The sequence below is a fragment of the Triticum urartu genome, chromosome 7A (genome assembly GCF_056163025.1).
Source record: "Triticum urartu cultivar PI428250 chromosome 7A, HENAU_Tu73, whole genome shotgun sequence".
NCBI lineage: Eukaryota > Viridiplantae > Streptophyta > Magnoliopsida > Poales > Poaceae > Triticum > Triticum urartu.
In genome coordinates, this window is record NC_141879.1 from 683,333,256 (window position 1) to 683,405,344 (window position 72,089).

The 72,089-nt window shown below is 48.9% G+C and overlaps 2 protein-coding genes across 2 annotated transcripts; one reads left to right on the forward strand and one right to left on the reverse strand.

Annotated features, from left to right (window-relative positions):
- Positions 1–27,024: 27,024 nt before the first annotated feature.
- Positions 27,025–28,848, forward strand: LOC125531503 (aspartyl protease family protein At5g10770-like). The gene is made up of 2 exons (XM_087534849.1): positions 27,025–27,199; positions 27,317–28,848. Exons 1-2 carry the CDS (start codon positions 27,052–27,054, stop codon positions 28,549–28,551), a joined length of 1,383 nt encoding a protein of 460 aa, XP_087390975.1. The 5' UTR covers positions 27,025–27,051; the 3' UTR covers positions 28,552–28,848.
- A 2,984-nt stretch (positions 28,849–31,832) lies between these two features.
- On the reverse strand, positions 31,833–33,549 carry LOC125524739 (aspartyl protease family protein At5g10770-like). Its single transcript, XM_087535022.1, has 2 exons — positions 33,387–33,549; positions 31,833–33,185 (listed from the first exon to the last, which is right to left on the reverse strand). Exons 1-2 carry the CDS (start codon positions 33,532–33,534, stop codon positions 31,948–31,950), a joined length of 1,386 nt encoding a protein of 461 aa, XP_087391148.1. The 5' UTR covers positions 33,535–33,549; the 3' UTR covers positions 31,833–31,947.
- Positions 33,550–72,089: the final 38,540 nt, after the last annotated feature.

Below are 72,089 nucleotides of genomic sequence, written 5' to 3' on the forward strand. Positions count from 1 at the left end.
TATCTTCCTCAAAAAAGCCACCATACCTACCTATTATGGCATTTCCATAGCCATTCCGAGATATATTGCCATGCAACTTTCCATCATTCCGTTCATCATGACACATTCATCATTGTCATATTGCTTAGCATGATCATGTAGTTGACATAGTATTTGTGGCAAAGCCACCGTTCATAATTCTTTCATACATGTCACTCTTGGTTCATTGCATATCCCGGTACACCGCCGGAGGCATTCATATAGAGTCATCTTTGTTCTAGTATCGAGTTGTAATCATTGAGTTGTAAATAAATAGAAGTGTGATGATCATCATTCAATAGAGCATTGTCCCCAAAAAAAGAGAAAGGCCAAAAAAAAGAAGGCCCCCCCAAAAAGAAACTAAATAAAAAGGGGCAATGCTACTATCCTTTTTTCCACACTTGTGCTTCAAAGTAGCACCATGTTCTTCATATAGAGAGTCTCTTGAGTTACCACTTTCATATACTAGTGGGAATTTTCATTATAGAACTTGGCTTGTATATTCCAACAATGGGCCTCCTCAAGTGCCCTAGGTCTTCGTGAGCAAGCAAGTTGGATGCACACCCACTTAGTTTCTTTTGTTGAGCTTTCATACATTTATAGCTCTAGTGCATCCGTTGCATGGCAATCCCTACTCCTTGCATTAACATCAATCGATGGGCATCTCCATAGCCCATTGATTAGCCTCGTTGATGTGAGACTTTCTCCTTTTTGTCTTCTCCACATAACCCCTCATTATTCTATTCCACCCATAGTGCTATATCCATGGCTCGCGCTCATGTATTGCGTGAAAGTTTATAGGTTTGAGATTACTAAAGTATGAAACAATTGCTTGGCTTGTCATCGAGGTTGTGCATGATGAGAGCATTCTTGTGTGACGAAAATGAAACATGACTAAACTATACGATTTTGTAGGGATGAACTTTCTTTGGCCATGTTATTTTGAGAAGACATAATTCCTTAGTATGCTTGAACTGTTATCATTTTTATGCCAATATGAACTTTTGTCTTGAATCTTTCGGATCTGAATATTCATACCACAATTAAGAAGAATTGCATTGAAATTATGCCAACTAGCATTCCACATCAAAAATTCTTTCTTTTATCATTTACCTACTCGAGGACGAGCAGGAATTAAGCTTGGGGATGCTGGTACGTCTCCAACGTATCTATAATTTTTGATTGCTCCATGATATATTATCTACTGTTTTGAATGTTTATGGGCTTTATTATACACTTTTATATCATTTTTGGGACTAACCTATTAACCCAGAGCCCAGTGCCAGTTTCTGTTTTTACCCTGTTTTAGGGTTTCGAAGAAAAGGAAAATCAAACAGAGTCCAATTGACCTAAAACTTCATGGAACTCATTTTTGGAAAGAAAGAAGCCCAGAAGACTTGGAGTGCACGTCGGGGGACCTACGAGGAGGCCACGAGGCAGGGGGGCGCGCCCACCCCCCCGGGCGCGCCCTCCACCCTCGTGCCCCCCTGACGTACTTCTTCCGCCTATATATCTCCATATGCCCTAAAAACATCGGAGAGCACAATAGATTGGGAGTTCCGCCGCCAGAAGCCTCCGTAGACACCAAAAACCAATCTAGACCCATTCCGGCACCCTGCCGGAGGGGGCAATCCCTCTCCGATGGCCATCATCATCATCCCGGTGCTCTCCATGACGAGGAGGGAGTAGTTCTCCCTCGAGGCAGAGGGTATGTACCAGTTGCTATGTGTTTGATCTCTCTCTCATGTTCTTGAGGTGATATGATCTTGATGTATTGCAAACTTTGCTATTATAGTTGGATCCTATGATGTTTTCTTCCCCCTCTACTCTCTTGTAATGAATTGAGTTTCCCCTTTGATGTTATCTTATCGGATTGAGTCTTTATAGATTTGAGAACACTTGATGTATGTCTTGTCGTGGATATCTGTGGTGACAATGGGATATCACGTGATTCACTTGATGTATGTTTTGGTGATCAACTTGCGGGTTCCGCACATGAACCTATGCATAAGGGTTGGCACATGTTTTCATCGTGACTCTCCGGTAGGAACTTTGGGGCACTCTTTGAGGTCCTTTGTGTTGGTTGAATAGATGAATCTGAGATTGTGTGATGCATATCGTATAATCATGCCCACGGATACTTGAGGTGACATTGGAGTATCTAGGTGACATTAGGGTTTTGGTTGATTTGTGTCTTAAGGTGTTATTCTAGTACGAACTCTAGGGCTGTTTGTGACACTTATAGGAATAGCCCAACGGTTGGTTGGAAAGAATAACTTTGAGGTGGTTTCGTACCCTACCATAACCTCTTCGTTCGTTCTCCGCTATTAGTGACTTTGGAGTGACTCTTTGTTGCATGTTGAGGGATAGTTATGTGATCCAATTATGTTATTATTGTTGAGAGGACTTGCACTAGTGAAAGTATGAACCCTAGGCCTTGTTTCCTAGCATTGCAATACCGTTTACGCTCACTTTTATCATTAGTTACCTTGCTGTTTTTATAATTTCAGATTACAAATACCTTTATCTACTATCCATATACCACTTGTATCACCATCTCTTCGCCGAACTAGTGCACCTATACAATTTACCATTGTATTGGGTGTGTTGGGGACACAAGAGACTCTTTGTTATTTGGTTGCAGGGTTGCTTGAGAGAGACCATCTTCGTCCTACGCCTCCTACGGATTGATAAACCTTAGGTCATCCACTTGAGGGAAATTTGCTACTGTCCCACAAACCTCTACGCTTGGAGGCCCAACAACGTCTACAAGAAGAAGGTTGTGTAGTAGATATCAACCACCTGGGAATTCCATGATGCGACGTAGCTTTCTACCTCCTTGGTTGTTGTATCGTGTGTCCGGCAATCGTACTGCCGGACGGTGTTTCCAGAGAGTAAAGTCCCGAAAGAGAGAAAAATAATAATGCGGGAAGCCCCTAGTGCGGTTGAGCCGCGTTTTGGAGCATGCCGTAGTCGTGCCCCCCCACCTATGCCCATGGTATTTTCAATGCGTAATTATGTACGCGTGGCACGGATTTCGCCGTTTGGCTGGGACTGGGGTGGGGGCCGCATTGCTATGCGAGCTCGGAACGTTCCAGGCGGTCTTGTTGCAGATTACTCCGGGCGCGCTTGAGGGTTCGGGTGTTTAATCACCAAATTGGTGGATTGCCTGAAGAGGCTGCTTTGTGCTTCTGTTGCGAGGGCCGCAGTGTGCTCCTCCGTGCGGAGAGAGCGCTCTGTGTTTCCATTGACTGTGATGACCCCCCCCCCCCCGAGGTCCTGGCATCTTGAGCTTGAGGTATGCATAATGCGGTACCGCATTGAATCTCGCAAATGCGGTTCGCCCGAGCAGTGCATGATAGCCACTGCGGAACGGGACTATATCGAAGATTAACTCCTCGCTTCGGAAGTTATCTGGGGATCGGAAGACCATTTCCAGTGTGACTGAGCCTGTGCAATGGGCCTCTACACCTAATATGACGCCTTTGAAGGTCATTTTTGTGGGTTTGATCCTTGAGGGGTCTATACCCATTTTGCGCATTGTGTCCTAATTAAGCAGGTTCAGGCTGCTGCCGCCGTCCATAAGGACTCGAGTGAGGTGAAATCCGTCGATGATTCGGTCTAGGACCAGTGCGGCGAATCTACCATGACGGATACTGGTGGGGTGGTCCCTGCGATCGAAGGTGATTGGACAGGAGGATCATGGGTTGAACTTTGGGGCGACTGGCTCCAACGCATATACGTCCCTTAGCGCACGCTTCCGCTCCCTCTTGGGGATGTGGGTTGCGTATATCAAGTTCACCCTCCGCACTTGTGGGGGGAACCGCTTCTGTCCTCCGGTGTTCGGTGGCCGGGGCTCCTCCTTGTCATTGCTATGTAACCCCTTATCTTTGTTTTCGGCATTTAACTTGCCGGCCTGCTTGAACACCCAACATTCCCTGTTGGTGTGGTTGGCTGGCTTGTCGGGGTGCCGTGTATTTGACACGAGCAATCGAGTATACGGTCCAAACTGGATGGGCCCGGAGTGCTTCTTTTGAATGGCTTTTTCCGCTGACCGGGTTTAGAGCCTCTCAATCCGGCATTGACTACCGTATCCTCGGTATTGTCGCTGTTGATGCGGCGCTTGTGTTTGTTGCAACGTGACCTGCCATTGCTATCCTTGGTATCCGAAGTACCATGGTTCTTTGATATATTATTGCTGCGAGCCAGCCAGCTGTCCTCTCCCGCGCAAAAGTGGGTCATGAGTGTCGTGAGGGCTGCCATAGACTTCGGCTTTTCCTGGCCAAGGTGCCGGGCGAGCCACTCATCGCGGATGTTGTGCTTAAAAGCTGCTAGGGCCTCTGCATCCGGACAGTCGACGATTTGATTTTTCTTTGTCAGGAACCGTGTCCAGAATTGCCTGGCCGATTCCTCTGGCTGCTGAATTATGTGGCTCAAGTCATCGGCATCTGGTGGTCACACATAAGTGCCCTGGAAGTTGTCGAGGAATGCGGCTTCCAGATCTTCCCAATAGCCAATGGATTCTGCTGGCAGGCTGTTGAGCCAATGCCGAGCTGGTCCTTTGAGCTTGAGTGGGAGGTATTTGATGGCGTGTAGATCGTCACCGCGGGCCATATGGATGTGCAGGAGGAAGTCCTCGATCCATACCGCAGGATCTGTTGTGTCGTCGTATGATTCGATATTTACGGGTTTGAAACCCTCTGGGATTTGGTGATCCATTACTTCGTTTGTGAAGCATAGAGGGTGTGTGGCGCCTCTGCACTGGGCTATGTCGCGACGCAACTCAAATGAGTCTTGTCCGTTGTGTTCGGCCTGGCCGGATTTACTTTTACTGTATCCGGTGTGACGGTTACCGTCTCGCGTAGTGGCGCGCCCTCATGATCCGTAGATCGATCTTGCGTGTTTTGCTTTGTCCTCCAATACGTCTCGAAGGTCTAGCGTGTTTCCCCGTGCCTTGACATTTTTATTTGAGTGGCGTCGGGGTGCGGGCTGAGCTTTTGGCTGAAATGCCTCTCTGTCGCGGCCACGAGGTGGCCGATCAACCGCGTCATACGCTGGATATGTAGGTTTTAATGCTTCCTCCTCCAGTCGGGGTAGCAATCTACGCTTTGGGTAACTCTTGGAGGGGCGTTCGAGTTCATATTCCTCGGCAGCAAGGGCTTCAGTCCATCTGTTAGCTAGCAAATCTTGATCAGCTTGAAGCGCTCTTACTCGACGGGATCCTCAGGCACGACAAATTCGTCATTGTCGAGGCTTGCCTCGTCTTCGGAGGGAGGCATGTAATTATGATCCTCTGCCTCTCCATCTGCCGCTCTCTCGGGAGGGCTAGCTTCTCCATCCTCCTGCTCTAAATCTTGCTGGAGGGGATTGTCGTCATCTTCGGCACTGTCCGGAGTGCTATTATCTCCTGTGTTGGTATCATCGCTTTTGCTTTGGCGAGACTTAGAGCGGTGCCGCTGTCGTCGGCGCTTGGGTTGCTTCTTGGAGGGGTCATCCTCCGTTGTCCCGTCGCCATTGCCTTCTTTGGGTGTGTCCACCATGTATATATCATATGATGAGGTGGTTGTCCAGTGCCCTGTGGGCAGTGGTTCCTGTTCGTCTCCTCCATCGTCGTCCATACCGTCGATGTCTTCAGAGTCGAAGTCGAGCGTGTTGGTTAAATCGTCGACAGTGGCTACTAAGTGGGTGGTGGGTGGGCGGCGAATTTCTTCGTCATCCGCATCCCAATCCTGTCGGACATAGTTCGGCCAGGACTCTCCTGACAAGGAGAGAGACCTTAATGAGTTTAGTATGTCGCCGAAGGGCGAGTGCTAAAAGATATCTGCGGAGGTGAACTCCATGATCGGCGCCCAGTCAGATTCGATAGGCATGGGCGCAGGCGGTTCGGAGTCCGTGGCCGGGGAAGAATCCGGCAGTTTGGCGTCACGGCTCTCGTGAAGGGTAAGGTCGATACTTGGCTCGATCGCCGCTGAGAATGCGGCCTCCGTGGCGGGGTCTATCCACCCGTCCATGGATGGCGCGATCGGCTCCGAATTGAGGGTCGGAGTGGTTGCCGGTGCGGTCTCCTAAACACTGTCCGATGGTAGAGCTAAATCATGCTCATCGTGAACATGCGGCGCACTCGGCAGGGGCTCGAATCCGTCGAAGATCAAGTCTCCGCAGATGTGGGCCGTGTAGTTTAAGCTTCCAAACCTGACCTGGTGGCCAGGGGCGTAACTCTCGATCTGCTCCAGATGGCCAAGCGAGTTGGCCCGCAGTGCGAAGCCGCCGAATACAAAGATCTGTCCGGGGAGAAAAGTCTCACCCTGGACTGCATCTCTATCGATGGTCGAAGGAGCCATCAAGCCTAGCGATGACGACACAGAGGAACTCTCAATGAAAGCACCAATGTCGGTGTCAAAACCGGCGGATCTCGGGTAGGGGGTCCCGAACTGTGCGTCTAGGCGGATGGTAACAGGAGGCAAGGGACACGATGATTTACCCAGGTTCGGGCCCTCTTGATGCGGGTAATACCCTACGTCCTGCTTGATTGTTCTTGATAATATGAGTAGTACAAGAGTTGATCTACCACGAGATCGAAGAGGCTAAACCCTAGAAGCTAGCCTATGGTATGATTGTTGTTGTTCCTACGGACTAAACCCTCCGGTTTATATAGACATCGGAGGGGGCTAGGGTTACACAGAGTCGGTTACAAGGAAGGAGATCCACATATCCGTATTGCCAAGCTTGCCTTCCATGCCAAGGAGAGTCCCATCCGGACACGGGATGAAGTCTTCAATATTGTATCTTCATAGTCCAACAGTCCGGCCAAAGGATATGATCCGGCTGTCCGGATACCCCCTAATCCAGGACTCCCTCAGCCGTAGACGGGCCTTTAATGGAAATCGTATGTTTTATGGGCTGACCATAACGGGTCGTTAATAGGGTGTATTTGGTGATGCTATGAAAATGGCCCAACAGACTACCGGTCCACAAACGGGCCGACTGTAACAATGGGCTGAATTTGGCCCACAAGTAGAAAATGACAGTAACGGGTCGTAAGTAACCAAATGCTGCAAATGAGCCCAAGAATAAATGGGCCCTCAGAAGGCCGAAAGTTAACTTGGGCTGGAAACGGCCCAACGGAATAACGGGTCGTTAATGGGTATAAAGTGATACACTGTTCATTACGGGCCAGTTTCACCACGGGCCGTTAATGGGTGTAAAGTAATACACTATTCATTACGGGCCAGTTTCAGCACGGGCCGCTAATGGGCCAAGAGTTACAAAGGGCCTCATATGGGCCGAAAGACGTCATGGGCTATACATGGGCCAGAAGTGAAAACGGGCTAGAATCATATTGGATGGCCCAGATGACGCTACTGGGCCTAATTCGGATAGGGCATAACGGGCCTTGGGTTAGCGGGCTGTAAATGGGCTATATGCGAACAGGCCGTTAACAGGCTTTCCATGGGCCGGCCCGCCAGCTTTTGACCAAGTCAAACGGGCCGGCCTTTTCATAGGAATGGGCCACTGTTGGGTCGTGCCACGTGTCAACGTATCATAGGCGCCTTCTGTCCAGTGTGTGGATGACATCTGTCCCAATGATGAGCTGACACGTGTTTCCTCTAGCCAATGATGATTTTACACGTGGAAAATCCCCATTGGTCGGGGCTGTTAACGGGTTATCGGATCCAAAACCCGACCCGATAGCTTAACGATGTTCGTTACAGTGGATGCCACGTGTCGGTCACCCTTGACGAAAGCACTTATGTGATGCGTGATTTATCATCATGGAAGTGGACACTTCCGTGATGATAATTTTGGTAATGTCATGGAACACTTCTACGACAGCACATGTATGACTATCTTGATTCTGTCATAAATTTGTCATGGATGTACATGCATGACAAAAAACGGGACCTACTGTGACAAACACGTATCATCAAGGAAGTGTATTTTTTTTGTAGTGCATGGAGGAGCGGGAGTCTGCTGACACGGTGGCGGACTTCGAGGAGGAGTCGGCTCACACTACTAGGGAAAACCTTATACACAGAATCTTAGCAGTAGCGCGGCATAAAAACAGGCGCTGCTGCTAAGTAGTAGCAGCGCGGCTACGGAAAGCTCGCTACTGGTGCAAACTTAGCAGTAGTGCGTGACGCTTAAACCGCGCTGCTACAAAAATCCACCGACAGTATACAAACGACATAAGTTTACCAGTAGCGCGGCGCCAGGGAGCCCGCTGCTGCTAATGCCATAGTAGTAGCGCGCTTTTTTGTCACCTCGCTGCTGCTAATTTTGAAATTGTGCACAGGGTTGGCCCGTTTAGCAGTAGCGCGTGACAGGAAAGCGCGATGTTGCTACGCTCTTAGCAGCATCGCGCTTTCTCTCCCGCGCTACTGCTAAGACGCAGGACCCACCACCTTTTCCACCTCCCCCTCCCCATCTCCTCTCCTCCCTTTCCCCTACCTCCCACATCCTCCCTCTCTCACTCTTCTTCTTCCTCAATACTTCTCCCCCCATTACTCTCCCTCTTCTACCTACCTTTCTCTCTCTTCATTACTCCTAGCTATAACTACACCACCTCCATTAATTCATCTCCTTTCTCTTTTTCCTCCCCCCTCCACTAGTTGAAGTTGTCTCCTCCCAAATTAGCTAGCTAGGTAGATGTAGCATTTAGTTAAGTGACCTATTTGCCCCCCTAACTAGATCTTTCTTTGTTAAGAAGAGCTTTGTGCACTTTTGACCTCCCTACATCATCATCTCCACCGTGTGCTCGATCTCGAGATAGAGGTGTGATTAATATTTCATGCTTTTGCAAAATGGAAATATGTTTATGCATGTGTGTGTGATATTTTTATGGAAATTGTGTGTGTGGCATGAGTTGACGCCAAATTGTGCGTTTGAGTTGCCTATGTTTTGCCGAAATGTCGATTTATTTCCATTTCGGCGAATTCCGGGCAAACTCTAGATCTATATATGTCCTATTTTTAAGGAAGGTCATGCCAAATTTTTGTATGACTTTGATGAATGCACGCATTTTTATAATCAATTTGTTTATTATTACCGTGCAGAGTTGACGATGGTCAGTGGAACGATGGTGGACAGGTGGTTGCGGTCGGCGGTGCAGGACATGAAGGAAAATAACCTGACAGAGGTTTTATGTCCATGTCGAAAATGCAAAGGAATAGTTTGGCTTGACCCCCATGTCGATGGTCGTGTCGAAGCGCACCTGCTCATGACTGGTTTCATGGATGGCTATACTCGGTGGATAACTGAAGATGAGGATGACGATGTTGAGGATGCCGACAGGGCAGGCAATGATGACACGGGGCAAGACGAAGAGATGATCGATAATGGCGGCGGGGAAGAGGCCGGACATGGCGGCGGAGAAGGGGCCGGACATGGCAGCGGAGAGAACGACATGGACTCCACGCAGCAGAGTTCGTCGATACTAAGTTCAATCGTGCGGGACCCTCATGTTCAAGCATTGCTTCGCAAGGAGACGGGTACTGAGAGAGCTGCTTCTAGAGAGGAGGCTAAGCTGGAGCAACTGGTGGTAGACTCGAACACTCCATTGTATGATGGTTGCAATCCTGAGGTGACCCGCTTGAGTTTCACGCTCCAACTGCTGAAGACGAAGGCTAAAAACAAATGGACCGACACTAGCCTCGATGAGCATCTCAAGTACCTAAAGGATGTTCTTCCCGAGGGTAATCTATGTCCTAGTAGTGTTGATGAGGCCAAGAAGATCATGTGCCCTCTTGATCTGCCACACGTTAGATACCATGCATGCATCAACGATTGCATAATTTATCGGAAGGAGCATGCGGAAAAAAACAAGTTGTCCGGTGTGCAATGCTTCTCGATACAAGAAGGACGGGAAGAAATGTCCCCAGAAAGTGGTATGGTACTTACCGATCACTCCCCATCTCCAGAGGTATTTTGTAGATCCCAAGGAAGCAAAGCTAATGCGCTGGCATGCGGAGAGGAAGAAGCCCGACGATGGAGATGATCCGAAGCTGAGACACGTCAAGGATGGAAGCCAGTGGAGAGCGTTGAACAGCTTCTATCGGTATTTTGAATGTGATGCGAGGAACATCGTGCTCGGCGCGTGTACCGATGGCATGAATCCGTTTGGCAACCAGAGCACCAACCATAGCACATGGCCCGTGTTTGTATGGATGTACAACCTCCCCCCTGGTTGTGCATGAAATCAAAGTACATTCACATGAGCATGCTTATTCAAGGGTCGAAACAACTAGGAAATAATATTAATTTGTATCTGGGGCTACTTCAGGAGGAGTTAGAGACGTTATGGAAAACACCGGTCAAGACATGGGACGCCAGCAAAGGCGAGTATTTCAACATGAGAGCCGCGCTGATCACGACAGTGCACGACTATCTTGGTTACGGATATGTGGCAGGCCAGGTGTGCCATGGATATTGCGGATGCACATGGTGCATGGATGATACGACGTCTCAGCAGCTAACGTCAAGGAAAGGTGGCGGGTCTGGGAAAATCGTGTACATGGGGCATCGAAGATGGCTCGAACAGGACGACCCGTGGAGAAACCGTGGAGATCTATTCAATGGTCACGCTGAGCATCGAGGACCTCCATGTAAGCGGAGCGGTGCCGAAATCGATGAGCTGTTGAAAAACTGGAAGGAGTGCCCCGCGCCGGGAAAGACGATGAGAAAGGCGCCGGAGCCGCTGCTGAAGGTACGGAAGACGAGGTCTGTGTTCTGGGACTTGGAGTAGTGGCACAAACTCGATACACCTCATTGCCTTGATCAAATGCATATCTGTAAGAATGTCCTTGAGAGCTTGCTCGCAACACTGATGAACATGCCGGATAAGACCAAGGATGGGCCGAAGGCAAGAAAAGACTTGCAAGATTTGAAAATCAGGGAAGATCTGCACATGCCGCCCCGTAAAATGTCAGACGAGACAGAGACGCGGGAGAAGAAGGGCAACAAAATAAAGAATGAGGATTATTGCCCCCCTTCTTGCTTCACCTTAAGTCAGGCTAAGATCAATCAATTCTTTAAGTGCCTTACCGGAGTCAAAGTTAGTTCCGGTTACTGTGGCAAGATAAGTAGATATCTAGACACGGACAAGAAAAGGTTCAGCGGGATGAAGTCTCATGACTGTCATGTGATGATGATGCAGATATTACATGTTGCCCTTAGAGGGATAATGGACAAGCACGTCCGTGACACGCTTATTGGTCTCTGCAACTTTTTCGACGTCATCTCTCGAAAGTCGATCAGTGTGAAGCAGCTCCGAAGGCTACAGGAAGAGATCATTGTGATACTGAATGAGCTTGAGATGTACTTCCCGCCCGCGTTCTTTGACGTGATGGTGCATCTGTGTGTCCATATTGTGGATGACATAATAGACCTGGGGCCGTCATTCCTGCACAACATGATGCCATTTGAGAGGATGAATGGGATCATCAAAGGATTCGTTCGTAACATGTCCTGTCCGGATGGAAGCATCGTCCAGGGCTATTTGACACAAGAGTGCATCTCTTTTTGTGAGAATTTTCTATATGGCGCAGACCAGCCGCCTGGTGTTAGTGTTGGTTTGCCCGTTAACAAGCACGATGGGAGGCTCGAAGGAGAAGGTCACTGCAACGGTCGCAGGGAACTGCACGTGGCATACTCAGATCGATGCAGCGACTTTGACAGAGAAAACTTGGTCGTGCTACAACACCTAGACGAGGTAGATCCTTTCGTGGCACTGCACAAAGAAATTATCGCAAAGAAGTATCGTGACCAGGGGGTATGCAGGACGGACGCCGAAGTTACTAGAGAGCACAACTCCACTTTCCTGCATTGGTTCAAAGAGCATATTATTGCTAATCCCCCGGAGGAGGGCTCTAAGGACGGATTGCTCATATACGCCTTAGCACATGGCCCCTCTCCCAACCTCGTAACCTATCAGGCATATGATATCAACGGATACACGTTCTACACGGAGGCCAAAGATATGGGCAGTGATGAATATCAGAACTCAGGGGTGACGATGGAATGCATGACCGGCAGCGACAACGGCGCAACTGAACGATTTTATGGAAGGGTCGAGGAGATCTGGGAGCTTGACTACTCTGGACTGCACAACACGACGATGTTCCGTGTCAGATGGGCTAAGAATGTCGAAAGAGAAAGCTGGATTTTCACTACCATGACTATACCCGACACCAAGAGCGCTACCATGAACGCTATCGCAAAAAAGGAGCCATGGGTACACGCTAAGCACGTGACACAATGCTTCTTCATAACCGACCCATGCAATCCCAGTCGTGTTGTCGTGAGGAAAGGCAAAAGAAACATCATTGGAATGGATGGAGTCGCCAACGAGGAAGACTATGATCAGTACGGCAACCCAATGAGGGAAGATGACGATGATGATGAAGTATACGTCAAAAGAAGAATCAATACTACATTACCAAAGAAAAATCGTACTCCATGGAAAAGGCAAAGTCACAATGAGGGGCTCAATTATTCTTCAACGAATAAGAAGGGAAAGAAGCTGACTCAAAAACGAAAACGCCAGCGCTGAGAAATCGGTCAAATGATGTAATATATATATGTTCCTATTTTGTATACACACTTAATTAGCCATTATTATGCATGGGTCCAATGATGTAATATATATATATGTTCCTATTTTGTATACACACTTAGCCATTATTATGCAAGGGTCCAATGATGTAATATATATGTTCCTATTATGCTGAGGAAAAGAAAAAAGGGAAACTGGTTATAGCAGTAGCGCTTTAGTGAAAAAGAGCTACAGCTCGTCAAGGTAGCAGTAGCGGTTTCTGCAGAAAATCGCTATAGCTGCTCGTAATAGTAGTAGCGCGTTTCGTGTAAACGCGCTACTGCTACGTCCACTTAACCCAAAATTCTCCCTCTCCCTGTTTCATCCCGCCTCTTTCCCCCCAAATCCCCACTCTCTCTTCCCCGGCCCCGTCACACCGCCGCGCCCGCCCCCGACCTCGGCGCGCTTGCCCCCGACCCCGGCGCGCTCGCCCCCGACCCCGCCGCCCCCGACCCCGCCGCGCCCGACCCCTCCGCGCTCGCCCCCGACCCCGCCGCCCCCGACCCAGGCGCGCTCGCCCCCGACCCGCCGGCCCTCGCCTCCCTCCTCTGCTTCCTCCCCTCCCAACCTCGGCCGTCGTCGGGCCTGCCTCCTCGCCCTGCACCCTCTGTAAACCACCCCCCCTCTCTCTCTGCTAGCTAGGATTAATTTACTTAGGTTTTAGTTATGTTAATTAGGTTATCTATTTAGTTATGAATTTAGACAGGTTTCAAAATTTGCTGAATTTATATGCAAATTTGAACTGGACATGTGATATGTGGATATGTCATGTTTTGGACATGTCATGTTTTGGTAAATGATCCGAGTTGCCTATGTTACGCCGGAATGTTGATTCATTTCCGTTCCGGTGAATTTCAGGCGCTCGATATGTCCATTTTTTTAGCAAAGGTCATGCCGAAATTGTCCTCGTGCCTTACCATCCAAAGTAAGTCAGTTTCGAACAACCCTTTCATACATTTCAATCATTCCTTCTCTCTCTATGGGGAATAATTTGAGGTGTCTTTTCCCCGCAGCAACGGGCGCGCCGTCCTTATCGTTCTTTATCCGCAAGTCTCCCACGCCGTGTATTTTGACCCTTCCAGAGACTACGAGAAAAAAGACTACACCCACATAATGAATATTCTAGATGATGCTCTCCAAGGCTTCAGCTTTAGAGGTGGCCACATGCAGATCAGGAAACAAAGGAACAAGAAGATGGGTTTCACGCATAAAACTAACTTCACATGAGAAGAAGAAATGATGATCATATCCACAAGTGGCTAGAATCTCATGGAGAAGCGGATTATAAACTTAGAGATGACTTCTTTCGCATCCAAAGCGACATTGCGACGATCATCATGAAAGAAGTCGTCGATGAGAAGGGGATGTTCCACCACGGCCCTATATCGCGAGCTGACATCCGAACTCGCATAGGCATGCAACGTCTAGACCTCACGCCGTTCAAGAAGCTAGGGTCCATCCTCGATGATATGGAAGGATGGAACTTCTAGTGATTTATGATGTCGATGATGATGATATGTGTCGGTTGAACTTGTATACTATTTGTAGCGATGCAACTTTGTGATGTCCATGATCCCTGCCGAACTTGCGTAACGCTACTTTGTTAGTTTGCGTACGATGACCCGCGTACCTCTAGTTAATTAATTTGCATACTGTATGTTGCATCTAGTTGCTAACCCTTTCTTTTTCGGTGTTCTCTAGTATATTTTGTTGCATATATATGATTGTACATCCTCTTCATGAACATGCATCTCTAACAGGTGCCTAGTTTCTTGATGGCGAGATGGAACTGCTATGTCGTGTACAAAGGGAAGGTTCCGGGGGTGTACAATGAGTGGCATGAGTGTCAGGCGCAAGTGAATGGGTTCTCGGACGCCAGCCATAAAGGCTTCAAAAGCAGACAAGAAGGAGAAGCTAGTTACTTGAGGTTCACGCTAGCGCGAGAGAGGACTCGTAACCGCCATCTCATGTATTGCATAGTTCCGCTCTCACTCATAGTGATAGCTCTTCTCACGTATACCTTTGTTTAGATGGATGACGTTGTAGTTGCAAGTATTCGAGACTTGCATGTATCGCTATTTTCGAGATGATGACAAGATACCACTTTGTGTTGGATGATGATTATGACGAGACTATTTGTATGTATATGCTATGATTACATTTGTGGTCTCGCAGGCATTTGTATGTGTATCATGATGACATTTGTATGTGCTAAAGATTCTTCTATAAAGCCTGTTCAAATACAAAACAAATATGCCAGAAAAAAAACAAAAAACTACTAAAATTAGCAGTAGCGAGTGGAGAAAAGTTAGCAGTAGCGCGCACAGGGGAAGCACGCTATAGCTATTAGCAGCAGCGAGGTTCCTTTAAGAGCGCTGCTGCAACACTTGTGTAGCAGTAGCGTGGGTGGACCAGCGCTACTGCTATACGTTAGCTGTAGCGCCTTATTAGTAGCGCCGGCCCCCGCGCTACTAAAAGGCCGAAAACCCGCGCTGCTGCTAGGCTTTTCCCTAGTAGTGTCATGCGTTCGTGGACTTGGAGGAGCAGGAGTCTGCAGACACTGTGGTGGACATCGAGGAGGAGTCGGCTCACGCGTTCGTGGACTTGGAGGAGCGGGAGTCCCCTGACTCGGTGGCGGACTTCGAGGAGGAGTCGGCTCACTCGGTGTCGGTGGACTTCGAAAGATGATGCAATCCTTTCTCCATAGGATGGTACGATGTATGGCCTCTCCCAGTGTGTACTCATCGTCACCTCCAGGAATGTCAAGCTCTAGCCCCGAATATTGGTCCACCACCTCATCAACCAAGACACGAGCATAGCCCGCTGGAATCGGGGTGCAATGGAAGGTTGCTTCGGGGGTATTTGTAAAAGCAACGGTGTCCGTCACCTTCATGGATATGTTCTTCATTTTGAAGTGTAGCTCATAGTTAGTGTTCTCTATGATGTCATCCACAGGGTATGTATTCAGCAGTGCGTCACCCGGGGCGGGACCAAGGCTGCTTCTCGGCATGGATGGGATGGTGCTATCCAATGCTGGACGATCATCCGCTTGCTCCTGCCGCTGAGACCCCCTTTCCTGGCTAAGTGAGTCGATCTGCTGCTGCTGCAGCTGGAATTTGAGTGCCAAGTACGCGTGCCTTTCTTCTAGGCCTTGAAGGCGTTCTATGTCATGCTTCATCTGTTCCTCCTCCAGCTTCCTCTTCTTCTCCCCCTCCATCTTTTTTCTTGCACGGGTCCTGTAGTCGTCGTTCCATTCCGAAAAGCCCTCATACCAGGGAATAACGCCCTTGCCTCGTGTTCTTCCCGGGTGTTTAGGATTTCCCAGGGCGCGCATAAGCTCATTGTTCTCTCTGTTGGGCGTGAACACCCCCTTTTGAGCATCTTCTATCGCGTCAAGTAACTTTTGTTTGGCTCCTTTTAGACTTGCCTTCTTCGAAACCAGTCCTGTCTTCGGGTCCAACGCCCCCCATGCGCATAGAACCAAGTTCTGCACCTGGGGGCCAGCTCCTAGTAACTGGAGTGACCCCTGCATCCACCATATCTTGCTCAGACTTATCCCACTTAGGCATTGCCATCGCATAGCCACCTGGCCCCAGCATATGGAACTGTGTCTTTTTTGCGGCATTGGCCTTGTTTTTTCTCGACCATTCCTTAGATAATTCTGATTCCTTGAATTTCATGAAAGCGGGCCAGTGTTATCTTTGCTTCTCCAGTGTTCCCTTGAATTCTAGAGTCTTCCTTTCTGCAGCGAGGTAGTTGGCCCATACAGTTTTCTTGTGGGTGTTGAATGCAATTGCCATCTTCTTAAGAGCAGCGTCCTTGACTTTCTGCACATCTGCATCAGTGAAATAATCTGGTAGGGTGAAATGTTCCATCAGAGATTCCCAAAGCTTTTATTTTGCTCTGTCGTCGACCCAAGTAGCATCTGGACGTTTAGTTTTTGGCTCTTTCCATTCTTGAATGGAGATCAGGAGTTGGTCCTTCACAAGAACTCCGCACTGATGAATGAACTTGTTCGCAATGTTCTTAGGCGCGAGGGGTTCACCACTAGCTTTGATGGAATCGATGTTGTACTTTACACCCTCCTTCAACTTTTTGCCCGGGCCTCGCTTTGTCCTGCTGTCTGTAGAAGCATATTTTCTCGATCCGGAGGGCTGAAAGAAGAAAAATCGATTCGTTAATATATCTTCAAATCAAAAAAACATGTGATGATCACTAGATGCCCGCTTATATAAATATACCTCGCCGGTAGTCTTTGTTATTTCAAGATCAACATTGTCTGTGTCATCATAATCATTGTCTACGTCATGATAATCATAATCATAGTTCATGGCTTCATCAGCTCGGTCGTTGAGATTGAATATCTTATCATCACCCTCCCCGGTATTGTTCAGATATTGGGAGCCGTCATCTGCTTCATTCAGATCATCTGGCCTAGTAGGGTTGCGTATGATCTCGAATAGGGCCTCTTCTCCCTCTCTGCCAGTATTGTCCGCCATAGCTTTTACTTAACTAATACAGAAGAAATATAAAACAATTTAGTATTCAAGTTACAATGCATGGATGCAATCAATAAGGAAAAACTGAATCATATAGTGCATAATATGCATCGTCTCGAATAATATATAATCTCGAATACATCGTCTCGAATACTATATAATCTCCAGTACATCATCTCTAATAATATATATAATCTCGAATACATCGTCTCGAATATTATATATCGAATACATCATTGGCTAGGTACCTAATAAAGATCGAATACTACAGAAGAATCTAGGCCACTCGCGGTTCCTGGGGCGGGCGGTGGACACCCAAAGAGAAGGAACCATCACAGCATCATATCTCCGTTCATCTGCCCAAAGAACCTGCCAGGTATTGGAGAACCTGACGTCCATAGCAGCCATGTAGCGATGGACGTGCTTGTCCTCCTCCATGACACGACAACGCACCACCTCTGACGGGGCCGGGTTCCTCACCAAGCGGCGCGCCCCTCCAGGTAGCACCTCCTAGTGCCAGCCCGGCGGAGCCCAGTCCCGGACATGGTTCAACCCGATGTTGTCCCGAACGGGTCGACGGCAAGGATGCGGGCCGGGCATCGTCGAGAACAAATACTATATGCCCGCAAAAAGTAACATTTTTAAATGATTGGATTGTGATAAGTAAAATTCTATATGCAAATTCTAACATTTCTATAACATTTCTAATATTTCTATCACTAAAAAATAGAAAAATTGCTAACATTTCTATAAATATTTATATAACTAAAAAACAGAAAAATTTCTATAACTAAAAAACTAAAAAACAATGTGTGTGTGGACATGGCGGCTGGGGCAGGAGCTCACCGGCGAGGCGCGGCGACAGGGGGCGGCGATGGGGACGGCGATGGGCGGTGACGAAGGGGATGGGGACGGGGCGGCGACGACGGTGATGGGGACGGGCCGGGCGGGGACGGCGGGACGACGGGGCGGGGCGGGCGATGCGGCGGGGACGGTGACGGACGGCGGGGACGGGGACGGCCGTGGCGGCAACAGGGACGGCGACGGGGGCGGCGACGAGGGGCGGTGGCGACGGGGCGGAGGAGAAAGAAGCAGAGGGAGAGATGAGAAACTGAATTTTTTTTGAAGTGCTTTCTTATATAGAATACCCCTTTAGTACCGGTTGGAGCCACCAAGTCTGTTTTGGCCAGGCTAAGCGACGGGAAGTGCCCCCCTTTAGTACCGTGTGGTAGCACCAACCGGTACTAAAGACCCCCCCCCTTTAGTACCGGTAGGAGCCACGACCCGGTACTAAAGGGGGTGCGCTGCCAGGCTAGGGGCGCAGAAGTTTAGTCCCACCTCGCTAGTGGAGGAGAGCCAAGACCAGTTTATGAGCCCCAGCGCGGGCACTGCATTGAGCTCCTCTCAAAAGCAGGCCTTCCAGGCCTACCTCTCCTACTCTGCCTGTGGGCCTACTAGGCTTGCAGGCCTGCGTCCTGGCCCAACTACAGGTTGGGTTTCTAGTTGTATGCAGGCCGCACTGGCCTAGTAGGTGGGCTTTTTATTTTCCAATTTTTTATGCTTTATTTATTTTTGGTTTATTTATTTTTGAGTTGTTTTTTGTTGTATTTAGAGTTTCTTTGTGAATATTTTTGCTTTAGGTACAAAAAATTACAAACTTTCTGTTAGTGTCGGTAGTTTTCAAATTTTAATTGTTTAAATTTTGAATTATTTGAAATTTGTGTGAATCACTAGTTTGTGAATAACTTAACTTTAAAAATAGATTTTTCAGTGATTCCTTTTTCTTATGTTTAATATTAGTGTGTTTTATTATTTTATTCAATTTGGTAATTCTTAGGTTATTTAAAAAATGAAATGCCTTTGTAACAGATGAGTTTTCGTCCGAAACCCTGATACTTCGAAAGAGATTGTCCATTTTGTACATGAAGTGCATCCAGTTTTTGCGGTAACCCTCTCTACTTTTTTGCACATGCTATGTGGGTGAAATTATGATACCATGCCAACTTTCAACCTTTTTTGAGTTTGTTTGCACATAAAATTTCTTCGCGTTTCAAATGCCAAAACACATAACTACCCTAACTATTACAGAGATTCCCTCCTGGGTGTGAAACACAGAAGAAAGTGATAGTGAAGCCGATCACATCCCAGATCTTTGGGTGTGAAACTTTTTCTTCGTGTGTCCCTTTGCGCCATAGCCATGGAAAATCTTCATCATTTAACTGGATGCTCGGGTCAATATTCACTGTGAATGGAGCAATTTCATCAGACTTTTCATAATCTTCTGACATGTTTGTCTTCTCATCCACTCCCACGATGTTTCTCTTCCCAGAAAGAACTATGTGGCGCTTTGGCTCATCGTATGATGCATTCGCTTCCTTATCTTTTCTTTTTCTCGGCTTGGTAGACATGTCCTTCACATAGAAAACCTGTGCCACATCATTAGCTAGGACGAATGGTTCGTATGCATACGCAAGATTGTTGAGATCCACTGTTGTCATTCTGTACTGCGGGTCTTCCGTTACCCCGCCTCGTGTCATATTGACCCATTTGCACCGAAACAAAGGGACCTTCAAACCACGTCCATAGTCAAGTTCCCATATGTCCTCTATGTAACCATAATATGTTTCCTTTCCCATCTTGGTTCTTGCATCAAAGCGGACACCACTGTTTTGGTTGGTGCTCTTCTTATCTTGGGAGATCGTGTAAAATGTATTACCATTTATCTCATACCCTTTGAAAGTCATTATATCTGAAGATGGTAACTGGGACAGCGAGTACAGGTCATCTTCAATAGAGACATCATGCATGGTACGTGTCTGCAACCAGCCGGCGAAACTCCTGGTTTGTTCATGTGTAATCCAGTCATCAGACCGCTTCGGGTGTTTGGAGCGTAGAAAATTCTTGTGTTCGTCCATATACAGAGCCACCAAGGCAGAATTCTGTAGAACTGTGTAGTGTGCTTCAGTGAGAGAATGTCCGTCCATACATATTATTTGATTCCCTCCTAGTGTCCCTTTTCCATCCAGTCTGTCCTTATGTCGTGATTCAGGAACACCAATCGGCTTAAGGTCAGGAATAAAGTCAATACAAAACTCAATGACCTCCTCATTTTCATGGCCCTTGGAGATGCTTCCTTCTGGCCTAGCACGGTTATGAACATATTTCTTTAGGACTCCCATGAACGTAACTGGGTGACTATAAAGGTGCACTATACCGGTATTCGGGGTATACCGGTATTGTACCGGGACCACTGGAGGGGTTCCGGGGGTCCACCGGGAGGGTCCACCTGCCCCGGAGGGCCTTATGGGCTGTAGGTGGCAGGGAACCAGCCCCTAGTGGGCTGGGCACCATTCCCCCCTAGGGCCCATGCGCCTAGGGTTTGGGGGGAACCCTAAAGGGGGGCGCCCTCCTTTGCTTGGGGGGCAAGCCCCCTCCCCCTTGGCCGCCACCCCCTCTAGATCTCATCTAGAGGGGCCGGCCCCCCTTCCCCCTTCTCCCTATAAATAGAGGGACGAGGGGAGGGCTGCAGCACCACATCCAAGGCGCAGCCCCTCCCCTCCCCAACACCTCTCCTCCTCCGCGTGAGCTTGGCGAAGCCCTGCCAGAGAACTGCCACTCCATCACCACCACGTCGTCGTGCTGCTGTTGGAGCCTTCTTACTCAACCTCTCCCTCCTCCTTGCTGGATCAAGGCGCGGGAGACGTCACCGGGCTGCACGTGTGTTGAACGCGGAGGCACCGTTGTTCGGTGCTCAGATTGGATTCGGCCGCGATCTAAATCGCTACGTGTACGACTCCTCCAACTGCGTTCTTGCAATGCTTCCGACTCGCGATCTTCAAGGGTATGAAGATGCACTCCCCTCTCGTTGCTAGTTACTCCATAGATTGATCTTGGTGATGCGTAGAATTTTTTTAATTTCTTCAACGATCCCCAACAGTCCTCCCGTGCCTCAGGTGTATCTTTTGTCTTCCCATACACGCCCAAGAAGCCAAGCAGGGTCACGCAAAGATTTTTCTTCACGTGCATCACGTCGATTGTGGAGCGGACCTCTAGGTCTTTCCAATAGGACAGGTCCCAAAATATAGATTTCTTCTTCCACATGGGTGCGCGTCCGTCAGCGCCATTCGGAACAGGTTGTCCGTCAGGACCCTTTCCAAAGACTACCTTCAAATCCTTGATCATATCATGTACATCAGCACCAGTACGGTGGCGAGGCTTCGTCCGGTGATCCGCCTCACCTTTGAAATGCTCTCCCTTCTTTCAGGATGCCTGCTCGGAAGAAATCGACGATTTCCCAGGTACACATTCTTCCTACAATTGTCCAAATATATACTGTCGGTATCATCCAAACAGTGCGTGCATGCGCGGTATCCCTTGTTTGTCTATCCTAAAAGGTTACTGAGAGCAGGCCAATCATTGATGGTCACGAACAGCAATGCCTTTAGGTCAAATTCTTCCCCATGTGCTCATCCCACGCACGTACACCTGTTCCATTCCACAGCTGTAAGAGTTCTTCAACTAATGGCCTTAGGTACACATCAATGTCGTTGCCGGGTTCCTTAGGGCCTTGGATGAGCATTGGCATCATAATGAACTTCCTCTTCATGCACAACCAAGGAGGAAGGTTATACAAACATAGAGTCACAGGCCAGGTGCCATGGTTGCTGCTCTGCTCCCCAAAAGGATTAATGCCATCTGCGCTTAGACCAAACCATACGTTCCTTGCGTTATCTGCAAACTCCTTCCCGTACTTTCTCTTGATTTTTCTCCACTGCGACCTGCGCGTCAGCGGGTACTCTCAACTTTCCGTCTTTCTTATAGTCTTCTCTATGCCATCGCATCTCCTTGGCATGCTCTTTGTTTTGGAACAAACGTTTCAACCGTGGTATTATAGGAGCATACAACATCACCTTGGCAGGAATCTTCTTCCTGGGCTCGCCCTCGACATCACCAGGGTCATCGCGACTGATCTTATAGCGCAATGCACCGCATGTCGGGCAAGTGTTCAAATCCTCATACTCACCGCAGTAGAGGATGTAGTCATTAGGGCATGCATGTATCTTCTGCACCTCTAACCCTAGAGGGCAGATAGCCTTGTTTTCTTCATACGTACTCTCGGGCAATTCGTTGTCCTTTCGAAGCATATTCTTTATCATTACCAGCAACTTTCCAAATCCCTTGTCAGGTACACCATTCTCTGCCTTCCATTGCAGCAATTCCAATGTGGCGCCCAACTTTTTCTTGTCAGCTTCGCAATTTGGGTACAACAATTTCTTGTGATCCTCTAACATGCGCTCCAACTTCTTCTTCTCCAAATCACTTGCGTAGTTTCTCTTTGCCTCGGCAATGGCCCGACCTAGATCATCAGCGGGCTCATCTGATGCCTCTTCTTCAGCTTCTTCCCGCATTGTCGGCTCAGCTTCTTCCCCATTGCTGTATTATCGTATTCAGGGAACCCGTGTCCAGGATAGCTGTCGTCGTCCTCTTTTTCTTCATTGTCTTCCATCAGAACCCCTCTTTCTCCGTGCTTGGTCCAAACATTATAGTGGGGCATGAAACCGTACTTAAACAGGTGGACGTGAATGGTTCTTGACGTAGAGTAATTGTGATCATTCTTACAAACAGCACATGGACAAGGCATAAAACCATCCGCACGCTTGTTTGCCTCAGCCGCAAGAAGAAAAGTTTGCACGCCATTAATGAACTCGGGAGAGCATCGGTCATCATACATCCATTGTCGGCTCATCTTCATTACATAACACCGAAAAGACCAAATTAATACAAGTTCATACATAAAGTTCATACATATATATAGTTCATACAACACTTAAATGCAACAAACAAATAACTCTCTAGCTAAAGAATTTAAATGCAACAACAAATGCGATCAAGATCACAACTAAGGTAACAATTGATCCAACAGCATAATTATACCAAGCCTCACTATGAATGGCATATTTTCTAATCTTTCTAATCTTCAAGCACATTTTCTCCATCTTGATCTTGTGATCATCGACGACATCGGCAACATGCAGATCCAATTCCATCTTCTCCCCCTCAATTCTTTTCAATTTTTCTTTCAAATCATCGTTTTCTCTTTCAACTAAATTTAACCTCTCGACAATAGGGTCGGTTGGAATTTCCGGTTCACATACCTCCTACATACAAATATCTATGTCAACTTGATGGACATAATTTTTCATAAACACGAAATGTAACAAATAGTTTTAAAAGAGATTATACCACATCTGAATCATAATAAGGACGAGGGCCGACGGGGACTGATATCAAAACCATGGCACTATGTATAACAAACAACGTACGGGTAAGATAATTATACGAGTAACTATATATCCAAATCACACAAGCATAATATTTTATATAAAACATTCATGAACAAGAGGCTCACCGCAAGGTTGTGCCGGCGACGGGACGGTGCGGGCGATCGACGGAGATTTAGAAGGCACTAAGTAAACCACACCTACATATGCAAACTAAGTGTTATTTTTGACCTCAAATTGCATATAAATCAAATACTAGCACATATAATTCATCCCAAATTACTAAACTCACAAGTTAATCACTATATAAAGCATTGCAAGAGCTAATCTAGCAATGGGAGATGAAAGGACAAAGTTGCTAACCTTTGTGATCATTTGAATAGATGGGGGCCTTCAAATCTTGACAAATTTTGGGCAAAATGTGTGATGAGCTCGAGAGGAAGAGGGGAAGAACAGAGATGAGAGGGGAAAGGGGAAGAATAGAGCGAGCTCGGGTGGACGAAGGGTTTATGTAGGACGACCTTTAGTACCGGTTCGTGATACGAACCGGTACTAAAGATGCTGGAGGGGCCCCAGACTGACAACATCCTGCCACCATTCACTTTAGTACCGGTTCGTGGCATGAACCGGTGCTAAAGGTTCGCCACAAACCGGTACTAATGAGAGCGGCCGGCTAGCCGTTGGAACCGGCACTAATGCATACATTAGTGTCGGCTCAAAATCAAACCTGCTCTAATGTGCTTGACATTTGACCCTTTTTCTACTAGTGAGGAGACAAAGGGGACACGATGTTTACCCAGGTTCGGGCCCTCTTAATAGAAGTAATACCCCACTTCCTACTTGATTTATCTTGATGAGTATAGGGGTTACAAGAGTTGATCTACCTCGAGATCGTAATGGCTAAACCCTAGATATCTAGTCTATATGAATTCTGATAGCCTCTACGGATTAAACCCTCTGTTTTATACAGACACCGGAGGGGCCTAGGCTTATACAAGGTCGGTCTACAGAGAAAGGAAAGCATACATCCGGACGCCAATCGTGCCATCCACACAAAGGAGAGTCCTATCCGGACATGGGGGAAGGTCTGCTACCTTGTATCTTCACGGCCCATCATTCCGGCCCATGTCACATAGCCCGGACACCCGAGGGCCCCATAATCCAGGACTCCCTCACTCTTCTCTCGTTGTAACCTTTGATATAACTTGCATGTTGGGCCTTTGAGTAATATATTCAGGTGGGGGCCCTCTCCCCCCGATGATTGTTTAAAAAAATGTTTTGAAAAAATCGAAAAAAATTATGGATGTTCTTAACATATGTGTCTACAATTAAACCTAAAAAAATTCAGATCCAAATTCAAACTGTCCAATGAAAAACAAAAAAACAAATTCAGCACGAATAGCGTCAATAAAGACAAAAAACATGAATGGTGTGAAAAAATACACTATTCACAACAGATTTATCTTTTTTGATTCTCATTCTGTGTATCGAATTGGGATCTGAATTTTTTTAGGGTGTAGACAGATATGCTGAGAACATCCTTGGGTTTTCTTTCTGAATATTTTGAAATATTTTAATTTGATATTTCTAAATTGATATCATGGAAGCATATAATTATGAGAGTACTTAGAACTTATCTAGATGAGACGTAATTTGGTCTCATTCATCTAGATGAGACGCCGCACATCGCTGCCTCCAGTCCACGGCGCAGGTCTCCGGCCCCGTCCTCGGTGCCAGGCAACCGAACCCCACGCATGCAGGACGGATCCGGTCATCCGGGCGCAGCGGAAGCCACACAGCTGAGCTCGGCCGCGAGCCCAGGGCATGCAGTCGCACGAATTCCACGGAGACAGCAACCCCGCCGTATGTTGTCGCTGCGGTGCGATGTGACGCACGCCCCGTTTTCCCGAGCTAGCACGCCGCAACACCTCGCCGATCGACCGAGAAGCAAAACGTGTGGCCGGGGTACGTCGGATACTTGCTCCGGCCGGCCGGCCGGCGGGGCTCTCGTACTCTACGTTCTCACGCGATGGGAAGTCCGGCCGGCCGGTGTTCCTACCAGCGTACGTCGCTCGCTCCGGCTGGGCCCTCGTACTCGGACAAAGGCGCCCACGCGCACGGAGGCATTATTGCCCAGTTGAAAACCACCCCAAAGGTCGCGTTCACAGGCAGGAAAGGGTCCGCATATGGTTTGAAATACGTCCATCATCGTTTTGTACGCTTCGATCTTTGCCGCATTCCACGAAAATTAGCCAAGCTGCCATACAACCCACGTCGCGCTCCGTCGACTGAAAATAAATAAATAAATACTCCTATGCTTGTCCATTTTTTAAAAAAGATAGACCCGCAGTCTAGTCTCTGTATCTGGACAATACATGCGGTCATCTTATTAATTATTCACATAGGCCATACAAAGTAATAATGTCAGTTAGCCTGAAGTTATCATCTAGACATTACCTGTTGCTACTCTTATCCCATTGATAAAGCTGTGCTGAATATCCGGACATAATACCAAACGAAAATCGCACCAAACCCTAACATCTAAAGTCAGATGCCCCAGCCCAGCCACATACTGGGACTGGGTCTCGTACTGGACCGACAGATTCTCAGAGGTTGTCGGCGCCATCTTCCACCGCTCCATCTCCAGAGCAGAAACTGACCCATCGACCTTGCCTGTCTGCCGTCGATGACACCACGACGCCAGACAACTCCACCATCCTGCACGTATCTATCCACACGCGCCTGTCACCGAACCTCCGCAGCACCATGCCATCGGGATCCATCGTCGGTCTTGCGGTGGATGAGAAACCGCTCTTCCGCTTGTCTCGTCCAACTAGCACTTGCTCCAAAACGATACCCTTAGGAGGGATAACGGTATCAAAGATACCATCATCGTCCAATCCGGTAAATCCAGATCTAGGGTTTCCTCCAAAGAATTACGAGTGGGGTGCCACGACCTGCAACAACGATGCCTCGAGAAGGGAACGACGTCATAGATGCTTCCATCGTCCGCCATGACCGAAGTCGGCGCGATTTTCACCAGAAGTTGTGTCCCCCCAACCTCGCAGCTGGCTGGAACCGAACGAAGCCTCGCTGTGACGACGAGGGCCCCTGTCGGCACGCCGGCAGGGAGCCTCCAGCCATCCCTCACCGGTATTCCTCGCGCCACCGGCCGGCCAAGGCCGTACCGAGACGGATCTGGACAGGACGCCAGATCCGCAACCATTGAAGCCACCCATGCGCTCGCGGCCGCCACACCGCCAGCCATGTAGGCTCCCATTGCCGCCGCGCAGCAGGGGCGCCGCCCTGACTGCCGCCCCCGGCCTTCCCGCATGAGACGGCAGCGGCGGCTGGGGATGGAGGAGCGGGGAGGGGCTGGCGGCGCGGGATCGGGGCTCCTAGCGACGCCCGAGGGAAAGCGACGGAGGAAAGGGGAGGGGGCAACTCACGTCTGACGCTGCTAACTTTGGACACCAGCTGCTGACGATCACCATAAGAATACAATAATTGTTTTCACAAGCATTCCCACGTATGTTCATCACACATTTTGTCCAAATAATACAACGCTTGTTTTCACAATCGAATCATACGATTTTACTTCCGACTTTTATTTATACGACTGCGTATAAAAGCAGGGCTCGCATTCTGAACCTGCAGCTCAGCCATGGCATCTATTCCGAAGCTACTGCTTCTCCTGCTGTGCACCTATCTTCGCACTCTCGTTGCTCACGGAGGGGACGATCTTCGCACCTACAAGGTTCTGCACGTCGGCTCTCTGAAATCTGCCACCGTCAACTGCTCCCAGCCCAAAGGTGCAGTAGCATTGTCTATGAACGCACATGCATGCAATTCCATGGGTTTTCGTTGCACTATTTTGAGGATATTTTGAGCACGTTTGTCATCGTGTTTCCTCTGTTCGGCTGTTTCAGTGACTCCATCATCCGGCGGCGTCACGGTGCCGTTGCACCACCGGCACGGCCCGTGCTCCCCCGTGCCCTCCACGAAGCCGCCGACCTTGAAGGAGATGCTCCGGCGTGACCAGCTCCGAGCCGCCTACATCACACGAAAGTACTCCGGCGTCAAGGGTGGCGCGGGTGACGTGGAGCAATCGGACGTTACCGTGCCGACCACGCTGGGCACCTCCCTGGGAACGCTGGAGTACTTGATCACCGTCGGCATCGGCTCGCCGGCCATGACCCAGACCATGCTCATCGACACCGGCAGCGACGTGTCCTGGGTGCAGTGCAAGCCGTGCTCGCAGTGCCACACCCAGGCGGACTCGCTCTTCGACCCCAGCTCGTCGAGCACCTACTCCGCGTTCCCCTGCAGCTCCTCCGCCTGCGCGCAGCTCCGCCGGAGCCAGCAGGGGAACGGCTGCTCCTCCCGCTCCCAGTGCCAGTACATTGTCAAGTACGGCGACGGTTCGAGCGGGACCGGGACCTACAGCTCCGACAAGCTCGTGCTGGGCTCCAGCACCGTCAAGAGCTTCCAGTTCGGGTGCAGCCAGTCGGAGTCGGGCAATCTTCTCAAAGACCAGACCGATGGGCTCATGGGGCTCGGCGGCGGCGCTCAGTCGCTCGCCACCCAGACCGCGGGGACCTTCGGCAAGGCCTTCTCGTACTGCCTCCCGCCGACTTCAGACTCGTCCGGGTTCCTCACTCTCGGCGCAGCAACCTCGGGTTTCGTCAAGACACAGATGCTGAGGAGCAGTCAGGTCCCGGCGTACTACGGTGTGCTCCTTCAAGCCATCAGGGTAGGAGGCAGGCAGCTCAGCATACCCACCTCGGTCTTCTCCGCGGGGTCGATCATGGACTCCGGCACAATCATCACGCGCCTACCGGCGACCGCGTACTCTGCGCTGTCGTCGGCGTTCAAGGCCGGCATGAAGCAGTACCCGCTGGCGCAGCCCATGGGCATCTTCGACACGTGCTTCGACTTCAGCGGCCAGTCCAGCGTCAGCATACCGACCGTCGTACTGGTGTTCTCTGGGGGCGCCGCCGTCAACCTCGCTTCTGACGGGATCATTCTGGGCAGCTGCCTTGCCTTCGCGGCCAACAACGACGACAGGCCCCTCGGCATCATCGGCAACGTGCAGCAGCGGACGTTCGAGGTGCTGTACGACGTCGGTGGCGGCGCCGTGGGGTTCAAGGCTGGCGCATGCTGATCGGCGCGCACAAGCACGCCGTTGACGCTATATTGGGATCTCAAGTTCGTCGTATACTTGTTTGCTGCTGCGAGCTATAGTAAAAGTGACATAGTACATGAAGTGGAGCCAAACCATCAGCGCACTATAGTACTTCGACTTGCAACGTGATGCAAACGTCCAAACTACCAACCAAAACATACTTGTAATTTCTCGGAAAAAAACATACTTGTAATTGTCTTCCGGTGGTTTAAGAATGGAAAAAGTCTCAAGAACACCTTGAACTTGTAGTCGGAGTCGGTAATGAACCCTGAACTCGAAATCCCTGGAATTAGCACCCTGTCTTATCTAATCCCGACTAATCCCAGCCCTTTTTTCATTGTATGCCGATACTATCAAACGTCAGATTTGACGGGACCTCACAACAGACGATTCATTCGTGTTGTGAGGGTTGAGCAAGAGAACGAATTTGTTTGCTAAAAGGACACCTTCAACGTGAACCCTCCACATGAACAAACCTGTCGCTCACTTGAAAAGATAAGGTCTAGAGCAAAAAAATGGGCCAAAAACCCCAGTTTTCGCTCTAGAAAAAACAGGCATTGGAAAACTAATATTTTTCACCGGACTTAATTAACATGCAGCTTTACCATCAATTTTACAAGGAAACTACCCACATAGCCAATCATTCAAAACATGCATATTGTACGTATTTTTTGACGTGTTTATCCAACGTCAGATTTGACGGGACCTCCCAGCAGACAATTCATTCGTGTTGTGAGGGTTGAGCAAGAGAACGAATTTGTTTGCTAAAAGGGCACCTTCAGCGTGAACCCTCCACATGAACAAACCCGTCGCTCACTTGAAAAGATAAGGTCTAGAGCAAAAAAATGGGCCAAAACCCCCAGTTTTCGCTCTAGAAAAAACAGGCATTGGAAAAATTAATATTTTTCACCGGTCTTAATTAACATGCAGTTTTACCATCAATTTTACAAGGAAACTACCCACATAGCCAATCATTCAAAACATGCATATTGTACGTATTTTTTGACGTGTTTATCAAACGTCAGATTTGACGGAACCTCCCAGCAGACGATTCATTCGTGTTGTGAGGGTTCAGCAAGAGAACGCATTTTTTTACTAAAAGGACACCTTCAGCGTGAACCCTCCACATGGACAAACCCGCCACTCACTGGAAAAGATAAGGTCTAGAGCAAAAAAATGGGCCAAAAAACCCTAGTTTTCGCTCTAGAAAAAACAGGCATTGGAAAAACTAATATTTTTCACCGGACTTAATTAACATGCAGTTTTACCATCAATTTTACAAGGAAACTACCCACATAGTCAACCATTCAAAACATACATATTGTACGTATTTTTTGATGTGTTTATTAGTTGCTGAAGTTGTCATGCTTCTAAATAATAAAGTACAACATAATCATGATTTCAAAACACACAGAGCGTGCGTTGAGACAGATTGTGCAAAGCAACACAATTTGACATGGCTAGGGAAAAAATGTCATGTCAATATATTTGATAGTATTTTACCATGGTATGTGAAAAAAAATCATGATAAGTTCAATAAAATTGGCAGGGTCCATGATATTAAAAAATGGTTTTGAGATAGAAAACTTGCCATGGACTAACTAACAAATTGCCATGGCTATAGACAATATTTTTGCCATGGTGTAAAATAATTAATTTCTCATGCTGTCTAAAAGACTACAATGGTCTAGTTAATTAAGTTGACATGGTCTAACTAACAAAAGTGCAATGATATACATATTAAATTTGCCATAGTCTAAATAATCAAATTGCCATCCTATCTAAAAAACTGCCATGGTGTTGTTAATTATATTGCCGTGGTCTAACTAATTTTTTTTGCCATCGAATATATATTAAACTTGCATGGTCTAAACTAATTAAATTTCCATGCTACCCCAAAAAACTAACATGGTCTAGTTAATAAAATTGTCATGCTCTAACTAACATAAAATACCATGAAACTTATATTAAACTTGACATGGTCTAAATAATTAAATTGCCATGCTACATACAAAAACTAAGATGGTCTAGTGAATTAAATTCCCATGTTATAACTGAGAAAAAATGCCATTGACTTTATATTAAACTCGCCATGGTCTACATTATTAAATTGCCATGCTACATCAAAACTACCATGGGTAGATAATTAAATTGCCATGGTCTAACTAAAAAAATGCCATGGTATATTTATTAAAAAATTATTGTAATGCAAGAAAAGAAAATTTTCCATTGTCTAATTAGTAAAAATACCATGACATATCAAAAAAAAAAAACTACCGTGGTCTATTTACTAATTTGCCATGGCAAAAAACTTGCCATGTCTGAAAATTGTCATAGTGTAATTAAAAAATTGTGCATAATTAGTAATTATAATGTTCTAATTACTAGAGTAAAAGAAAATGAGTTCACTAAAAAATTTCATGGCCTGCCCAGGCACCTCGACCATGCCATTGGACGATGACGATTATGTGTGTAAAGGCTAGAGCTGCTCAGCACACCTCACTGCATGTGTCATGCATCATCGCCATCCACCATCTGCAGCAGTCTGCATTGGCGTTGGCATCCATCATCTCGTTATCGTCGTCATCTAGAATGATGGTGGCCGACACTTCCACCGTCCCATCACATCAGCCGCTGGGGCCTGAACGAGAGGCCGGTGTTTGGCTCACCAAGCGCTCTATCTGGGATGGCCTCGTACATCATCCATAGGAGAATGTTGATCAGAAGCGTGCCGAGACCATCGCCGGCGAACATGGGCTGCTTCTTCGTCGTCGTCAATGCGGAAATCATGGCGAGCTCGTTCATGCCGCTAAACCATGCAAATATATCCACCATTTCGCAAACTTAAGGTGGCCGCCGCGCGCACCCCATGATGAGCGCCATCCAGCCCATTGGTCGGGTGTTTGCCGAGTTTGATTTGCCCGAGGCTTGGCAAATGATATATTTTACTGAGTTTCATCTTATCGCCGAGTTGTTTTTTCACGACATTGGGCAATCAAACCCGTTTACCAGGTTCCTTTATATTACTTACTGTTCAGTTCTCAGCAAACGAGTAACATTGTCGAACTTCCGGTGAAAAGAACTCGCAAAAATATGGAACATATACTGTCGTGGATTCCATATGGCTTTATTTATTAATTAATAGACTCATACAAGTACCTTATTTATAACTTCTTCGGTCTCAAAATAAGTGTCTTAAAACTTGAGACATTTATTTTAAGATAAAGGGAGTATGATATAAGTAGTATGCTAATACTTTCTCTTTATTTATTTATTTTATTGTTATCTAGGAGTATATTGTATGAGGATGCGTGATAGTGATACTCTGTGAGAAGTCATAGCTCGCCGCAGCAAACAAGTACTTGTGCGCGCCGATCAGCATGCGCCTGCGTTGAACCCCACGGCGCCGCCACCAACGTCGTAGAGCACCTCGAACGTCCGCTGCTGCACGTTGCCGATGATGCCGAGGGAGCTGTCATCGCGGTTGGCCGCGAAGGCGAGGCAGCTCTCCAGAATGATCCCCTCGGGGGCGAGGTTGACGACGGCGCCCCCGGAGAACACCAGTGCGACGGTCGGTATTCTGATGCTGGACTGGCCACTGAAGTCGAAGCACGTGTCCAAGATGCCCATGGGCTGCGCCGGCGGGTACTGCTTCATGCCGGCCCTGAACGCCGATGACAGCGCCGAGTACGCGGTCCGCGGCAGGCGCGTGATGATTGTGCCGGAGTCCATGAGCGACCCGACGGAAAAGACCGTGGTGGGTATGTTGAGCTGCCTCCCTCCGACCCTGATGGCCTGAAGAGACACGATGTAGTACGCCGGGACCTGCCTGCTCCTCAGCAACGGCGTCTTGACGACGAAACCCGAGGTTGCTGCACCCAGAGTGAGGAACCCGGACGAGCTCGGAGTCGGCGGGAGGCAGTACGAGAAGGCCTTGCCGAAGGTGCCCGCGGTCTGGGTGGCCAGCGACTGAGCACCGCCGCCGAGCCCGATGAGCCCAGCGGTCTGGTCCTGGTCGTTGAGAAGGAGGCCCGACTCAGACTGGCTGCACCCAAACTGGAAGTTGCTGACGGCGTTGGAGCCCAGCGAGAGCGTGTCGGAGCTGTAGGTCCCGGTGGTTCTCGAACCATCGCCGTAGTTGACAACGTACTGGCACTGGGAGCCGGAGCAGCCGTTTCCTTGGCCATCCTGACGGAGCTGCGCACAGGCGGCGGAGCTGCAGGTGAACGGGGAGTAGGTGCTCGACGATCTGGGGTCGAAGAGCGAGTCCGCCTGCGAGTGGCACCGCGAGCACGGCTTGCAGTGCACCCATGACACGTCACTGCCGGTGTCGATGAACATGGTCTGGGTCACGGCCGGCGAGCCGATGCCGACGGTGATCACGTACTCCAACGTGCCCAGGGAGAGGCCCAGCAAGGTCGGCACGGTTACATCCGATTGCTCCAGGCCGCCACCCTTGGCGCCAGAGAACTTCCGTCCGATGTAGTCAGCTCGGAGCTGGTCACACCGGAGCATCTCCTCCAAGGTTGGCGCCTTCGTGGAGGGGACAGGGGAGCATGGGCCGTGCCGGTGGTGCAACGGCACCATGACGACGCCGCCGGATGCTGGACTCACTGCTGAAACAGTCCAGATCGGCATGGAAACGATTAGAAATGTGCACAAAATACTAGTACTATACGTATAGTATTCGTTTTTTTAAATGATACGTATAATACTCGTTTTTTTAAAATGATACGTATAGTACTCGTTGTTTTAAAATGATACGTTTGGTATCCAGATCCATTGGAATGTCAAGTGCGTGGACAGTACTGCACCTTGGTGATCGGTGCAGTTGAGGGTGGCAGATTCCAGAGAGCCAGCGGGCAGAACCTTGTAGTAACTGCCAAGATCATCTCCTGCGTGAGCAACGAGAGTGTGGTAGGCGCACAGCAGGAGAAGCACAAGCTTCGAAACCGATGCCATGGCGTATAGATGCTGTTTCTTTGCTTCTCAGGCTCAACTGCAGCTTCAGAATGCGAGCCCTCCTTATATAGAGGAGGCTCGTGCCTTGCGATCTTCTCCTAATTAACGAGAAGTTGCCGCCAGTTTTGATTTCGTCAATTGCACGGGTGGAAGGATTAGGTAACGTCATTTTTTGTTGACAAAATTATCAGGAATTCTATTGTCTGGCATATGTACATACTTTACTAGATATAAATACCCATGCAAGTAATAAAAAGTACACCTATTCGCAAAAAAATAAATTATACATATGTGGAGGTAATTGCGTTAGGAATTTCCAATGCCAACCCCCAAACCCCTGTATCGGTCCGAACGCAACTGCTTGGATCCCACAAGCCATCCAACGATGACCCTCATCGGTCCGCGAAGTAGTCCGAACCGTAATTTACCCGCAAACCAAAACCAAACGAGAAGGGCTTTGCGGGAGTTCGGACATGAGCCACGTAGGACTCCGACACCCCAGGCCCACTCAAAACTAAGGTGGAGCCCGCGCTTTTGAAGCTAGCCCGCAAAATTTTTGTGACAAAATTCCCCACTCTCTTCATCCTTCCCGCCGTTCTCCACCCAATCCCTGTCATTTTCCATCGTCGCTGACGCATGGACCTGTAGGAGTAGCCTGAGACGGCGGTGGTGGAGGATCTGGTGATCACGCTCGTCCACAAAATCAACTCGGAGACATGGAAAAATTGTTGCCTCAAAGCAAGCCGCAAAGGCGGTGCCGCTCAAGAAGTGGAAGGGCGGCGGAGGCGAAGACAGTCGTGGTGGTGGATGTGGTGGAGGGCGGAGCCTGGGACGCGGGGCACCGTTGCAGTCAACAACCGTGCAGATATAACAATATCTGGAGCATTGCAAAGCTCTGCACTACTACGCCATCAAGCAGCTCGGTAGGTTGTCCCTGGCATCTGCCGCCAAGAAACTACTTGGCATCATCGATGTCGATGGGAAGCCGCTGCTTTTAATGGAGTCTTCATCGGCGTAGCTTGTCCGGGCGCGGACGTTGGGCATGGAGCAGTTGGATGCCCGCACACTGTTCGTTGGTTAGCCTAAAGCGGGCGAGCTCGCGTACGATGACGCGGACATGGAGATGTTTGAGATGATCCATGAAGAAGGCGGGGGAGTGGTTGCTATGACAATAGGCAAGTGGATGACTCGGAGCCCACCGAAGTCGGGATGTACACTAAGTTGGGCTCGCATACGGGTTGCACCCAGTCTGGCACGTACACCCAGTTCGGCACGTGCCCTTAGCCAGGCATGGATACACAACTGTAGGATCGGGCCGCCGGACAGCAGGAGCAGAAGGAGGAGGAGGACAACGATGATCCGGATTAATTTGTTGTCGATCCAAAGAAAAGGGGTAGAGAAGAAAGCTTCAACATGTAGGAGGACAAGTTATTGTGCGATGCATGATTGGCCATTAGTCTTGATCTAATCCATGGTACGGAGCAAACAAACACAATATTTTGTGCCAACATTCATTCTTTGATTCCATAAACACAAGCATTTCGAGTCCTACTCCGATGCGCTCATTCTCTAGTGTGATGGTACATCATCGAAGAGGCTGTGTCGAAATATTGCAGCCATTTGAAGCCACTCATCACACAATGGTCAAGTGGGGCGCAAATCACCGAACAAGTTTTTTATATATGTTCAAATATCGGATATGCATTACTTTGTAAATCATTTGGTCGGATATGCAGTATTTTGTAGATCAGAATGTACTGCAGCATGCTTAAGGGATGTGCATGTGTGAATTCCTTATTCTTCGCTCGCGAAGAATAGTAAGCAGAAACATACAATTCGTGCACCCTCCTGGGTTGGGCCTCGCCAATTTAACTTCGCGTGTACGCTGTTGCCTGTTCGCTTTTAGAGTGTACTAGCTAGCATTCAATTCGTGATGAGTCCCACAATGTTTAACGCATCTACTCCCCCTGTTCCAAATTACTCGTCGTGGTTTTAGTTTGAACTAAAACCACGACGAGTAATTTGGAACGGAGGGAGTATCTCTGACGATGCACTAGTAGAAAACAGGGTTTTGGTCCAGGCCGGGTCAGCCCATTAGTCCCGGTTCAGTCTAGAACCGGGACCAATGTGGGCATTGGTCCCGGTTCGTGTGCCCAGGGGGCCGGCCGGGCCACGTGGGCCATTGGCCCCGGTGATGAAGACGTGTACCTAGGGTAGGGGCACGGACCTGCCCAAGGAGCCCTACCCTAGGACATCCCTAGGAGAAGTCATCTTTCAATCGACTTGAAGGCATCCCACTCGACGGACTCAAGACACTCGACCAGAAAGCTATCGCTCGACCATGAAGCCAACCACTCGACCAACAGGAGACCTATGGTCACTCCGCAGGCAAACGGTCAGCTGTTAAGTAGTCTTTATGGTCATTATAGCACTTTATTAGGGGCGTTACCAGTAACGCCCAACCTTAAATGTACCTTAAATCCTGCATTACAGAGGGCAGGAGGGGGCCGGCGAACTCTATATAAGCCACCCCCCTCCTCAGTATGAAGGGTTCGCACCCCTGTTATTCACACGCCAGTAATCCAGTCGACCGCCTCCGGGCACCGAGACGTAGGGCTGTTACTTCCTCCGCGAAGGGCCTGAACTCGTACATCTTGGTGTGTTTACAACTTCCCAACAGCTGAGATCTAGCCTCTCCATACGTACCCCCCTACATCACTATCAGAGCTAGAACCACGACAGTTGGCGCCCACCGTGGGGCAAGAATTTTAGCGCCTAATTGGAGAAGTTGCGATTTTTTCGATCCCTTTGATCATGGTTTCGTGCGGAGTTTTGGTGGAGGGCCGCGAGATCCGCCTCGGCGCGCTCACGTTCATCGCCGACGACTCCGCTTGGCTTCAGGAGGCGCCACTCGACATCGACGCGCTCCCCGTCCGCGGCGCGACGCATTTCCGCGCATGCGTTCGTGGCGTCCTCCTGCGGCAGCCGTCGACCCAGTATCGGTCGGCCCCCGTATCGTCTCCCCGCTCTGTCTCCCACCAGCACAAGCGCTCCGGTCGGTCGAGACTTCAGAGGTGGGCGAGGCACGCCGTGGCTCGCCAGTCGGCCGCCCCGCAAGTCGTGGCAATCGAGCCCGACGAGTCCCTCTGCGGCCTGTTCGACCTCTCGACTGGCTCCGCGGAGACCGCATCCGAATGCGACAACAGCGACCCAGCGGCTGAGGTTCTGGCGGTCGATGGGACGCACAGTCCTCCTGGTTTCCCTCGCGCCGATGGAGGCGCAGGTGGGGGCGGCCCGTCACATCCCACGATGAGTATCTCCCCGAACCTCTCACGTCATTACAGCGAGAGGAGCTTCGCCGCCGGAACATGGACACGCTCCACACTCCTATTGTCGGAGAAACCCACGAGGCCCGGGCCTTGGAGGACGCGCGCTTGGCCAACTTGGCCGAGCGCACTCGACTGGAGAATCTCCAGCGAATACTCGACGAGCAAGCGCGTCAGCGGGCTCCTGAGTCCAGTCGACATCAGCAAGCCCCCGAGCCCAGTCGGTGTCAGCTCTTCCCGCCGCCGCAGGTATACCGAACCCCAGTTCAGAATTTGGCCACTGCGGCCCGTATAGCAGAATCAATCCAGCCCTCCCAGTCGGAGGCTGACAGGGGCTTATTGCAGATCAGAGCGTTGCTCCGGGCGGCGGGAAACCAGAATTCCGCCGTCTCTCAGTGGCGGAACAGGATCCACAGTCGATCCGTCGCAACAGATACAGTCGAGTCGGCTCACAGCCCGAGATCGCCCCCGAGGCGTGGGGGACGTGGTGACCGGCATGATCAGTACAGGAGGAATGAGCAGTATGATCACCGATTCGATCGTGATGATCGACGTCGAGTGCCAACCCCTCCCCCGAGGAGTGGGTCACATGCGCCTCGACGGCAAGATGACAGACGCCCTCATAGCGTTGGGCAGAAGATTCTAGTCGACCCCAGGGACCCAGGCTTTGACGCGAGGTCTGTCCTCGTTCAAGGCTTGGTTGACAGGAACAGGGCTCATCGGGAAGGCCAGAACAGAGATGCGCCCGCCAGCAGCAGAGTACGTGTTTCAGGGCCAGAGTGTTTCAGTCGAGCCATCAGGGCCGCAGTGATTCCTCCCAACTTCCGGTTGGCGACTGGAGTCAGCAAGTTCACCGGTGAGTCTAAGCCTGACACTTGGCTCGAAGATTATCGAGTGGCCGTACAGATTGGTGGTGGCAATGATGAGGTGGCCATGAAGCATTTGCCTCTCATGTTAGAGGGCTCAGCCAGAGCGTGGCTGAATCAGTTGGCACCCAGCAGCATCTACACCTGGGAGGACCTCTCCCGAGTGTTTATCACAGCATTTGAAGGAACATGCAAGCGACCTGCAGGCCTCACAGAGTTGCGGTCTTGCGTGCAGAAGCCGAATGAAACTCTGAGGGAATACATCCAGAGGTGGATCACACTGCATCACTCGGTTGAGAACGTGCCAGACCATCAAGCAGTTTGTGCCTTCAAGGAAGGCGTTAAGTACAGAGAGTTGAATCTGAAGTTCGGTCGAACTGGAGAGATGTCTCTGAATCGGATGATGGAGATTGCCACCAAGTACGCTAATGGTGAAGACGAAGACCGACTACGGAGTGGCAAGCACAAGGCAGTCGCCCATGAAACTGGAGGAAATTCCAGTCGGAAACAGAAGTGGAAGGCCAAGCCAGCCGCTCCTGGGGAGGCCCTGGCCGTAGCCCAGGGAATCTTCAAGGGAAAACCCAAGGGCACCTGGAAGCCCAAGAAAGTCAAGGATCAAGATGGGAACGATGTTTTGGATCTGCCATGTCACATCCACACCAAGAAAGACGAAGAGGGTAATTTCATTTACCCAAAGCATACCACTCGACAGTGCCGGCTCCTGATCCAGCAGTTTCAGGGCAAACAGTCCAAAGATAAAGAAAAAGAGTCGGACAGAGTCGAGGACAAGGAAGACAGTGACGATGGATACCCCCAAATCAATTCCACCCTGATAATTTTTGCTGATGTCGAAAGCAAAAGTCGACTGAAAGTCATTAACCGTGAGGTGAACATGGTTGCTCCGGCGACACCCAGTTATTTGAAGTGGTCTCAGACTGCCATCACATTCGACCAGTCCGATCACCCTACGCACATTGCCACCCCTGGGAGGCAAGCTTTGGTGGTCGACCCAGTTGTCGAAGGCACTCGACTGACCAAAGTCCTGATGGATGGTGGCAGTGGCCTGAACATATTGTATGCCGAAACATTGAAAGGGATGGGCATTCCGATGTCCAGACTCAGCGCCAGCAACATGAGCTTCCATGGAGTCATCCTTGGAAAGAAAGCCGAGTCACTCGGCCAAATTGCTCTTGATGTGGTTTTCGGTGATTCAAAGAATTACCGCAAGGAAAAGTTAACATTCGAGGTTGTGGACTTCCAAAGTGCCTATCATGCCATTCTGGGCAGGCCAGCTTACGTGCGCTTCATGGCTCGACCATGTTACGTATATCTCAAGTTGAAGATGCCTGGTCCCAAAGGTGTGATCACCGTTACAGGCAATCGGAAGAAGGCAGAAGAGTGCTTTCAGAAAGGCTCAAAGATCGCAGATGCTCAGATGGCAGTGGTCGAGCTGCAAGAGTACCAAAAGACTGCCGATCCGAGTGAATTGCTACGAGCCAAGAAGCCAGCTTCAGAGTCAGCTTTTCAGTCGTCTGGTGAGACAAAGACAGTCCATATTCACCCGACCGACCCCGATGCTGCCCCGACTCATGTCTCAACGACGCTCGACTCCAAATAGGAAGAAGCGCTCGTCCAGCTCCTCCGTGAGAACTGGGACATCTTCGCATGGAAACCCTCCGACATGCCTGGAGTTCCCAGGGGGCTGGCTGAGCACCGTCTACGGGTCGACCCAAAATTCAAGCCTGTGAAGGAACATCTTCGACGGTCCGCCATCCAGAAGAAGCAAGCCATTGGCGAGGAGGTGGCTCGGCTCTTAGCAGCAGAGTTCATCCGAGAAGTTTACCACTCCGAGTGGCTCGCCAATGTCGTCATGGTCCCAAGAAGGACAAGTCACTTCGCATGTGCATTGATTTCAAACATATCAATCGGGCCTACCCAAAAGATCATTTTACTCTCCCTCGCATCGACCAAATAGTCGACTCAACTGCGGGATGCGAGAGATTGTCTTTTCTAGATGCCTATTCCGGGTATCATCAGATCCGTCTGTATGGGCCCGACGAGATCAAAACAGCTTTCATCACTCCATTCGGATGCTTCTGTTATGTCACCATGCCGTTCGGCCTCAAGAACGCCGGGGCCACGTTCATGAGAATGATTCAGAAGTGTTTACTCACTCAAATCAGTCGGAATGTGGAGGCATACATGGATGATATTGTGGTCAAGTCACGCAAAAGTTCCGACCTGCGAGCTGATCTTGCCGAAACCTTTGCCAACCTCAGGAGGTATGATATCAAGCTCAATCCATCAAAGTGCACGTTCGGAGTTCCAGGTGGAAAGTTACTCGGTTTTCTCGTTTCCGAACGGGGGATCGATGCCAATCCTGAAAAAGTTGGCACCATACTCCGGATGAAGCGTCCTATATGCATGCACGATGTCCAAAAGCTTACAGGCTGCTTGGCCGCTCTAAGTCGATTCATTTCTTGTCTCTGTGAAAAGGCATTGCCTCTTTACCGACTGATGAAGAAATCTGACAAGTTCGAGTGGACTCCAGAAGCTGACGCAACATTTGCAGAGCTCAAAGCTCTGCTCTCCACCCAGCCGGTGCTCGCTGCCCTAGTCAGCAAAGAGCCTCTGCTGCTTTACATTGCAGCCACAGGACAAGTTGTCAGTACAGTACTTATGGTCGAGCGGGAAGAAGAAGGAAAGGCCTTCAGAGTTCAGCGCCCAGTCTATTATCTGTCTGAAGTTTTGACCCCTTCAAAACAAAGATACCCTCACTATCAGAAGCTTGTATATGGGATTTACATGACCACGAAGAAAGTTGCACATTACTTCTTTGACCACTCCATTACAGTCGTCAGCGACGCCCCACTGTCAGAGATTCTGCATAACAGAGATGCAACTGGTCGAGTGGCCAAGTGGGCGATTGAACTCCTTCCCTTAGATATCAAGTTTGAAGCAAAGAAGGCTATCAAGTCCCGAGCAATCGCAGATTTCATCGCCGAGTGGATTGAACAGCAACTTCCGACTCAAGTTCACTCGGAGCACTGGACCATATTCTTCGATGGATCTAAGATGCTGAATGGTTCCGGTGCTGGGGTAGTTCTAGTCTCCCCCCGAGGAGATAAGCTCAGATATGTTCTCCAGATTCACTTCGATTCCTCCAATAATGAAGCAGAATATGAAGCACTTCTGTACGGGTTGCGCATGGCCATTTCACTCGGCGTCCGTCGCCTCATGGTCTATGGCGACTCAGATCTGGTGGTTAATCAAGTGATGAAGGAGTGGGACGTCAGAAGTCCGGCAATGACTGGATATTGCAATGCAGTGAGAAAGCTAGAAAAGAAGTTCGAGGGGTTAGAGCTTCATCACATCCCCCGACTGAAAAATCAAGCAGCAGATGATCTGGCAAAGATAGGCTCCAAGAGAGAAGCCATCCCCAGCGATGTGTTTTTGGAGCACATCCGCTCGCCGTCGGTCCAAGAGGATCCTTTCACAGAAGAAGCCCCGCAGCCGAAAAGTGCCACGGATCCGACTGAAGTCGAAGTTCCCGCTGTGGTCGACCTAATCATGGAAGTCTTGACAATCACTCCCGACTGGACGATACCGTACATCGCGTATATCCTAAGGAAAGAGCTCCCGGAGGACGAGGAAGAGGCTCAACAGATCGCCCGCCGATCCAAGGCCTTCACAGTCATAAAGGGACAGTTGTATAGAGAGAGCGCGACTGGAATCGGTCAGAAGTGCATAACACCAGAAGAGGGTCAGATAATCCTTGATGATATCCACTCGGGGACTTGTGGTCACCATGCGTCCTCTCGGACCATCGTGGCTAAAGCATACCGAGCGGGATTTTACTGGCCAAGGGCAAATGAGATGGCAAAAGAGATAGTAGACAAGTGTGGAGGGTGCCAGTTCTACTCCAACATGTCACACAAGCCTGCATCAGCCCTGAAGACCATTCCACTCGTCTGGCCCTTTGCTGTCTGGGGACTGGACATGGTCGGTCCACTGAAAACAGGCAGGAGCGGATTCACGCACGTACTTGTGGCAGTCGACAAGTTTACCAAATGGATTGAAGCTAAGCCTATCAAGAATCTTGATGCTTGCACTGCTATCAGTTTCGTCAGAGGGCTAACATTCAGATATGGAGTCCCACATAGCATCATCACTAACAATGGGTCAAACTTCGATTTAGACAAGTTCAGAGCTTTTTGCGCCTCTTAAGGCACTCGAGTCGACTACGCATCGGTCGCCCATCCCCAGTCGAATGGACAAGCTGAGAGAGCAAATGGTCTGATTCTCAAAGGGCTAAAGCCTCGGCTGATGCGTGATCTCAAGCACGCGGCAGGTGCTTGGGTCGACGAGCTTCCGTCAGTCCTATGGGGATTGAGGACCACCCCTAACCGGTCGACTGGAAGAACTCCATTCTTTCTGGTTTATGGAGCCGAAGCGGTTCTGCCAAGTGATCTCCTTCACAACACGCCCCGAGTCGAGCTCTACACCGAAGATGAAGCAGAACAGGCCCGGCAAGACGCAGTCGACCTCCTAGAAGAAGAGAGGGAGATGGCCATGATCAGATCGACCATTTATCAGCAAGACTTGCGTCGATTCCACGCTCAGAATGTGAAGAGTCGAGCCTTCCAAGAAGGAGATTTGGTCCTCCGAGTGGATCAGCAGAAACCACACAAGCTTGCTCCTACTTGGGAAGGACCCTTCATCGTCACCAAAGTCCTCCACAATGGAGCATATCACCTCTACAATGTTGATCGCCAGATCGACGAGCCACGAGCTTGGAACGCGGAGCTACTCCGTCCCTTTTACACCTGAGCTCTCCCTTGGACGAGATGTAATAAGAAAAATTTCTGCAGTTTATTTTTATCAAAGACAAGAGTGTTCCAATAATTGCTGTCACTTCTGTTTGTTTACGAAATCCCCTAGTGGGTGACTTAGCTGCGAATCCGTTTCGCCTTAGTTCAAAAAATCCTACCGAGTGGAGAGCCAGGCCCCCACTCGGGGGCTTAGCTGCAGTCCAGCACTCGCCTAAGTTCTCTCACTCAGAGACTTAGCTGCAGTCCGGCACTCGCCTAAGTTTGAAAAAATCCTACCGAGTGGAGAGCAAACCTCCCACTCGGGGGCTTAGCTGCAGTCCAGCACTCGCCTAAGTTCTCTCACTCAGAGACTTAGCTGCAGTCCGGCACTCGCCTAAGTTTGAAAAAATCCTACCGAGCGGAGAGCAATCCTCCCACTCGGGGGCTTAGCTGCAGTCCAGTACTCGCCTAAGTTCTCTCACTTAGAGGCTTAGCTGCAGTCAGGCACTCGCCTAAGTGTTTAAAAATCCTACCGAGTGGAAAGTAAACCTCCCACTCGGGGGCTTAGCTGCAGCCCAGCGCTCGCCTAAGTGTTTGAAAATCCTACCGAGTGGAGAGCAAACCTCCCACTCGGCGGCTTAGCTGCAGCCCAGCGCTCGCCTAAGCGTTTTAAAATCCTACAGAGTGGAGAGCAAACCTCCCACTCGGGGGCTTAGCTGCAGCCCAGCGCTCGCCTAAGTGTTTAAAAATCCTACCGAGTGGAGAGCAAACCCCCCACTCGGGGGCTTAGCTGCAGCCCAGCGCTCGCCTAAGTGTTTGAAAATCCTACCAAGTGGAGAGCAAACCTCCCACTCGGGGGCTTAGCTGCAGCCCAGCGCTCGCCTAAGTGTTTAAAAATCCTACCGGGTGGAGAGCAAACCTCCCACTCGGGGGCTTAGCTGCAGCCCAGCGCTCGCCTAAGTGTTTAAAAATCCTACCGAGTGGAGAGCAAACCTCCCACTCGGGGGCTTAGCTGCAGCCCAGCGCTCGCCTAAGTGTTTAAAAATCCTACCGAGTGGAGAGCAAACCCCCCACTCGGGGGCTTAGCTGCAGCCCAGCGCTCGCCTAAGTGTTTAAAAATCCTACCAAGTAGAGAGCAAACCTCCCACTCGGGGGCTTAGCTGCAGCCTAGTGCTTGCCTAAGTACGAGACACAACCCAATCCGCAAGTCGACTGCTACCTACCCCTTCGGAGCTGCGCCACAAATACAAGGTTATTCCGAGTGAAGATCAAGACCCACTCGACGAATCAAACCATGAAGATATTCAACGAGAAATCAAGATCAGATAAAATCTAAAAGGTCCCAGACTTCAGATCGAAGTATTCGAACCCTCGGCTCGGCAGAGTTTTAACTGTTACAATTCCACTCGGCATTCCGAGGCAAATTTAAGGCAGAAGTTCAACGGATACAGATCCACTCGGCATTCTGAGGAAAGTTTAAGTGGAGCTTAAAAGTTTTTTCATTCCTCAGGTGGAGGACTGGAAGGGGCGACGAACTCATCCAAGTCGATCCCGTCTGCGATACGGGTGGCAGCAGCAATGAATGTCTCCATGAAGTCCTGGAAGTTGTGCTTCCTCGTATTGGCAACTTGGATGGCGGCCAGCTTCTCCTCCCGCGCCTCCTTGCAATGGACGCGGACCAGAGACAGGGCCACATCAGCGCCACACCGAGCAGAAGACTTCTTCCATTCCTGCACTCGGTCAGGCACTCCGTTAAGTCGAGTCATCAGAGACTCGAGATCGTTCTGGAGCATAGACTCTGGCCAAAGTGCCGGGTCGATCCGCGACATGGCAACCTTCAGTCGAGCCAAGTAATCCACGACGCCGTCAATACGAGATTCCAGTCGGAGCAGATTCATGGCAGCTTCATCTTTCACCGGAGAATTAATTGGATCCAAACTTGTTTCGATCCGCCCAGTCTCCTCTTCAAAGTTCTGGCAAAGCTCTGCACACACGATCCAAGGATAAGTCAATTTTCATAAGACTGAGTCGACACAAAAAAAACAGTCGGAACTAAATATGCACCTTCAAGCTTGATGTACAACTTCTTGGAGAAGCTCCTCAAATAGCTCTCCAGGTCGTCCCTCCTGCGAGCGATGCCTTCCAGCTTTTCGTTCAGGGTGAGGTTCTCCTTCTTCCAACACGAACACTCCCTGTTGGCTTCATTCAGAGCGGTCTTCAGCTTAGTGTTCTCTTCTTCTAAGTGGTCGACCGAAGCCAGCTTCTGTACGACCAGAGAGGTCTTGTCATCGGCCTCCTTACGGGCAGCAGCCAAGTCCAGATCCTTCTTCGCCAGATCTTCCTTCAGTTTTTCTGCGAAGAAATGACGATTGAATCGGAAATAACAAAAGGGTACTCAAGCCTAAAGACTAACCAATCGACAAATTCGCCTCACCTGCGGCGCCATCTCTGACCTTCTGCAGCTCTGTTCTGGCCAGCTCCAGATCAAGGTTCAGTTGAATCTTCTGCTTCTCCAACTCAGTATAGCGAGCTACGAGTTCGCAGGATTTCTGTAAAAGCAAAATCAGTTGACAGACGTCCAAGACAAGTTGCTTCCGAGTAACTAAGAGACAATGATGACGTTTCTAAGACCACAGCCGAATCAAAAACATTCGACAGTAGTCTCGGGGACTACACCCAGTGGGTGCATTCAGCGTGCCCCCACTCGTTCGACCAAAAAAAATAACAAAGAGAAAGAGAGAAAAAGTCGACTGCCCGCAGTCGACCGGATACAGCAGCACAATGTAAAGACTACAGTCGACTGCCAGCAGTCCACCGTAGTCTCGGGGACTACACCCAATGGGTGCACTTAGCGTGCCCCCACTCGTCCAAGGATTGGCAGACACACCCAGTGGGTGTACAGATACAGATACAAAGATCTTCGGAAAAGAGACTCTCCAAACAGCATATCATAACAGACCAAGTGTTGAGTCGACTGACCTGGACGTTGCTCTGAAGAGCCGAACTCGCGTCATAGGCCGCTTGGCTGGCCTCCCGAGCCATCTTCACTTGCTCCATCATGATCCCCGCCCGGCGTATAGCCTCCTTTGCAGCAGCAGCTTGGTCCTTAGGGACAGGATACGCAGCAAAAAGCGAAGGAGGATCCACAGTCGATGATGAGGGCCGCGCACTCGCCAGAGGAACGGCGAAGGTCACAGAAGCCCGAGTGGTGTCACCACCATCCCGAGCCACGGACTCGGACGCCGGAGCGGATTGGGGGGTCTTGTCAGCCGACGCCCTCTTGTTCCTCCTCACTCTCAATGGACCGTTGTCGTCATCATCCGGGAGGTCGATAACATGAGGAGGGGCTACAAAGGAAAGAGTTCAATCGACCGGAGTTGCAATAAATGATCAGTAGACTCGAAGCAGAGCGTCAGTAATCGTACCAGGGTTGGAGGTAACAGCATCCTCCATCTCTTGGTCGTCGTCCTTGGCGGAGACCTCAGAAGTAGCAGCACTGCAAGCCTCGAGAGTCAGTCGGTTGGCTCAATGGATCGACCAAGGATCCGCCCATGGTCGACAAAGGAAAACAAGTTTTGCTATTACCCGGAAATGGTAGGGACAGCTATCTTCATCTTGGGCAGAGCCTTGGGCGGCTTGGACAGCGTCGTGCGTGGGTGCTTGGAGACCTTCCCAGTCGGCGTAGGAGAAGAGGTCCGAGGGCGTTTCGACGACTGCCCAACAGGAGCAGTCGCCTTGCCACGTTCCCGCGCTGGATCGTGGGTGAGCTTGGATCGCCCCTCCGGGCGGGGGGGTTCGACCTCCTCCTCCTCTTCGCTGGAGAAGACGTCGTCGCCCCCCTCTCCCTCGCCGTCGGACTCCCACTCGCCTTGATCGTCTCCGCTCTCGCGTCCGCTCGCCTCCCCTTCCTCAGTTGACCCCTGTGCCCCGTTGGGCGTCGAGTACATCTCGGTAGTCGCCTGGAAAACGACAGACAAGACAGAAGTCAATCGGCCAACTCAAAGAAGAACGATGGAAGAAGCGAAACCTCGGTCGAGAGCATAAAGACATACCTGGTCCACTTCGTACGAATTGTCGAGTGGGACCACCCTCCTGGCTCCTCGGGGGTTGTCTTTGTTCCCCGTGATGCTCGACAGCCACCCCTCCAGCATCTCATCGGTGACCTCCTCCGGGTGGACCCGAGTGGTATCGTCAAGACCCGCGTACAGCCACATCGGGTGGTCACGGGCCTGGAGCAGTTGGATACGCCTCCGGAGGAACACCTGTAGCAGGTCCATGCCAGTCACACCCTCACGGACAAGCTCAACCACTCGACCGGCCAACACTTTGACTTGGGCCTTCTCCTCCGGCAACACCTTCAGAGAAGCAGGCTTTTCGGCTCGGTCGAGAGAGAACGGAGGAAGTCCAGTCGACTGTCCTGGGGTCGCCTGGTCTTGACAGTAGAACCAGGTTGCCTGCCAACCGCGGACCGACTCCGGGAAAGTGATGGAAGGAAAACAACTCTTGCCCCTCGCCTGGATCGCCAGACCCCCGCACAGCTGGATCACCTGCGCCCTCTCGTCACTCGACTTGGCCTTCTTGACCGACTGAGAGCGACAGGTAAAGATGTGCTTGAAGAGTCCCTAGTGGGGGCGGCAACCCAAGAAGGCCTCGCACATAGAAATGTAAGCGGCGAGGTATACGATGGAGTTGGGAGTGAAGTTATGGAGCTGAGCTCTGAAGAAGTTCAGGAAGCTCCGGAAAAAGGGATGGGGCGGCAGAGAAAACCCTCGGTTGATGTGGGTGGCGAGGAGCACACACTCACCGTCGCGGGGTTGAGGTTCGATCTCCCCCCCGGAAGACGCGCAGCTTCATGGGGAATGACTCCCCCCTCGACCATGTCGTCGAGGTCCTCTTGCTGGAGCACCGATGGCATCTAGTCGCCCTGGATCCAACCTTTGGGCAAAGCGGTCCTGGAGGAAGATCCGCCCCGAGCGGACCTCTTCCCTTTCCCCGCCGCCGCCGCCTTCTTCGCGCGCTCCAGAGCGGTCGTCTTGCCTTTCACCATCGTTGCCGGCGAAGTCTCACGCGGGCCTGCTGCGCTGGGGCAAGAACGGAGGTGGCGGAAGGACTTGCGAAGGGAGAGAGGAAGAAGGAAGCAGGAAGGAGCGCACTATTTGGAAACCCCGAGCCAGCAACTTATAAGGGCCCGCTTCCGAGTGGCTGACTGGTAGGCCCAGGCTATCCAGTCAAATCCCGCAGCAGACGCACGCGCAGTACGTGGCGAAAAAGGCGACACGGGGATCGAGGAGCTTCCCCTTTATCGCTTCCGATTACTGCGGCCGCTCCCGTCCCGCGCGCTTCCCAAAATCCGAATCCCGTGACATTTGCGGGCCACGGAACAACTTGTCAAAACAGAAGACCCCGATCGCGTCGGCACTCAGTACGTCACAAGCAAAGAAATTCACTCGACGAAAGGCCTGGAATGGATCAAGGCGACTAAAAAAGGTTGGCCACGTCATCCGTGATGATTGACCCAAAACGAGGCGCTCACGTAGCCCAAAGAACCAGTCGGAAAGATCTCCAACTCTTCCCCCACTCTAACCTCGATCCATTCGGGGGCTAATGATGAAGACGTGTACCTAGGGTAGGGGCACGGACCTGCCCAAGGAGCCCTACCCTAGGACATCCCTAGGAGAAGTCACCTTTCAATTGACTTGAAGGCATCCCACTCGACGGACTCAAGACACTCGACCAGAAAGCTATCACTCGACCATGAAGCCAACCACTCGACCAACAGGAGACCTATGTCACTCCGCAGGCAAACGGTCAGCTGTTAAGTAGTCTTTATGGTCATTATAGCACTTTATTAGGGGCGTTACCAGTAACGCCCAACCTTAAATGTACCTTAAACCCTGCATTACTGAGGGCAGGAGGGGGCCGGCGAACTCTATATAAGCCACCCCCCTCCTCAGTATGAAGGGTTCGCACCCCTGTTATTCACACGCCAGTAATCCAGTCGACCGCCTCCGGGCACCGAGACGTAGGGCTGTTACTTCCTCCGCGAAGGGCCTGAACTCGTACATCTTGGTGTGTTTCCAACTTCCCAATAGCTGAGATCTAGCCTCTCCATACGTACCCCCCTACATCACTGTCAAAGTTAGAACCACGACACCCGGTTCATCCGGACCTTTTGGTTCCGGTTGGTGGGACGAACCGGGACCAATGGGCCTCGCTCCTGGCCCACCACCATTGGTCCCGGTTGGTGGCTTGAACCGGGACCAAAGGCTCCCCTTTAGTCCCGGCTCATGTCACCAACTGGGACCAATGATGTGCCTATATATACCCCCTCGCGCAAGAGCAGAGCACAGTGCTCTGTTTTTTCTGGCCGAGGGGGAGAGGGCTTTGTGGTGCTCTAGCTCACCTCCTATGCACATGAGGTGTTCGATGGAATGCCCGAGCCACACTACTTAAGCTTTCTCCTCTCGAAGCTCGACCTCCAAGCTCCATTTTCCTCGAGATTTGTCTAGATTTAGCGGTCCGTCACGCCCCGTCCCCGTCTTCACCGCCGTCGATCACCCGCGCCGATCTCATCACCGACACCACCGTGGTGAGCCTCTTGTTCTTATCTTCTTTCTGAAAGGAAAAATATTCTTACTTGTATGTTTAGATAGATACTTGTATCATTTTCTTACATTTATTATTGCATCTTATATAGTGCGATGGTTTTGGTATCCGCCCCCGTCGGCCCTCGTCCTGTCTATGATTCGGATGTGGTATGTATATTATCTTTATAACTATTGGTTCATTTATTGTTTATGAAAATTGTGCCGACCAACGTGACATAGATTTTATTTATCTAGGATGTATGTGAATCGGAAATGCCAACCGACCCTATTGTCGAGAGGTTAAATTTAGTTGAAGAAGAAAACAATTTGTTGAAGGAAAAAATAAAAAAATTGAGGAGGAGAAGATGATATTGGAGTTGCATGTTGCGGATGTCGTCGATGATCACAAGATCAAGATGGATGCAATGCGCTTGAATATTAGAAAGATTAGAAAATATGCCATTCATACCGAGGCTTGGTATCATTATGCCATTGGATCAATTGTTACCTTGGTTGCGATTATGATCGCATTTGTTTTCGCATTAAAATGTTTTACATAGTTTCAATGTATGGTTTAATTAATTAGATGCTCTGGAGAGCTATATGTTGTTAGATGAGAACTATGTATGCACTTTGGTTTTAATGTGATGATGAACTTCTATTAATTTGGACACTTAATTATATATAATGCACGCAGATGAACCGGCAATGGATGTATGGTGACAGACACACCCGCGAGTACATTAAGGGCGTGCATGAGTTTCTCGATGCGACTGAGGCAAACAAGCAGAATGGTTTTATGTGTTGTCCATGCACTGAATGTGGGAATACGAGGTCTTACTCTAACCAGAAAATCCTTCACTCCCACCTGCTTTACAAGGGTTTCATGCCACACTATAATGTTTGGACGAGGCATGGAGAAATAGGGGTTATGATGGAAGACGACGAAGAAGAAGAGTACGATGACAACTATGTGCCCCCTGAATACGGTGATGCTGCAACGGGGGGAGCTGGTGAAGATCAAGAGGAACCAGACGATGTGCCCAATGATGCTGCCATGGGTGAAGCTGCTGAAGATCAAGAGGAACCAGACGATGTGCCCGATGATGATGATCTCCGCCGGGTCATTGTCGATGCAAGGACGCAATGCATTAGTCAAAAGGAGAAGCTTAATTTCGACCGCATGTTAGAGGATCACAAAAAAGGGTTATACCCCAATTGCGAAGATGGCAACACAAAGCCCGGTACCGTACTGGAATTGCTGCAGTGGAAGGCAGAGAATGTTGTGGCTGACAAAGGATTTGAGAAGCTACTGAAAATATTGAAGAAGAAGCTTCCAAAGGATAACGAATTGCCCGACAGTACATACGCAGCAAAGAAGGTCGTATGCCCTCTAGGATTGGAGGTGCAGAAGATACATGCATGCCCTAATGACTGCATCCTCTACCGCGGTGCATACAAGGATCTGAACGCATGCCCGGTATGCGGTGCATTGCGGTATAAGATCAGACGAGATGACCCTGGTGATGTTGAAGGCGAGCCCCCCAGGAAGAGGGTTCCTGCAAAGGGTATGCTCCTATAATACCACGGTTGAAACGTCTGTTCAAAAACGGAGAGCATGCCAAGTTGATGCGATGGCACAGTGAGAACCGAAAGAAAGATGGGAAGTTGAGAGCACCCGCTGACGGGTCGCAGTGGAGAAAAATCGAGAGAAAGTACTGGGATGAGTTTGCAAAGGACCCAAGGAATGTATGGTTTGCTTTAAGCGCGGATGGCATTAATCCTTTCAGGGAGCAGAGCAGCAATCACAGCACCTGGCCCGTGACTCTATGTATGTATAACCTTCCTCCTTGGATGTGCATGAAGAGGAAGTTCATTATGATGCCAGTTCTCATCCAAGGCCCTAAGCAACCCGGCAACGACATTGATGTGTACCTAAGGCCATTAGTTGAAGAACTTTTACAGCTTTGGAATGGAAACGGTGTACGTACGTGGATGAGCACAGACAGGAGGAATTTAACCTTAAGGCGTTGCTGTTCGTGACCATCAACGATTGGCCCGCTCTCAGTAACCTTTCAGGAAAGACAAACAAAGGATACCACGCATGCACGCACTCTTTAGATGACACTGAAAGTATATACCTGGACAAATGCAGGAAGAATGTGTACCTGGGCCATCGTCGATTTCTTCCGACCAACCATCAATGTCGAAAGAAAGGCAAGCATTTCAAAGGCGAGGCAGATCATTGGAAGAAGCCCGCCATGCGCACCAGTGATCACGTGCTTGCTATGGTCAATGATTTACACTACGTAATCTTTGGAAAGGGTCCCGGTGGACTAGCTGTTCCGAATGACGCTAAGGGACACACACACATGTGGAAGAAGAAATCTATATTTTGGGACCTACCCTACTGGAAAGACCTAGAGGTCCGCTCCTCAATCGACGTGATGCACGTGACGAAGAACCTTTGCGTGAACCTGCTAGGCTTCTTGGGCGTGTATGGGAAGACAAAAGATACACCTGAGGCACGGGAGGACCTGCAACGTTTGCACGAAAAAGACGGCATGCCTCCGAAGCAGTATAAAGGTCCTGCCAGCTACGCTCTTACGAAAGAAGAGAAAGAAATCTTCTTTGAATGCCTGCTCAGTATGAAGGTCACGACTGGCTTCTCGTCGAATAAAAAGGGAATAATAAATATGCCAGAGAAAAAGTTTCAGAACCTAAAGTCTCTGACTGCCACGTGATTATGACGCAACTGCTTCCGGTTGCATTGAGGGGGCTTCTACCGGAAAACGTCCGATTAGCCATTGTGAAGCTATGTGCATTCCTCAATGCAATCTCTCAGAAGGTGATCGATCCAGAAATCGTACCAAGGCTAAGGAGTGATGTGGCGCAATGTCTTGTCAGTTTCGAGCTGGTGTTCCCACCATCCTTCTTCAATATCATGACGTACGTCCTAGTTCATCTAGTCGACGAGATTGTCATCCTGGGGCCCGTATTTCTACACAATATGTTCCCCTTTGAGAGGTTCATGGGAGTCCTAAAGAAATATGTCTGTAATCGCGCTAGGCCAGAAGGAAGCATCTCCATGCGCCATCAAACAGAGGATGTTATCGGGTTTTGTGTTGACTTCATTCCTGGCCTTAACAAGATAGGTCTCCCTAAATCGCGGTATGAGGGGAGACTGACTGGAAAAGGCACTCTTGGAAGAGACTCAATAATATGCAGGGACGGATATTCTTGGTCTCAAGCACACTACACAGTTCTACAGAACTCTACCTTGGTGACCCTGTATGTCGATGAACACAAGAACAGTCTGCGCTCCAAACACCCGGAGCAGTGCGACGACTAGATTACATGTGAACACATCAGGACTTTCAGCAGTTGGTTGGAAACACGTCTCAGAGGTGACAACACTGTTTGTGATGAGTTGTACTTGTTGTCCAGGCGACCATCTTTGACTGTATTGACTTACAAAGGATACGAGATAAATGGGAATACATTTTACACGATCGCCCAAGATCAAAAGAGCACCAACCAAAACAGCGGTGTCCGCTTTGATGCAGCAACCGAGAGCGGAAAGGATACATATTATGGTTACATAGTGGACATATGGGAACTTGACTACGGACCTAATTTTAAGGTCCCTTTGTTTAAGTGCAAGTGGGTCAATCTATTAGGCGGCGGGGTACAGGTAGCCCCACAGTATGGAATGACAACAGTGGATCTGAAAAATCTTGGGTACACTGACGAACCGTTCGTCCTAGCCAATGATGTGGCACAGGTTATCTATGTGAAGGACATGTCTACCAAACCGAGAAATAGAAAAGATAAGGAAGCGAATACATCATACGATGAGCCAAAGCGCCACATAGTTCTTTCAGGAAAAAGGGACATCCTGGGAGTGGACGGCAAGACAGACATGTCTGAAGATTATGAAAAGTTTCATGAAATTCCTCCCTTCAATGTCAAGGCTGACCCAAGCATCCTGATAAACAATGAAGATTATCCATGGTTACGGCGCAATAAGCAAATGACACAAGCGAAGAAAAAGTGAAGACTTTCTCCCGCAACTATTATGATGATACCATGCCAAATTTGTAACAGACGAGTATGCTATGCCAACTTTTTCAGAGTTCATTTGAAAACTATGAATTTAGGCCGAATTTTCTCTATAGGTGCATCTATGTTCAAATTTAAACTATTCAAATTTGAAAACTAATGGCACTAACAGAAAGTTTATATTTTTTCTAAAACTAATGGCACTAACAGAAAGTTTATAATTTTGCTGACCTAAAAGCAAAAAGAATTAAAAAATAAAGCAAAAAACAAAAGAAAATAAATAATACAGAAAACAAAACAAAAAAACTGGAAAAAAATAAAAATAGCAACAATAAGTATTTTGTTGTAAGTAGAAACAAAATAAAATAAATAAAGCAACAAAGAAAACAAAAAAACTAAAAAAGTGTTTTCAAATTTGAAAACTAATGGCACTAACAGAAAGTTTATAATTTTTCTAAAACTAAAAGCAAAAAGAATTAAAAAATAAAGAAAAGACAAAAGGAAATAAATAATGCATAAAACAAAACAAAAAAACTGGAAAAAAATAGGGCTCACCCCTATAATATTTGTTATGACTAACTAAAATTACCAAATTGAGTATAATGATAAAAGACAGTAATATTAAATAGAAGGAAAAAGATTGACTCAAAAATCAATTTTTATAGTAAAGTTATTCATAAACTTGTGATTCACACAAATTAAAAAAAATCAAATTTAAACTATTCAAATTTTAAAACTAATGGCACTAACAGAAAGTTTATAAATTTTCTAAAACTAATGGCACTAACAGAAAGTTTATAATTTTGCTGACCTAAAAGAATTAAAAAATAAGCAAAAAACAAAAGAAAATAAATAATACAGAAAACAAAACAAAAAAACTGGAAAAAAATAGCAACAATAAGTATTTTGTTGTAAGTAGAAACAAAATAAAATAAATAAAGCAACAAAGAAAACAAAAAAACTAAAAAAGTGTTTTCAAATTTGAAAACTAATGGCACTAACAGAAAGTTTATAATTTTTCTAAAACTAAAAGCCAAAAGAATTAAAAAATAAAGAAAAAACAAAAGGAAATAAATAATGCATAAAACAAAACAAAAAAACTGGAAAAAAATAGGGCTCACCCCTATAATATTTGTTATGACTAACTAAAATTACCAAATTGAGTATAATGATAAAAGACAGTAATATTAAATAGAAGGAAAAAGATTGACTCAAAAATCAATTTTTATAGTAAAGTTATTCATAAACTTGTGATTCACACAAATTAAAAAAAATCAAATTTAAACTATTCAAATTTTAAAACTAATGGCACTAACAGAAAGTTTATAAATTTTCTAAAACTAATGGCACTAACAGAAAGTTTATAATTGTGCTGACCTAAAAGAATTAAAAAATAAGCAAAAAACAAAAGAAAATAAATAATACAGAAAACAAAACAAAAAAACTGGAAAAAAAATAGCAACAATAAGTATTTTGTTGTAAGTAGAAACAAAATAAAATAAATAAAGCAACAAAGAAAACAAAAAAAACTAAAAAAGTGTTTTCAAATTTGAAAACTAATGGCACTAACAGAAAGTTTATAATTTTTCTAAAACTAAAAGCAAAAAGAATTAAAAAATAAAGCAAAAAACAAAAGGAAATAAATAATGCAGAAAACAAAACAAAAAAACTGGAAAAAATAGGGCTCACCCCTATAATATTTGTTATGACTAACTAAAATTACCAAATTGAGTATAATGAGAAAACACAGTAATATTAAATAGCAGGAAAAAGATTGATTCAAAAATCAATTTTTATAGTAAAGTTATTCATAAACTAGTGATTCACACAAATTATAAAAAAAAATCGAATTTAAACTATTCAAATTTTAAAACTAATGGCACTAATAGAAAGTTTATAATTTTTGTGACCTAAAATAAAAAAGAAAACACTACAAAACTATAAGTATTTAGTTCTAAGTAGAAACAAAAAAAACAAAAAAAACAAAAAGTGCCACCCACTGGGCCCCCACGGCTTGAATACGATTAGAAACCCTACCATGGGCCAGGATTCAGGCCTGCGGGAGGCCCAGTAGGCCCACAGGCACAGATTGCAGTGTTAGGCCCGAAAGCCTGCTTTAGAGAGGAGCTCGAGAGGGAAGGCGCACCGCACCTTATAAACAGGTGCGCCTCCTTCTCAACTAGCGAGGTGGGACTAAATATTTGGGTTCGGGGCAGCACAGGCCTTTGGTCCCGGTTGGTGCCACCAACCGGGACTAAAGGGGGGCATTAGTCCCGGTTGGTGCTACGACCCGGGACTAATGCCATCCTTTAGTCCCGGTTGGTGCCACCAACCGGGACCAAAGGCCGACGGCGGCCTTCGGTCCCGGTTGGTGGCACCAAGCGGGACTAAAGGGAGGCATTCGTCCCGGTTTGTGCCACGAACCGGGACCAATACTGTCGGTATATAAGCTGGACTTGTGAAAATTTCACAACTTCACCGTCAGTTCGTGCCCGAACCCCAGCGCCGCTCCTCGTCGCCGTCGCCATCATCGCCCCTGCCTCCGACGCCGTCGCCGCGCCGCCCCTACCCCCGACGCCGTCGCCATGCCGCCCCTACCTCCGACGCCGTCGCCGCGCCGCCCCTGCCTCCGGTGCCGTCGTCGCGCCGCCCCTGCCGCCGACCACGTCATCGCCGCGCCGGCCCCTACCCCGCGCCCTAGCCCCTTCCCGCGGCCCGCCCCCGCCCGCCGGCGCCCTTGCCTCCCCCGCCGTCGCCATCGCCAGACGCCCCCGCTGTGAGCCGCCGCGCCGGTCCGGCTCTGTTTTGATTTTGTATTAGATTAATTTTTTGTTCATATATATATATAATGTATATTTGTATGTATGTGGCTATATGTAAGTTCAGAGCATGTTTTTTATTAGATTAATTTCTTATTAGATTTATTACATTAATGTTTTTTTTCACAACATGTTTTTGTTCATATATGTATTTTTTTTGTTCATATGTGTATTAATGTTTTTGTTGCATATATGTAATTTTTTTCAATGTATATATGTATGTGGTAGCTATATATGCATGATGAGGGGGGTGGGGGTCGATATACCCCCTCCCCGATAATTTCAACATGAGCGGAGGTCGATATACCTCCTCCCCGACAACATGAGAGAGGGACGAGGGGTCGAGAGAACTAAATTAGAAGAAGAAGAGGAGAGGAAGAAGAGGAGAAATAAATAAGAAGAAGAAAAAAGAAGAAAAAGAAGAGGAGAAGAAGAAAGGAATAGTGGAGAAGAAGAGAAAATAGAATATATTCTATTTTTTCTTCTTCTCCACTATTCCTTTCTTCTTCTCCTCTTTTTTTCTTCTTTTTTTTCTTCGATATTCTCCTCTAGCTATTCCTTTCTTCTTCTCCTCTTTTTTATTCTTCTTCTTCTTCTTCTTCTTCTTCTTCTTCTTCTTAATTTTTATCGGGAACGAGGGTGTCGAGGATCGCCGAGGGGTCGAGGGTCGGGAACTAGCGTAGAGGGTCGAGGGTCGTTAAGGGGTCAAGGGTTTCAGGGTCGAGGGTTCGAGGGTTCTATAGGGTCGAGGGTCGAGGGTTCCAGGGTCGTCTAGGGGTCGAGGGTTCCAGGGTCATCGAGGGTTCGAGGGGTCGAGGATCGCCGAGGGGTCGAGAGAGGTTTCCTAGTGTCAAAGTATTGAAGAAATTCATGCCTTCATCATTAGCCGGAAGTAACCAGGGCATGTTGGTACGAAGTTCTGCAAAGTTGTTCTGGAATGGAGTCCCGGATAGCATAATCCGCCTTTTGGTACGAATTCAGCAAAGGCCTTCCAAATAGCGATATTCGGAAGGCTCTTGCTGAACTTTGTACCAAAACGCGAATTATCCTATCTGGGACTCCGTTCCAGAACAACTTTGAAGAGCTTCGTACCATCATGCACATGTTACTTTCGCCTAATGATGAAGACATGGTTTTGTTGAATCCTTTGACACTACGCAACCTCCCGACCCCTCGGCGATCCTCTCGAACATGAGAGGAAGAAGAGGATCGTCGAGGGGTCGAGGGTTCCAGGGTCGTCGAGGGTTCGAGGGGTCGAGGATCGCCGAGGGGTCGAGAGAGGTTTCCTAGTGTCAAAGTATTGAAGAAATCCATGCCTTCATCATTAGCCGAAAGTAGCCAGGGCATGTTGGTACGAAGTTCTGCAAAGTTGTTCTGGAATGGAGTCCCGGATAGGATAATCCGCCTTTTGGTACGAATTCAGCAAAGGCCTTCCAAATAGCGATATTCAGAAGGCTCTTCCTGAACTTTGTACCAAAAAGTGAATTATCCTATCTGGGACTCCGTTCCAGAACAACTTTGAAGAGCTTCGTACCATCATGCACATGTTACTTTCGCCTAATGATGAAGACATGGTTTTGTTGAATCCTTTGACACTAGGCAACCTCCCGACCCCTCGGCGATCCACTCGAACATGAGAGGAAGAAGAGGATAAAAAAAGAAGAGGAAGAAGAAAAAAAAGAGGAGAAGAAAGAATAGAGGAGTTCTTCTCCTCTATTCTTTCTTCTCCTCTTTTTTTTCTTCTTCTTCCTCTTTTTTTTATCGGGAACGAGGGTCGTCGAGGGACATAGATGTAGTGTCGTCGTTGTCAATATATACCCCCTCCCGATAGCTTACTATGATTAGGTAGCTAGTTCTACGTTTGGCACTAATATATCCATCTGTCATGTTTGAATAATAATTGCCATGTTGTAAATATTTGTAGAAACTATGGACACCGCCCTAGACGAAGCAAAAGAAGCGTTTTTGAGGGACATAATCGCAGAAGGAAGTGATGCCGTCTCGTTGTTTCTCAACGAAACCGATGGCCAGGAAGGAGAGGGTGAACAAGCTGGCTACGGTGACCTAATGCCGGTGCAAGAAGAAGAACATGAGTACAGCTCTGGTGACCCAATGCCGGTGCAAGAAGGAGACCGTGATGACGGCTCTGGTGACCGAACCGAGTCCGGCCAGGTATATATATTACTTAAGCCTGTGCTGACTAGCTGATTGATGCATTCATTGTTTTGGTATGTACACATATTAATTCAGTCTTTGTTCTTTTTTCTAGCCCTCTGGATCGAGCACAACTTCGGTAAAGAGACGAGGCCCGAAGAAAAAGTTGAGCTCGGATGAAAAGTTTGAGATCATAGCAATCGCGCCCGACGGCCAACCGATTGAACCCATCCGAACAAAGAACAGATTTGTTGCTCAGTGCGGGGTTCTGGTTAGGGACAAGATCCCGATAAGCATCCAGCAATGGTTTAAGCCGGCTACAGAAGACCCTAAGGTGTCTTATGCCAATGATATGCAGAAAAATGATCTTTGGACTGAGCTGAAGTCAAATTTCACCCTACCGCCAGAGGATAATCCAGAGAACCCAGTTAAAGAGAAATTAATCAAGTATTTTGCTCTTAAGAGGATGGCAGAACTATTCAGGAGGTGGAAGAAAGAGCTGAATAAGTTTGTCGAAAATAATGAGACACCAGAATTCAAGGGCAGATATGAGAAGATCAGAGATCACTGGCCCGCATTTGTGGCCCACAAGACATCAGAAAAGAGTAAGAAGATGTCGGCGACAAACAAGCAAAATGCTGCGAAGAAGAAGCTTCACCATCGCACGGGGTCAGGTGGCTACCTCGTAGCCCGGCCTAAGTGGTCCAAGACTGAGAATGATCTGGTTGATAAAGGGATCGAACCAGAGACAATTAACTGGCCAGACCGTTGCCGGACTTGGTTCTTCGGGGCTGGTGGAACCTTGGACCCTGTAACAAGGAAGTGCATTTGGAAGAACGATCAAATGGACATACCAGCTAGGAAGCTTAAGCAGTATATCGAAGCAGCGCAGGAAGGGACGTTCTTTCCAGACAGAGAGAATGACGAGCTCACAATGGCCCTCGGGAATCCTGAGCACCCTGGACGGACACGAGGCATGCCAGGCTCCATTCCGTGGAAGGTTGGGTTTCCGGACGCAGGCGGTTACAAATCCCATGAGAGGAGGAAAAAAGTGCAGCAGACCCAAATGCAGGCGCTGCAAGCAAGGGTAGACGCGATAGAGGAACGAGAAGCAAATCGCAGCAAATGTACTGCCGAAGCCTCCCCCGAAGCTACCCCGCCATCTCAGCACAGAAGCAGCGTGGCTTCCACCAAGCTGCTTCAGTCGGAGCATGCCTTGACGGCTCCTGCCAGCTATCCCGTGGATGCTATCACGGAGTCTCAAAATTGCCACCTTATGACGCAATGGATGAATTTGAAGGTCAAGGCGGCTGTTGGCTCTGTTTATCCTACTGAACCCGGCGCAACTTTTCACTGCCGGCCGATTCCAGAAGGATATGCTAGGGTGATGGTGGATGAAATAACGGAGGGATTTGAGGACCTCCAGCTTGACCACCCTACCGGTGAAGGGGAGACTCGGTTGCACTACTAGGAAAAGGCCTACTAATGGCGCACCTAATTTGGCCATTAATGGCGCATTAGTGGTGCGCCATTAGTACCACGCCAGTAGTATATTTTACGAATGGCGCACCACTGGTGCGCCATTAGTATCTGGTATACTAATGGCGCACCTCAGATGCGCCATTAGTATATACAACAGTGCGCCATTAGTATGCCTCCCAGGGGGCCATGTATACCCAGGTGCTTTGGCATACTAATGGCGCACGACAACAAGATGCGCCATTAGTAACTTCGGCATACTAATGGCGCACTGTTTAATGATGCGCCATTAGTATCCTTTGGCATACTAATGGCGCACTATGATGTGATGCGGCATTAGTATGAATATTAGGTTTTTTTATTTTTTAATTTTCTATTTTTTGCACAGGTTACAAAATGTATAATTGGACAAAATATAAACAGCACACATCAACAACAGATTCATCGAATACAATAGAAGATTAGTCTCTGAATACAATTCATCATTTTAGTCTCCGAATACAATTCATCATATTAGTCTCTGAATTGAAAATACCGAACAAAGATAGAACATTATATTACAAGTCTCGAGACCGCGAGTTTGTCTTCACATTACAAGTCGATATCGATCATCTAAACTACCATCACATAGAAGAGAGCTGCGGTCATCACGATGAGCATCATCACGATGAAACTCGTCTTCATCCGGTTCCTCCAACGCTCCCTCCCCTCTCCCGCTAGATAGCGGGCGTATCTAGATTCGGCCTCGGCCCTAGTGGCGTACCCATTGTAACTGTTCGCTGAATCGGTGAACCTGTCTCCGACACTCCTCCCAGTCGTCGTAGACTCTGGGAACCTTACCCTTGTACACGACATACCACGGGATCGCTATGCAGTAGCCAAACGAAACGTTAGTACCAATTCACAGACAATACATAAGCAATATATAAGTATGCAACAGAACGATCGGAAGAGAAAAGCAAGACATTAATAGCATCGATTACATCTTAAGTTGAACGACTCTCGAAACCAAAGAGACATACTTCAAGTTCATTAAAGTTTAATTACAACATGAGCCAATCGATGTTTCAGAACTAGACACAGCATCACTGCTTTCGACTCAACTCAAGGGACCGGAGCGTGGATGAAGCCGCCGTCTATCGTGGGAGTCATGAAAGAACGGGCCTTGTCAGCCTGCATTTGTAGGATTGTGTCGATGTCACTGTTGGACGGTTGATTTCTGAGGTAGAACTGCCCCGAGGTACGAAGGACATCTTGATGGATGATTTCCGCAAACTCCGACTGGATGCGAAAGAATTCTTGTCTGATGTCTGCGTCCTGGATTGCCGACACGCTCGCGGCCCAATCTTTGAGTCTACTCGGTAGTAGAAGGTGATGATGGTCCCGTACGATCGCCCGCATGTGATGGATGGCGTAGTAGGCACCCTTCTGACCGCCAGGCGGCTGCTTGACGCAGCAGAACATCGTATTGTGGGAGAACACGTGCTTGCCGTACTTACGAATAGGCCTGGTGAAGGTGCCTCCAGATTTGACGTAGCCGGGGAGAACATCATCAAGAACCTTCTTGACATTTGTGTAGTCTACGTTCGACTGACGGTCCGGGTAGAAATACGTGGCCATGGAATATTTGGGGCTTAGGAGGATGAGCGTGCAATGTGTGTCACTGCAGAAAACATGGAATGTAAAAAGAAAAACGATCGAAATCTAAGAATTCATATGTTACGGGGCGGTTGAGGGGAGGACTTACTCGGGAAAGTAAGGCACGAGGAAGTTATCCTTATCTTGGTTTGCTAGAATGACGCCTTCGAGGTAAGAACTCGCGACTTGCCGGTCCCCAGCGCTGCCCAAGATCTTGGCATGCATGTAGAAGGGGTCGACTATCACGATGTCCAGGGTCTTGTCGCGAATGATCCGCATCTCCATACTCAGCGAAAATAGCCGAACGAAGGTGTAGTGCAGCGGATGAAGGTTCAACATAGCGTGGATGTCATCAAACCGCAGGACGATCGTACCCCCGATGGAGTTATCCACAAAGCCCTTGCCCTCTGGCACCTTGGCTGCGAAAACCGGGTATGCCACATCCTTCTCTCCGAGACGCCGCTTCTCCAAAGAAAGAACACTGTCATGCAGACTCCGCATAGCACCGGTTGCAACATCGAGCATATTTCTCGGTAGCATCGGCCTACCCGCCACATGCACCCTCCTCGAGATATCCTCAGGTGAAGGTGGCCCGTCCTGAGCACGGATCGTACTCGGTGCCGGCTGGCCCGCACCCTTGTTAGTCTTTCCTTTGCGTGCCTTCTTCTTCTCCTGTAATGGGACCGAGTTCTGCTCACAGACCGCCTTCTTGAGTGTGTTGGGGCTGATCGTAGTTCGCACCTCGCCTATCTGAGGCTCGGTGAAGTCGGCAGCTGGAGGCGTCTCCTGAGAGCTGAACTGCAGACGACGCCTGTTGCAACTTGGCTTCTCCGCGGTACCAGCTAGATCGCGCACGTCTTTTGTTGGGTTGGGTTCTTGAGAAGGAGGCCCCATGAAGTCGCCACCGTACCCATGATCGGCAAAGTACTGATCGAAGTTGGCAAATGTATCATCGTCGTCGTCGTTCTGAACCTGTGCCATATGCATGTTTGGATCCAGTGGCATAGGGATGTCCAGCACCGTTGCGGCGGTCTTGCCATGGGGCCGACTTGGCGCCGGCACGACTGGCGGTGTTGTCTTTGGCCAAAGCAGGGGCCAGCTCAGGCAGGCGCTGAGGGTCATCACGTCATCATCGTCGGCCCCGACGGGTCGAATCGGAGGTAACAACTCGTTGCAGCCTGGCAGCACCCGAACCAGTTGAACCCTAAACAAGTTGGGTGGCATCTGGGTACCGTGGAACAAGGGGTTGCCCGGTTGAACAATTTTGCCCTTGGCGACATCGACCAACTCGTTGTTCACGAAGTGCAGGAGAGTGCACGGAACGTCGGCGGCGCCCTGCGGAAACATGTAGGGCGTTAGGGATGCCCAGTCAAAGGCAAGGAGATGAAGTCCTCAGCCGAGAGAGGCTTAATTAGTTACCGTGATGATGGCGTCGAGCTCGGCTAATGTCGAGGCACCGCAAACGGCGGGCGTGCAGTTGACGGAGGGGCCGCTTGCTGCAGAGGTGCCGGCCGGCGTACACCTGGGTGCATTAAGCTCCTGTGCCGGCGTCGGAGACACCAATGGTGCCTCCGCCGGAGACACCAATGGCCCCGCCATCGCGTTCTGCAAGTTGCTGGCCGTGAATCTAGGAATCGGGGGCGGCCCCTGTTGGCCGCCCACAATCCACGCACTAATCCCCTGGATCAAGGTAGGCACAATGGCGGTGATCGTCGCTCCGAGTTGTTGTTGCACTTGCTCTTGGACAATCTCCGGAATCCGCGCCACCTGTGCCCTGAGTTCTTGAACCTCGCGTGCCTGGCTTTCCGAGCTGGTCTTTTTCTCCTTTCGCCCTCCAGTGTTATAGTATGATGACCATTTTGTCGACAAGCCTTTGCCGGCCACACGACCAGCTGACGTCGGCTTACTGAGCTTATCCTTGTTCTTCATTACATTCAACGCCCTATTTAGAGTGGTGTCCCAAGGGTTGCTCTTAGTCGACCCCGCGCTACTGCTTTCAGTCGCCTGCGGAAGGAATGTGAACCATTTAGAAATTTGGCTTCATTAATTAGAATGCAACCATATGGAGCTAATTAAGCGGGGGTGTATTCCTTACCAGAACAAGCTCAAGCGCCCTGGTCTTCGGATCCGTGGTAAGCTCCTTTGTTTTCGGGTCCTTCTTGTACCGGGCCCTGACAAAGTTCCTGGTCTGCTTGTCACCGTATTTATCGAAGAGGGGCGGTAGGCCTTGCTCGGCACGGTCCGCCTCCTCCTTGTCCCATATAGGCTCCGCCACTCTGTAACCACCGGGACCGAGTGTGTGTTCCCCTAAGTTCAGCTCCCGCATTTCTTTCCCCCCACTTACTTGATTCGGAGTTTGCGGTGCTCGAGCAATTGATCTTGAAGTCGTTGTAGTCATCTTCGATGATTGAAGGATTTTTCTCCTTGATCTTCTCATAACTCTCACCTTTCTCGATCATTCTCTTCACATTGCTTTTCCAAGTAGACAGGGCCTTGCTCATCTTCGTGAGGGCAGCATTGTTCACTTTATTCCCTTTGAGGCTTGTGTTTTCAAATTCAGCGGGGAACTTGTATCGTTCGTGCAGCTTCGTGAAGAGGAGGTTGCGCAAATTCCCTCGGTCAGGATGCCTCAGGTTCTCGGTGTTGATCGAGACAGTGCTTCGGAGAATGCACCCGAGCTGAAGCGAGTACCCCTTGACTATTCATTCGGGTGCCGTTGGATTCCCGTCGGAATCCACTTCAGTAACTTCCTCCTTGAGGGTGCGGAGCACGGTCGGGCGCCGGTCCTTCCGTTGCCTCTTCGGTTGGCTGCCATCTGTGCATGGGACGCCATCATCAGTGGTGGCATCCTCGGCGGCACCATCAGTGGTGGCATCAGTGGGGTCATCCTCGGCGGTACCATCAGTGGTCTCAGGATCGGTGGGGAAGGCGGCGTCCTCATACAAGTGAGGTTGTTCCTCCATCTCCTGGGACAGCTCCCAGAATTTCTTGCCGCCCGAACCCCCGGCCTCATCGTTGTTGGCCATGTTTCTCTATAAATAGGAACAAAGTTTGGTCAAAAAGTTGGTTATTGTCAAGGAACAAGATCTCTAAGTTGACCAAATAACCTAATTCTCGAGGAATGTCGCCAAAAAGTTGGTTATTGTCAAGGAACAATTGAGAGATGTTTGTGATATTGCCTAGGTGTTTTGGGATAGAACCTGTTAGTGTGTTGTTGCTAAGGTCCAAGTCCACGTTCTCAGGGTAACCTAGTTCTTGAGGGGTGTGTCTAGAAAGTTGGTTGATGCAAAGATACAAGGTTGTGAGTTTGGTCAAATTGCCTATGATGTTTGTGATATTGCCTTGGATCTTGAAGGCACTGTTGCATGATGCAGTGGTACAGCCAGCATGGGACCTCATCTTTGCAGGCTAATTTTCTAGATTGTAACACTGTGATTTGTGCACAAGCTAAGCTAGCTAAGACAGTAGCTTCCTTGCAACCCACAAAAGACAAAGGAAAAGGGGTGAAAAGGGGGAGATGGTTAGCTTTGATGAGCAGGCAACATCTTCCTAACCCCCTTCTTCTTGTCTCCTCTCACTATCTCTCTCACACACATGGCAAGCAAGGGTGTCTGAGTGTGTGAAAAAATAGTAAACTAATCCAACCACTAAAGCAAATTAATTTTTATTTCGGTTGAGAATCGGGCACCTTCTAGGTCAAGAAAATTGGGCATGACCTTTGCTAATTTTCTTGACCTAGGAGTGCCCCATTTCTCAACCGAAACGGAAATTAATCAACGTTTCAGGAGAAAGGGGTCATTTTAGAAGATCACAAGTAGCAGCAGCATCACTTGACAAAATCACAACTAGCAGCAGCATCACAAGTAGTACAGCAGCAACATCATCACAAGTAGTACAGCAGCAGCAACATCATCACAAGTAATACACTTAGCTACCAGTTCAGAAATACAGCTAAGATAAGATCATCACCACATTTTAGAAACATAGCTCATCATTTTCATTCTTGCAGATAAGATCATCACCACATTTCAGAAATACAGCTTCATAGGTTGTTCTCTGTATGCAAGCAGTAGACCATATATATGTGACATTTTCATCTCTCATTAGCGCTAAGATCTAACATCTATTTTTGCTCATGCTGATTACTCACTTCAAAATAGGTTGCTTAGTAGTATGAAACAACACACACCAAGCTCCATCAAAAACAGAATAAAAAATGGCCATGTCATGCTTGGCAATAGCACAAGTGACATGAAAATTCTGGAGCAGGAGATCACAAAAGTACAGTCCACAGGTTACTCCAAGTTTCTGAATTTTTAGTAAATTTTCTGTAAGAAAAGAACTAAAAGAAAAGAAATCCTAGGGTTAAAAAATCTGGAGCAAGTCCTAGCAGAACCACAAAATGTTCATCTACTCAAATTAATGTCCAAACAGTGTCATATCTGAAATTAACCTGTCATGTTCACTGCTCAAACATGAAGTACCAGTGTCATATCTGAAATTAACCTGTCATCTACTCAAATTAAAGTACTCAATTTTATGCCCTCAAACAGTCAATGGGGTCAAAAAGCATGTAATCAACATAAACAACAATGCAGCATGTCCCCCAGATGTGAGTTTTACTCCAGTTAAGCATAGACCCAGTTTTATGCCCTAACTTGCAATTTTGTGCATGGACATTCAAATCATAAGTGCACAAGTCAGTCGATTTTACAGATACTTTCCCTGATGCAGGCTAACACGTATTCCACAGGGAAACATATGCATTTGTACCAATACTAGTTTACCAGAAAAACAGAAAATGATGGGTATACATACAGATGGCTACTGCAACTGATTCTGAATAAATAAGCACACACACACACAGCTTAAACAACAACATAAGCTAATACATGTCCCTTGAAAATCTGCATGTACCTACAAGCCAAATTTGGAGCCTTGTACTACAATGCAGGACCCAAATAACATCACACAAGGTAACTGCAACTGATTCCTGAGCAGTCGATGAACATACAAGCATGTATTGTAAGCACCAATTTGTAACTAGGCTACATGTCCCTTGAAAATCATCATGTACATACAAGCCAATTTGAAAGCTTTCTCCCCCACGATGCAGAACCCAGTACATCGCTAGCAACATCGATTAATCAGAAAACGAAATGATGACTGCACCCATGGTAACTAACTGTCAACGAAATTTCTGTATTCATGTAGCGTGCGCGCGAGGGGGAGAGGGGGAGAGGAGGAGGGGGAGGTCACGGGGGCAGTGGGGCGCGGGGAGGATGTCGGGGACGACGACGACGCAGGGGAGGAGGCGACGAGGTCCGGGTGGTGGTGGTGCTCCGACGACGGTGGTGTGGACGGGGCGGCGTCCGGGCGGCGGGGTCACGTCGAGGCGGCGGGGCAGCGTCGAGGCGGCGGGGCAGCGGCGTCGGGGCGGGGTCGAGGCGGCGTCGGGGCGGCGTCGGGGCGGCGGGGCAGCGTCGAGGCGGCGGGGCAGCGGCGTCGGGAGAGGAGAGGGGAAGGGGATCGAGGGCGAGGGCGAGGGAGAGAGAGGGGATAGGTTTGGGCCGGGGTGGAAGTATGGATGGGGGCGGCACAATACTAATGGCGCACCACCCCTCGGTGCGCCATAAGTACATCCACACTAATGGCGCACCTCACCGTGGTGCGCCATTAGTATTTTTTTTTCTTGTAGCAATGGCACAATACTAATGGCACACCACCCCTCGGTGCGCCATAAGTACATCCATACTAATGGCGCACCTCACCGTGGTGCGCCATTAGTATTTTTTTTTGATTTCTGCTCGAGCCAACAGGTTATCTTCCACCTGACCTGATCCACACCAAGTTCCCTTTACTAGCTCGACTGGTCAACAGCTAGTTCTCACACCAGGAGGTCCTGGGTTCAATTCCTAGGCTCCACAAATTTTTTTATGCATTTAAAATGCTGTTTGATACTTATTTGTGTTTAAATATGTTCAAACTTGTTTAAATCATAACAGTAATATTTTGTTTATAAGACAGTAATAATTTTTTAAAAAATATCATCAAACAGTAATGCCGGTGGAGAGGGGGAGGGTGCGCGGGGTGCGGGGGGTCGGCGGCAGCGGTTGAGTAGGGGAGGGGTGCGAGGGGTCGGCGGCGGCGGTTGAGTAGGGGAATCGAGGGTGCGGGGGGTCGGCGGCGGCGGCCGGTGGACCGGGGGGGTGCTTGGCGACGAGGGGGACCGGATCTGGCGAGGTGGGATAGCGATCGAGATGGAGGGGGATCGAGATCGAGTGTCCATGAAATTTAAAAATATTCATGATAGTTCAAAAAGTGCCCATGAAATACAATCGAGAAATGAAGGCTACGATTTAAATACAATCGATCTTAGCTAGCTATCTATTCACAATCTTCTTGCCCTTCTTTTTCGCAAATGGAGTTCTCCTATGGAACGGACGTCCTTTAGGTAGGGTGGTCCTGCTTCTTCTTGTGGTGTATGCTGCTACTTCATCATCGTCGTCATGTTCGATCCTCGGGTCGCCGCACTTGTCGAAGTCTTGCTCATTGGCTACTCCATCCAATCCGATGATCTTCCTTTTGCCTCTCCTCACGACAACACGACTGGGCTTTGACGGGTCGGTAATGAAGAAGCATTGGTCCACTTGGGAAGCCAGTACCCATGGCTCATTTTTCGCGGTGACGTTTGCGCCCGCGGTCTTGGATTTGGCTTCGGGTATAACCATGGTGGTGAAATACCGGTCTTCTTTTAGGACGCTCTTGGCCCATCTAACACGGAACATCGGGACCTTCTCTCCAGCGTAGCTCAGCTCCCAGATCTCCTTGATCCTTCCGTAGTATCTGTCCTTGTCGTTACCGATGTAGGATTCCATCGTTACCCCGGAGTTCTGATAACCATCGCTCTTCATGTCCTTGGCCTCGGTGTAGAATGTGTAGCCGTTGATATCGTACGCCTCATAGGTCATCAGGTTGTGCTCGGCGCCCTGTGACAAGGCGAATATGAGTTGTTCATCCGCGGAAGAATCCTCATGTAAAGGGTACGACAGAAGCTTCTGCTTGAACCAACACGTGAAACATGAGTTGTGCTCTTTGAGTATATCTCCGTCCGTTCTCTGTTGGCCTCGGTCATTGTACGTCTTCTTAATAAAGGTTTTGTGCTCTACCACCCAAGGATCGACCACGTCTATGTGTTGTAGCGCGACTAGGTTTGCTCTTTCAAAATCGGCGAGTCGACCCTCGAAGTCGACATGCATTTCGGGACGACCCTCACGGTGACCCCATCCAGCGAGCCTGGCGAGGTGCCTGTTGACAGGCAGACCAACGGGGTTCTCGATGCCTAGATAATTCGTGCAGTAGGAGATGCACTCTTCGGTCAGAAAGCCCCTGGCAATGCTTCGCTCTGGACGTGACATGTTGCGAACGTATCCTTTGATGACACCATTCATCCTTTCGAACGGCATCATGCTGTGCAGGAACGTCGGCCCGAGTTGGATGATATCGTCCACGATATGGACCAGCAGATGCACCATAACGTCGAAGAATGCGGGCGGGAAGTACATCTCAAGCTCGCATAGTATCGCCACGATCTCTTCCTGTAGCCTTCTGAGTTGCCTCACGCCAACAGACTTCCGAGAGATGACGTCGAAAAAGTTGCATAGGCCAAAAAGGGTTTCACGGACGTGCGTTTCCATGATCCCACGGATTGCAACTGGAAGTATCTGCGTCATCAGCACGTGACAGTCGTGAGACTTCATCCCGCTGAACTTCAGCTTCGCTGGCTCTAGGTATCTGCTTATCTTCCCCGCGTAACCGTAAGGAAGTTTTACTCCTACGAGGCAGGTGAAAAACTGCTCGATCTCCTCCTGACTTAGAGTGAAGCACGCGGGAGGGTAGTCATTTCCGGTCTTCTTGGCCTTCTTGCCTTTGCGACGACTTTCCGTGTCCTGCTTCGCCTCATCATCATCATCATCATCATGATCATCATATATAGCGTGAAGCTCCTGCCTGATGCCTATTGATTTCAAGTCTGCCCTTGCTTTCGGCCCATCTTTGGTCCTCTCTGGCATGTTGAGCAGGGTACCAAGAAGACTCTCGCACACGTTCTTCGTGATATGCATGACATCAAGGCTGTGAGGCACACGGTGGATCTTCCAGTACGGCAAGTCCCAGAAAACAGACCTCGTTTTCCATACCTTCAGCAGTGGCTCTGGCGCCTTTCGCTTCTTTCCCGGCTCTAGCGCCTTTTGCTTCTTTCCCGGCAGTGGGCAGTCTTTCCAATTTTTCAACAGCTCATCTATTTCCTCGCCGCTCCTCGTACGCGGGCATCCTCGGGGTTCGGTTTCACCATCGAACAGATCCTTGCGTTTTCTCCACGGGTCATCGTCGCGAAGCCACCTTCGATGTCCCATGAACACGGTTTTCGAAGACCCGGGATCTCTATCTAGCTGGCGATACGTTGTGTCATCCATGCACCTGACGCATCCAGAAAACCCGTGGACCACCTGCCCGCCGACATATCTGTAACCGAGATAGTCGTGCACCGTCGTGAGCAGCGCGGATCTCATAGGGAAATATTCTTTCTCTGCGGCGTCCCACGTATTGGCTGGCGTTTTCCACAGCGTGTCAAGCTCCTCTTTCAGCAGCCCCAGATACAGATTGATGTCGTTCCCTGGTTGTTTCGGTCCTTCAATTAGCATACTCATGTGAATGTACTTCCTCTTCATGCACAACCAGGGGGAAGGTTGTACATCCACACAAACACAGGCCAGGTGCTATGTGTGCTTCTCTGGCTGCCAAACGGATTGACTCCATCGGTGCTCGCGCCCAGCACGATGTTCCTTGGATCGTTCCCAAATTCTGGGTCTTCGAAGTTCAACGCTTGCCACTGGCTCGCATCCTTAGGGTGACTCAGCATCTTTTCTTTTTTATCTATCTCCGGATCATTTGCGTCATCTTCTCGCTTCTTCTCCTCCCTATCCGCGTGCCAACACAGGAGCTTTGCTACCTTAGGGTCCGCGAAATTCCGCTGCAGACGAGGAGTGATCGGAAAGTACCACACCACTTTTCGAGGAGCTTTCTTCCTCTTCTTGTATCGAGTGACGCCGCACACCGGACATATGGTAGACTCCGCGTGCTCGTCCCGATAAATGATGCAATTGTTCATGCACACATGGTATTTCACATGCGGTAAATCCAGAGGACACACGATTTTCTTCGCCTCCTCCAAACTGGTCGGGCACTTGTTCCCCTTGGGAAGACGTTCGTGCCAGAATGACATGTTCTCGTCGAAGCATGCGTCGGTCATTTTGTGTTTTACCTTCATCTCCAGAGCCATGAGCGTTACTTTCAGGCGGGTATCCTCAGGCCTGCATCCTTCATACAATGGAGTAACCGCGTCTAACTCAAGTTGATCCATCTTGGCTTTCTCTCGGGCGGCAGCTCTTGCGTTATCCGTCTGCTTGAGAAGCAGCTCTTGAATATGAGGGTCCTGCACCCAGCCCATCGATGGTCCAGCATCGTCTGCTCCGCCGGCATCATCATCTTCATGATCATGCCCGTCGTCTGCTCCGGCATCTTCCTCATCATCATGTCCTGCATCTTCTACATGATGACTGTGTACAGCATCACCGTCGTGATCATCTCCTGGGGATTCTTCGTCTTCTCGCCCGCCCGAGCCGCGGTGGTTGTCTTGCTGCCCTTCCTCATTTCTTGCCTGGCCCCCATGGACGACTTCGTAGTCATCTTCATCACCTTGCCACCGATAGCCATCCATGAAACCACGCAAGAGCAGGTGGTCCCGCACATGCCCGGATTCCGGGTCCGCAATAAGGCTCTTCAGCTTGCATCTTCGACACGGACATCTTATCTCCATCTTGTTCTTTTGAAGCATCTCGGCCTTCGCGGACCTCAAAAACCTATTCATGATGCCTTCGGTCATCATGCGGACCATGGTCGCCTGCGGGGTTGAGCAAAACGATATTTTAGAACCAAGAAAATTTTTGGCATGACTTTCCCTAAAAATAGGACCAAAAAGAATGCTTAATGCCAAAATTCTCGCCGAAACGGAAATGAATCAACATTCCGGCAAAATATTGGCAACTATTGCATTTCAAATACCGGTACACCTCCAAACACAAACACATATGCAACACCACAAACATATGCAACACCACGAACATACATAGATCTAGCTAGGCCATAAAAAGTGCATGTGCACATTGTTGTAGGGAGAACAACATAAATATAGCTTCCCCCCTTACTTACCTATCAAAACAAGGTAATTTAACCACTTAAATTGAATGAATCTATGGTGGAAATGAGGTGAAAAAGAGGAGGCACCCGAGACAAGGAGGAGGTGGAGAGAATGAAGTGGGGGGAAAGTGAGTGTGGGTAGGAGAGGCTGTCCAAAATATGTTGTTGCTGCCCACTTACTAATGGCGCACCAACTCTAAATGCGCCATTAGTAATCCAGGTTACTAATGGCGCACCTTCTGGTGGTGCGCCATTAGTAGTTTTGCAAAAAAACATACTAATGGCGCACTGTCCCACAGTGCGCCATTACTAGTATAAACTAGTAATGGCGCACGGTGGAACAGTGCGCCATTAGTAGTTTTGCAAAAAAGGGAATAAAAATATAATAAAAAAAAGAACATTAGTGGCGCACTTTCCGGCAGGTGCGCCATTACTAGTTACAACTAGTAATGGCGCACTATGTCTGGATGCGCCATTAGTATGTTTGGACAGGCGCACTAGTTAATTTTTTTTGATACTAATGGCGCACCCTGGGCCAGGTGCGCCATTAGTAGTT

Excerpts from the sequence above, each read along its gene's own strand:
- LOC125531503 (XM_087534849.1), top strand. The coding sequence starts at position 27,052 with ATGGCATCTATTCCGAAGCTACTGCTTCTCCTGCTGTGCACCTATCTT. Across the intron at positions 27,200-27,316 it reads CAACTGCTCCCAGCCCAAAG|TGACTCCATCATCCGGCGGC; the intron begins GTGCAGTAGCAT and ends CGGCTGTTTCAG.
- LOC125524739 (XM_087535022.1), bottom strand. The coding sequence starts at position 33,534 with ATGGCATCGGTTTCGAAGCTTGTGCTTCTCCTGCTGTGCGCCTACCAC. Across the intron at positions 33,186-33,386 it reads CAACTGCACCGATCACCAAG|TGAGTCCAGCATCCGGCGGC; the intron begins GTGCAGTACTGT and ends CTGTTTCAGCAG.